This window comes from Tetrao urogallus (assembly GCF_951394365.1).
Source record: "Tetrao urogallus genome assembly, chromosome: 11".
NCBI lineage: Eukaryota > Metazoa > Chordata > Aves > Galliformes > Phasianidae > Tetrao > Tetrao urogallus.
The window spans coordinates 11,799,061-11,869,877 of record NC_136824.1 but is presented as its reverse complement, the minus strand read 5'-3'; the positions used below and the strand labels follow the sequence as shown (position 1 = coordinate 11,869,877).

Sequence of the window (70,817 nt, the reverse complement as noted above, 5' to 3'; positions counted from 1 at the left end):
TGATGACTCCATGTGCAACTCTTTCTGTTCAGTGCCATTTCTATTTGGTGTTTACTAATAACATGTGGTGTGTCTTACCGAGTGGCCAGGAATATATCAGAAAGGCTCTGTGTAATAACTAGGCAACAAAAACTTTTAGAACCAGGCCAGTTTTGCAATAGCTGCGGCATTTCCCTAATAAACCCCAACTCACTGCCTACTTTATTAAATGACAAGCTTCTCCTGTAAGCCACGTGTGTGGTTATGTTAAATATTGCCCTGCATTTAACAGTGTGCTACTTTCCTGTCCTACTCTCCCAAGCATAATAGGAGCTGCGGCATTCATTTAACCTGGGTGGAACTGTCGGCTGCACTTGTTGTTCCAGAAGGTAATCGCTGTGCTACGTAAAGGATTTATCCTTTTCATTTGCAATGCTCACAGTAGACTGCCTGTAATTTGAATACAGTCAGTGGGGTGGCTGTAGTAATATTCTTCATGTTGTGGCTGTGCTCACTGCTGGTGTTCTCCCAGCTGTATTTGCGTGGTGAGATGTACAACACAATGATATTTTGCAGGGTGCTGGTCCTGCTTCACCTGTGCCTGCGGAGCTTCCCCATGAGCAGCCAGCACTGGTGGGGCATGCAAAGGTGGAGGACATGAGATGGGAGCTGCACAGATGGGAGGAGGTGGCCAGAAGGTGCCAACCCTTCTGGCAGGGTGGGAAGCCGTGAGCTGGGAGCGGTGCTGCCTGCTGCTGCAAATAGGCAGGAGAACAAAAAGGGCTGAGGAGGCATCAGAGGGTGAACCCAATGAACTACCGGATGGAGTTACACCAGTGATTAATTTTGTGCAATTACTTGTGCAGAGCTGCACTGGAAATTATTGCAAGATGGATCAAAGCATTAGCAATAGAAAAACAGCATTGCAAAAGTCCAAACTGCTCCTTCCAGTGTTACTCACTTACTTTCCTCTGAAATTATATGAATAGGTGCTTGGATTCCTGCCAGCTCACTGAAGTGGGTAACCAAGGAGTAGCCTGTAGATATACGTGCTCAAAAGTAAACTGCACTGAGTGGTGTGAGATGACCCAGACTGGAAACAGTCCTTGTGCCTCTCCTTTCCGCAGAACTTCTGCTGCTGACAACATCTTGCCATTGCTCTTGGCGAGCAAATGTCTCTAGCTTCTGCTCAGGGAATGTTGGGGCTTGCTGCTGCTACACAAACTCCAGTTTTCCTATGGAAATGTATACATCTTCTGATTAATGTTTCCGTCGAGTTTAGTCCTGGATAAACATGGGGTAATGTCAGAATTCATCAGCAAACTTGCACAATCCCCTTGAAAAAATATTGAAGAAAAATTGTTCCCAGCCTAGAATGAACATTGCAGCCAAAAAAAAAGATATTCTATACAAAAAGTAATTTCTCTCTCTTTCAGAAATTAATGATCTATTCACAGACCTACAGTTTACTTTTCAGTGTCTTATGGCATGATTTGTCAAGTGCTGATTGAATGAAGCCAGCTGCTGCAGTCTTACCAACTGAAGGAATCTGCTGCATGTGAACAAGGAGTAGCAGCAAAGTGTTGAGTCCGGGAAATGATTTCTGGCAAAGAGTATAAGCTTTCTTTTTGAGAGGGGTGCAGTTATCACCCTGTTGTTCCCACAGTTCCATCCTAACTTAGCTTTGGCTGCATCTCCAGAAGGACAGTGCTGCTTGGGAAATAAAGGCATTTGAGAGCATGTGCGAGAGAAAAGTAATCAGATGCCATTTTAATAATTTCAATAAGTGCATCTAAGAGATCAGAACATGGTAATAGCTGTATGATTTTTACTTTAAAATGGCTGAACAGAAGGGAAATTAAGCAGTGGGGTTGTTGGTATGAGCCATATGAAAAGATAAGTCCCTGCAAGGTGGCAAACCCGTGTCTAACAGCAGAGTGCCTACTGATTTGCTCTTGTGTTTGTTTACTTCTCTTCATAATATTTAACGCCAGCCCAGTGATTTGCACTTCTAGGAAAGACAACAACAAAAATTCCTGTTCCTACTCTGCCATAGATCCCCATTTCCCAGACCTAGGGCAGGTTTCCTGTGGAAATAAATCCATTTACTCATCCAAAGCATTTATACCAGGGAGAGCTGATGTAACAAGCAGTGAAGCAAGCCCACTGGTCAACATTTTCAAAAAGTTCCTAAAATTAGGTACCTAATTCTATAGTTGGGAACCCAAACAGAGGTAGGCAGATTTTCAAAAATGCAATAGATGCTGCCAAAGTCAGCAGGAGCTGGAGATTATTTTTTCTTTGAAAATCAGGCATTCATTTAAATGCCAAAAAATAATTACAGGCTGATGTTGGACTTCATGGGCTGAAGGGTTTCACTCCCTATGCCTGCGTGTAACATAACGCTGTATCAGCACTGAGTGCACAGGGCTCTCATGGGGACGTACTCTGTGCCACATGGCTACAACCCATCTTGCCTGCCTTAGGTACAACAGCCTATTTGGGAATTGAAAACAAGTTTGTTTTCCTCACTAGTCTTGAGACAGGCCCCAAATGTACCCAGCAGAGGCCCAGGGGCTGCTCAGACTTATGCTCAGATGTACTGGAGGCTGAAGCCAATGGCTACAAGACAAAGGAAGGCAGACATAGGAAGGACAGCTTTCTCAAGCTATCCTTGTTATTATGGTTATAAATATCTCCAGAAAGAATTATGAGAAAGTCTGTTCTTCCATTCAGCTACACTTACTTATGTGTATACATTGAAACCAACCCCAAGCTGATTATAACCCCTAAAACAAAACATTTAGAACATAAGGCATTTTAATTATATGAGTGCATAATTCTCTCAGTAACAGTTGGCTCTTCTGTTCCTACAGATTAATAAATCCCTGTAAGCACATAACTCATTTCTATTTTAATGCTCTCTCCAAAGCAGTTACAACCTGTGACAAATTACAGTTGATTCTTCACAGTTTGGTTGTTTGGCATTTTTTAGCACCTCTCAAGTTTATTGCACTGCAGAAATGTATCTTCAGATACTATTCAGATTTTCTAACTTCATCTTTTGGCTGCAATATTCTCCCAAGCACGGTGGTTTTTTACCACAGAGGCAACCATGTCAGAAGCAGTTGTGCTGCATCACTTAACAGGCAGTAATTACCTGCAGGAATTGCAGGAATCTCGATCTGCTGCATCAGACGTCATTTCTGTGACGATTAATGCTGAAAGGTCTCTCAGAGGTGTCACTAAAAAGACACTTTGCTCCAGGCTGCAGCGACAGCACCAAAAGCGTAAAGCGCTGAAGCTCTGAAAGAAAGTGCAGCTATACGTTTGTCTTGAAGAACCTTTTTTGGAAAACTTTCTGTAAAAAACAAGGCTTGTTCCTATTGCTATGGGAACAAGGCTTATGTGACAGCACTGTGTCACGCTGCCCCAGGTAAGGATTTTTAAAATCCTGAGCTCTTGCAAGTGTTCCTACTGAGAATGAGGCTGCGATGGAAACTTGCAGTTTTAAGCACCAGAGACTGAGTGAGAGCCTCTGTGACTGCACAGACACTGCAGCACGCACTCTCACCTGTGCAGACACCGAAGATAATCAGATGTGAGATACAACCTGATAAGAAACCAAGTTTTGCTTGTGCTTGTGCTCCCAGAGGCAAGTGTTGTTTGGGGCTTGGCAGTTAAAGATCTCTTAGTGTTTCTAAGATAATCCTACTTTTGTGTGATGTGTAACAGCCATACAGTTTTTTAGATGCTTTATGTTTGGTTTCTCAGGTCAGAAGCACATTTATGGTTCTGTCATTGTTCTCAAAGAATTTTCAAGTATGCGTAAGCAAATTCTCATGGCTGAACCCCCTAGTGCCATATTTTCTGTGTGTGTTCACATAGTGTACATCATTTGCTTGCTGACTGAGAGGAAAAGTATGAGTCCAAGCCATTTTTAGCCATGGTAGCCAAACGCAGTCCACATCTTTCTTTGAGCTGATCATCCTCATTTTGTTTTTAGTATTATTCATGAACTATTGTATAATTAGATTCTTCCTGTCGGTCTCATTTTTCTGTCTGTGGTGTTTTTGGTTGTTTGCCTGTTTGTTTTAGTTCTGTTAAATGTCTGTGTGGCCAAAGGGAAAGAGTCTTTCTGTCTTTCTTTGTCTGGACCCAAAGCATGGATCTCAAACATTTCCCTTCCTCAGTGGGTCCAAAAATTATCTGAGTCAACAGGAGAAGCTGACCCTGAAATCTCCTACACAGGCACATACATTAGGAGCATCATATCACAGCCGCCCTGCTCTCGTCATATCCCTCAGGATTATCTCCTTCTCCTTGTGATAAGAGGTTTTCAGGCTGGCACCTACATTTCCAATTGGCCTGAATGCCGAAGAAACAGGAAACTGTGCTTAATATTTGGCCCATTAATTAAGAAAACACAGTGGGAAAAGTACTTGGCGGAAGTGCTTTCCGAGAAGCGGGGCCTGTTTGTGTCCAATGATTTGTTTAAAAAAAAAAAAAAAAAAAGAGAGAGCCAAAGAGAGATTAAGACTTCAAAAATGATTAAAAATTAAAACCTATGTGACGCATAACAGTGTAAGGGCTATAGTTGTATTTAAACAGTAGGAAGATTGATTTGATTTTGATTGCAAAGCCAATATTAGAACAAGCTACAAACTACGTTGCAGTTTTTTACAGCAACAATGAGTGGCTGAAGGATGTGATCTTTCTTTCAGATGGCAATCACCAGCGGGAGGATCTGAAGGTGGCTGAATCATGCCCCGGGTAGTCATGCTAAACTTCTCACGTACGTTTGTTCACTCTACTTATTGCTCAGTCAAATTCCTCCTTTTCTAATTCTGGATTGCCACATTTGCAATTATGCTGCATCTGGGGAGAGCTCCTGGTCTGCAATAGCCAAGCAGGCCTGCAGCAAAGACACAGGGCAGCAGTGACACAGGGCAGCAGTGGCACAGGTGCCATCGCAAGTCACCCGTGGAGCTCGCGCTGCTCTGCGTCTGTCAGGCTGTGACTGGAAGGACAGGTGTTTGCAGGGCAGATTATCTGCCCCGTATAGTGATGCCCATTTGATAAATGAGAGAGGGAAACAAGCGCAGTTTACACAGACCGAATCGCGTAGAGTTGAGTCGTTCTGTGTTTTGTACTTTTAGTAATGACACTGCCCGATCATCTCTACGAGAAGGAGCGGTTATGCTGCTCCTCGGTGCCTCCGTCCGCAGAGGTCCCGGCACAGCTGGAGAACGGCCTTCAGAGCCGTCGGTGCTGGCACGGACGGGCCGCCCCAGGCCCGACAGAGGAGTGCCTGGCTCCCGGCGGCCCGAGCCGGCGCCTCGTTGCCACGGCAACCGGGCCGCTCGGCGGGCGGAAGTGGGCGCAGCCTATTGGTCAGCGCGGGGCACGTGATGCGGGCGGCGGGGCCCGACCGGGCCCGGGCGGGATGAGGGCGGTGTGGGGTGGGCCGGGGTTCGCCGCGCGGCCGCCGCGCCGCCTCTGCCCACGGCAGGGCGAGGCGATCCTCCCCGCCGTGCCGGGCGGGCTGTGATGTTTGCGCCCCGCGGGGCAGGGGGAGGGCAGCGCCCGGCGGGGCGGAGGAGGAGAAGAAGAAGAAGGAGGAGGAGGAGGAGGGCAGGCAGAGGCGGGGCGGGGGCCGCGGCCATGGGGCTCGGCCCGCGGGCGGCGGCGGCGGGGCCGGGCGTGGGGGGAGCGCGCAGCCTTCCGCCGCCGTTCGCTCGCTGACGGTCCGGGGGCGGCCGGATCCGCGAGGCGGCGGTGCCCGGCTCTGCGCCGTGACTCAGAGCGCTCGGCCGGCGGGAAGCGGCTGCGTTTGCGGGCTCCCTCCCGGCGGTTATAAATAGCTCGCCCGGCGCCGTGTCACGGGAGGACACCCGGCGGGAGGCGGGCCCGGCTCGGATCGGCACGGCGCGGCGAGCTCCGGGCCAGGCTGCCGGCGGGGCCCCACGCAGCCTCGGTGCGCCCGGACCGCCCGCCGCTTCGGCACGGAGCGGTGCTCCGCGGCTCTCTGGTCAAGGAACGTCACCGACGTGCGGGTTCGTCTCGGAGCTCCGAGGAAGCGGGGAAAATGAAGCCGGAACGAGGTAAACGATTTGTCGTGATGTAACGCTGTGTGTTTGTCTGTGGAAATAGCGGCGGCTCGCCGCTTTGTTTCGGTGTCGCCGCTCGGCGTCCTCGTCTCCCCCCCCGCCCCGCTCGGGGGACGGGAGGCAGCCCAGCCCTCCGTTCGGCTCCGCAGGGCCCGGGCTAAGGGGCTGCCTGGCCGGCCGTGCCCTGAGGAGGGGCGGCGGACGCCGTAGCGAGCCGCTGTCTGTACGGATGGTGCGGTCCGCGTGTCGAACGCAGCCGCGGCGCTGAACGGCCGCCGGGCAAGGCAAAGCGGCGGCTGGCAGCGCCCGCACGGGCACACGATGGGCGAAGGGTCCCCCCCAAAACGCCCTGAGAACGACCAGGACTCGGATCGGGGTGGTTGGGCTGGGTCTGACAACTGCCTGAGCTCCGTTTCCGAAGCAGATGCAGCATAACGAGCGCACTGAAATACTGTTTGCTCCGCGCTGACCTTGCCTCGATCGCTGACACCTGGTCGGACAGAAAAATAGCCTGCCGTCTGCCTGGGTGTTTATAGCAATTCGGCTCCTTGCGGTGCTGCAACAGCTGCTGGTGCCCCTAGAGTTGGAAATAGGGCATGGCTGCTATTTTGGACTGCGCCAGTGCTGCTATTGATTTCTGCCAGGTAAAGAGAGATGATTAAAAAACAAATATTTGTAAGTGCTCGCTGTGTAATTGTGAACGTTAATTAAAATAAAGCCTTGTGGAGATTTTTGGGTTTCTTAAAGTTTTGATGATTCTATTGCTTGCCTGGCGGATTTTGTGTTACAATTTCTTTGGTGTTCTGAGAAACAATATAGCTCAGATATCTGTCATCTAAATGCTGATGCTAACGTGACGTACCTGTGTTAATCAGGTTTGTTAATGACATGTTTGCTAATAGAGACACCGTACAAGTGACCACTGTCAGGTGGATTAGATGGATGTATAAGCTGTAATAATTACATGCTGTGACAGGAGCACGTGCGTGGTACAGAACTGATCTTCGATGTAGTGCATACATTACTGTGATTTCAATACTGAGGGTGTTGAAATAGGCTTTTGTTTCCTAATTGCTTACCTTCATGTGACCAACTGCAGCAAAGCAGGTTGTGCTCAGGATCTCGTGGGGTTTTAATATCAAACATTGAAGTTTGAAAACTGTCTTGTGCCAGAATGGGAAAAACTTCAAAATCAGATAAAATCCCAACTTGAAAACGTTCTGCACCAACAATCCAGAACCTCTGGATGACCTTTGTTCTGTTGTTTGTTTATTTATTTTTAAGGCAGAAAATGTTAAAGCAATGAAAACAATTTCAGTTGCTGCACAATGGCTTTTTTAACCCATCTGCTGTAGAGGGAAGCAAAATTATAAAGGCAGCAAGTCGCTGCAGTTTGTTTGTCCCTCCCCCTGGAAGCTTCCTGGCAAGCACTGGAGAGCACCTCGAGCCCTCGCTCACAGCAACTGCCTGCAGCCGGGCTGTGCTGCTGCCGTAGGGCCATAGCAAGCACAAAGGGCTGTGGCAGCACTGCCTCGGTGCCACACGTGGCTCATGGAGGCACAAATCATGCAAATGTTCACACGTGCTGCGCTCTGCATAGCAGCTGCACCGCAGGATACAGGCAGTCAAGTGTGCAGTCACCTGCTTCCACTCGTGGTGAATTAATAGCAGAGGGAGGCAGAGCATTGCTCCTGCGGTGCGTGCTTTCCTGCGGGCCTTGGAGGCCCTGCGAGGACTGCAGCCCCACACGCTCAGGGACGAGGAAAGAATCTGACCTGGGAAGACTTGACATCGGTTGGGATTTTTGTTTGTTTGTTTGCACTGGTAGCTGTATCAGAATTCACTTGGAGCTGAGATGCATGGTTCTTGTGATTAGAATTACGCTTAAAACTATAGTTAGTGGGATTGCAATTTCCAGACCTGTTGGGAGGAAGTGCTGTGTGGCCTTTGCTATTGTACTGCCCATAAGAGCCGCATTATCACCAATAGAGATGGATGGTACAGGGAGGAAAGGGGGAACTTAACATTGTGGCCACACTCTTAGCAGTGGGAAATGTTATAGAATATTTCCACTCCAGGAGATGGGAGGCATGAGCAGAAATGAAAGGAAAAGGGTCGTTTTTGTGAAGTAAAGGAATCTGGTCCAAAGGTAAATTTATCTGTTATAAGAAAGTGTGAAAACTACCGTGATAAACACGTGATATTTGAGAGCAGTGTGGAGGAAGGGGGTGAGGGGAGCTGTAGGGCAGCCCCAAGGAGCAGCGCTGTGCGGTGACGGCTCTGAGAGCACAAGGAGTGCAGGCTTCTTCCTCTGACCACGGAGGCACAGGGCATGGCAGGACATGCCGCACGGCCCCTCTGGCAGCTGGGGCAATGGCTGCTCTGAGCACAGTCATGGAAATACCTTCATTCCAATACTGCTGGCTGCTCAGCCTTCCCTTTTCTACACTGGCGTACAGTGGGCACGTTGCTTTAGCTGAGGCTTCACCAGTGCCAATGCAAAGAAGGATTCAACACGTTTTACTGTTTTTGGAGTGATGTTGAATTTTTTGTCTTTCTGCAGTAACAACATATCAGCTTACCGGGCTTTGATCCATGATATCATCACGGTTTGGTTTGTGCAGCACAGCTGCCGAGTCAGCTGCTTTGTGTTGCATGTTTGGATCTCTGTTTCCTTTCTCAAGTACAAAGCTGTGCTCTTACTTCTATTGAACTTCGGTCTAATGACTTCAGATCGCTTTGCCTGTTTATTGAGCTTGGAGGACAGAACTAGAATTCACAGCAGAGTGCTCGCAGACTCTTCCAGTTCAGCTTTGTTCATAAACTGTATAAACATGCTGTTTCACCATCGGAGTTAATGAAAACATTGCATAATGTCAGGGTGATAGCATACTGCCAAACTCGGATGGCTTGTTTTGTACTCTCAGAGTACACTTGGTGCACAACTGGAAAAAATCTTGTGGTTTAGATGAATCTACAGCACAGCAGTATTTGACTGTGGGAATGTCACACAACATCAACAAGTCCTTGCTATGGACTACATAGCTCTGAGTGGCTGCTCCCCCACCATCCCAGCCCTGCAGGAACAATCAGTCACAGGAAGACAGGCTTGTTTGTCTTTCAGTTCTTCATGGCTGGTTTTAATCACTTCATTCGAGTCTTTTCTTACTTATTACCTTGCTTTGTTTCTTCCTCTGCTACATTGGCTCATACTTTCTGAAGCATCACTTCCCTCCTTGAGACTATCTTGATTGAGGGAAGTGGCATTCTCCATTCAAGAAAGGAGCAGTCAGTCTGAACATTGCCTTTTCTCCTTTTTTTGCAAGTCAAACTCAGATATGTGCCTCTGGCTCTGTTTGTAGCGATCTGGGCAGACTGTCTTGGCCTTGTTGGGTGAACTGTTATGGGAGGAGCTCCCTCTGATTAAACAGCAGTTTGCTTGCTACCTCTTGTTGGAAATGTGTCTGATGGAGTTCTAGGTTTATCTGTGAGGAATGCTGGAAGAGAGCATAAACTGAGGAGTTGATTGGAATGTTCTTTCTCCTCAGACTCACAGGAGGAGGAAGGCGGGGGCACGTTGTGAGGCGTGAGGGCGGTGAGCTGAACTGTGTGTTCAGGGTGGTGGAGCTGGTGGTTAGGCCAGGAGGTCGGGTCAGGTCATCAGCTTTAATGAAGCAGACTTATTTCTAGGGCCTGCGTTAACTCTGGAGTAGTATTTTAGAGCTCTGTAGGGCGCTGTGATAGAGCCGCTTCAATTTTATAATCTCTTCTCAGGGGAATGTCACCAGGCACTTAGATTTTCTAGTGGTGAAGCCATGCAGCCAGTAAACAAAGTAATGAAGTGGAAATGAGGTACTTCCTGCTCAGAGGAGCTGTCATCCCCAAAGCGTTCCAGCCACGCTCCTGGCTCAGCTGCCGCAGGTGAGTGCAGGTGGGGTGGCACTGAGCTGTCTGACAGCTTCCTGGCCCCCGAGGAAACTGTGAGGAGCTGTGCTGTGCTCCAGCACGTCGTGAGCACCGTCAGCTGGGCAGGAGCAGAAGCAGGAAGGGCTGGGTATATGCCTGCCTTTCCGATGGAGGTTGCTTTCAAATGAAACAGCTTATTCTTGAAAAGAAACTAAAACTGTTCGGGATAAAACAAATAAACAGCAGCGCTGACAGGTGGTCAGGGCGTTACACTCGTTCTGTTTGTGAGGCACGAAGCCATCTAGCCCTAATGTTTTTGGGGAACAGATTTGTCCTGATAGCACATAATGTGTGGGCACAGTGGGGGAGGGTGAAAAACTGGGATATTGGCCTTTTTTCCTTTTTGTTTAGGGGAGAGTCTAGATTCTTTCAATACAGCTCTATCTTTGTGCCTATGATGTGGGAATATATCCTGTGCTAGTTTTAGAAGAACTCTTAGCTCTTAAGTGCTTAACTTTTTTTTTTTTTTCCTTCAAAATATTGATTTAGGGATACTCATTTGTAGAATTAGAAAACCTTACATTTTGGTGTGAAATACCTGCTTATGTTAAGGCTTACTTTCCTGTTCTGCAAGCTGTCCCTAGATGTCAATGGTGAAGCAAGTCCTTGCTGCAGAACTAGCTCATGCTTTGGAAGAGCGCTTCAATCAGTGTTCAGTATTGGTAGTTCTTCACTGTGCATCTGTTTCTCAGGGTTTTTCTGGTTGTCTGGTTTTGTCCATACTGGCCTCCTTCACAGGGGCTCCTGTTGATAAAGCTGACACTGAGTGGCACTAAAGTGGGAGGTTTGTGGCTGCACCAGCTCCATAGGCTTGGGCTGTGCACCTGACCCTTCTGGCTGTATTCTTCACTAAAGCAGAGGTTCTGGCCTTCCAGGTGAGCTGCTGGGGCTGAAGCACATCAGATGTGATTTCCATTGTTAAGGGTGGTGTTGAAACCATTATTGGACCTGAGGTCTACAAGCTTCTAAATGTTTTTAAAAGTAAGCTGATACTTACAATTTTTGTGAGAGTTGTGGGTTTGTAGCCAAGTGAAATACTGCTTAATCAAATTAGAAATCAGTGAAAATGCAACCAAAAGGAACAAGCCAGCTATATGACATTTATTAAAGTAACTTGCTGTACTTCACTGTTTACAAAAAGTTCCTTCGTTATTTTGACAAATGCCTGCCAATAGCAACTGTTAAATGGTGGTAAAATAGGCACAGCCTTGCACTCAGCAACAAGTTTCTGATACTGGTCAGTTACTAGGAACTCTTTTAGTCAATTAGGTCTTCTGGTTTATCTGCAGTTACAGCTTTAATAAATATTTTCTCAGTCCTGATATGATACTTACAAAGAATTTGCTTTAGATGTCAAGGGTGTCTCCTGTTATCTTTCAAGCTGATGGTAAATTAAGTCTTTACAGGTCATTTATATTTAATATTTAGGCAGAATATTTTATTAAGCCTAAGATGTCTTAGATATGCATGTACAACTGCATGGTTGCTTTTGAACCACTGCATGCGGAAACTTCATGTGTGAATAGGCAATAAAGCTTGTCTGTAAGCCTGGGTGCAGATGCAGTTGGACTTTGGAAGAGTTCATGCTAGTTATAAAGTCCTTTTTTTTTTTTTGCTTGTCACTTGTGGGCTGGGATGGATATAGCTACAAGTGCACAGCCAGGTTTTCTTCTGAGGTATGGTAAAAAAAACAACGTCCTTTTGGGATAAAGAGAACTTATCTGAAATAAGGCCTCTCTGCTTGCGCATGTGACACGTCATCTGTTTCATGTTCTGCACCCTGTGAAGTTGGGGATTTTTCCATTACGATTGGTGGAACCAGCAATGGGTAAGTAGGCCCATTTTAGCGTGTGAACTTCTGAAGTGAGATGTAGCTGACTGCTTATGCTGGTGTAACGCATTACATACAGGTGCTGTGCACACAGGGATTGCTTTTGCCCGCTGATAAGCCTTCAGGATTTCTAGGGCACATTTCATAGTTCCCGATGCTGCAACAAATGAAGCTGCCTTCTCAGGCTGTTGTGCGAGCGTCATCTTGTCAGTAGCTGTAGTGGGGAAGGAAGGGCAGAGAGGTGAAGGGCTGGAGATGGTATTAGCTTGTGCTCACGGTGTGTCAGTGCTGCTGTGGGAGGTGGTGGGACGGTGTGCCAGTTTGGTGACTGCTGGGGTTGGGGAAGAAGAGATGCAGGAAGAGCTGCCATGGCCAGCGTGCTCTTGTTGCTGAGCAGTGAGAGCCCTTCTTTCTCCCCAAGCAGGTATTGTGCTTCTTGGCTCCTTGCCATGGCACTGGCCCAGCAACCTCACTGAAACCCTGGTTCAAGCTCCTACTTCTAAGCAGGCTAACAAGTTTGGTGGAAAGCTTTAGCTACGGATTTGGAGGAGCACAGGTGGTTAAGGGTAACATTTAGGTAAACATTTGTGGCAAGTGGTCACTGACATAACGTCACGTTAACACGGGCACATTGGGTTGAATCTCCCCTAGGACTTGTATGAAGTCTCAGGTATCAGTGCATTTTGCCTACATGTTAGCAGTGAGCATTTATAAGACAGCTTCAGGAAGCCATCCTATTTACTTGCCCATTTTTATCACAGCTTTTAGTTAGGCTTTTAATTCTTATCAAGTAGCTTGAATTGGGGGCAAGGGGAAGAGAACAGATGGATCAGGAAGAGGACAACTTCAGTAAATATTCTGATGATATGGAGTAAAGGAAGGGGAGTTTCCTACTGGTAGAAGCTGAATAGGGACAAAAGATCAACATGAACTGAAAATGCAAAGAGATTAGCAACAGCTCTCATACTGCTCAAAAGTGAAGCTCTTTTTTCCCTTGTGTGTGTTTTTTTTTTTTTTTTTTTTTTTTTTTTTTTTTTTTTTTTTTTTTTTAAGATTCTTTAAGCAAATTTCCTATGCAGACTTTCCCACTTCAAGATGCCTTTTAATGAAGCGTGGCTTTGTTTTGCTTTATTTTGAGGGGGAAATTCAGCTTCTCCCTTTTGAATCATGTTTTATTCAAATGGATGAAGGCATTCTGCTTTCTGCGAGAGGCTGTGAGAACCAGAGAGTATCTGGAGAACTGGAATACTCACTGCCAGCTGTTAGGGCAGAAATGCCTTCAGCAGTTCAGTGAAGGAAGGTGTGGAAGGCCCTTCTTAGTAATGTGTGTGATGTCAAAAAGTGAATGAATATAACCAAGTAGCCAGTTGAGGAAGCTGAAACAGGACAAATAATGCCAGCAAAGTTTTAAACTAGAGATCAGATTTGCAAGAGTGTGGGATGTTTAAATCCATTTACACAAATAAATGGGGCTGTAAGGCCGAGGAATGTGAAGGGGAAAAGGTTGAAGGCATTCTGAGAAGAACTGCTGGAATACACACATGCCTTATATTGAGTGATGAAGTTCATTAAAATTGGCCATTTTCCTTCTACCTTTTTTCATTTCCAATGGGTAGTTTTACTGATTGTAAAGAGTTTCTGTGAGAAAAGATGGTGGATCAATTAGAAAAGGTTAAGTGGTGATGCTTGATAGGCACAGTATGCTCTTTCATCCTGTCCTCATTCAGACAATGTATTGTGGCTTTCAGGTCTGTGAATGTTGTAGGATGATTTTTATAAGCTGGCTCTGCTCATCCTCAGCTAAGCTCCTCCTATGAAATTTTGAGCAGCTTTACAATACGTGTTGATATTTTTTTCCTTCTTAAATCAGAGTAGTGAAACTGTTAGTATCTGCTATCAGCTTCTCCAGGTGGTTTATAGACTGGGTGTAGTCTTTCTTACCTGTTAAATTTAACTTTAAACATCAGAAAAAAAGATAGACCATAAATTAAGACTGGGTGGTGTGTGTTACTGAGCTCTCACCATGCGTTGCACCAAGCGTGGTCACGAGCTGACCTTTGTTCTGAGGAATGGAGTCCCTGGGGGAGAAGGAAGGGAAATGGGGCTGTCTGCATGAATGCTTAATGCCATTCCCCCAACAGCAGCAGTATGCCAGTGCATTTCACTGCATTTCTGCAGTGCATTTCTCCCTCGAGGAGAGGAGCTGTAGGCCAAATTGCTGGAGTGATGGTGGCTGGGAATTGGTGTCAGAAGGGGCAGAAGCAGGAGGAGCTCATCCAGGGGCTGCGTGTGGCTATGGAAAGGGGGCCAGCATCAGCGCTTTTGGAATTCTGTGGCTGAATGAAAACTCAGGAGGTTGAGCTCTGCAGCACAGGGCAGTGCTGTGATGCCTTGGGGCTTCTGCAGGCTGCCTCCATTTGGGCTCTGGGGTGAGAAGATTTTGACATTCTGCAGATGAATAATTTAATACAAGAGGATTGTTTTAAACAAAAGGCGCGCTGATAAGAGCGTGCTTTTGTTTTGGCTTTGTCTCTGTGACTGCCAGACCTGTGTAAACACAAAGTGCCCTGAAGTCCCTTATGCTCAGAGCCACAGGAGCCATGCATTTGTGTCCTTCTGGGTGGGATGGGGAGGGCTGGAGCCCCAGCTGAGCTCTGATCCAGCTGTTAATGGGCATCCTCTGTGGGCCAGGTGCTCTGTCATGAGGGCTAGTACAATTATATCTATGCTGAGTGCCTTGAACTGATACGTTGCAGATGTGATGCGTAGCTGAACTATGCTTGGCTGGGGTTTCCAGCTGTGTGAAATGCAGGGGCTGCCTATTCACAGAATCACAGAATTGTAGGGGTTGGAAGGGACCTCTAGAGATCGAGACCAACCCCCCTGCCAAAGCAGGTTCCCTAAACCAGGTCGCACAAGTAGGCGTCCAGGCGAGACTTGAATATCTCTAGAGAAGGAGACTCCACGTTCTTGCCGAGATCTTTTCCATCTTAGTGACCATTGCCCTGTTTGTGGCAGTGGCAGGGTTAACACACAGGCCCTTTATCTGGCTTATTGCTGGCTGTTTTGCACAGTATTAGAACGGCAAGGGTATTATTGGTGTGCTAAGCCCAGGCCCTTTCTGACAGTGTCATGTGCAGCTCAGGATGAAGTCCTGCATGTATCTCTGTTTATTGCAGCGTGTTTGCGTTTGGCCGTGCAGTCACTGTCCTGTTACCGTATGCATCTCGTGTGCCTCTCAGGCAGTGTGTGGAAAAGTGTAAGATCGAACCAGTACATGACCGGCACGCGTTTGGGGAATGGGGCTTACCATGCGACGACTTCTACACGGAGCTGGCTCTGGGCAGCGGGCCCACGTAAAGGACTGGGAGCCGGCATCGCGGCTCGCCCTGCCCCTGGTCCCGCCGCCTCGCCCTGCCCCGCGGAGCAGCCCCGGAGGCGACCTCGCAGCCGGGCGCGCTCCCGGCGCCGCGTCCGCGCTTTGTGCCTTCAGCCTCCTTTCCTCCCCCCCCCCCCCCCCGCGGCCGAGAGGCGGAGGAGCCGCCCGCTGCCAGGGGGCCGGCGCGGCCGGAGCCAATCCGCGCCCGCCGCTGTTGCTATGCGCGCCCCTACTCTGCCCGGCGGCCGCGCGCCCCGCTGCGCGCCCCCGCGGCGGCTGGCGGCCGGTATGGACAGAGCGCCGCGCGGCCCAGGTGTGTACGGAGCGCCGGGGCTCGGCAGCGGGCGGGCTGCGGGGCCGGGGCCGTGCGAGCGGGGCGGGCGGGCGCCGTGCCGGGGGTGGCTCCGCGCGCGCCCGCTCCGGCTGCGGGACCGCCCGCGAAAAGTTAACCCCGCGCGGCTTTGTGCGGGAGCCTGCCGAGGGCTTCGGTCGGAAGGGATCGCCGTCGGTGCCGCGGCAGCAGTGCTACGCCGCCCGCAGCGCGAGGGGTGCGTTTGGAGCGGTGAAGCCGGGCGGCTGGTGCCGGGCCTGCCGGCGGGTTGCCGACTGCGGCTGCCGCTTCCTTGCTGGGGGGACCGAGCCACCCCTGCCCGGAGCCCCGCGGCCCGGCTGGGTTCCTGCCCTGCTCTGCCCTGCCACGGAGGTCATGTCCTTTTTTCTTTCCTCCAGCAGGAGGAAACTTGCAGTGTTTTCTTTTCTGCTGGAAACAATGCACGGTCCTCTGCCACTGCTAGGTTGTCTGGGGGCGAACGAAGCTGATGCAGATGTGTCAGCGTTGGGGGCAACTACGAACGTATATTTTCAGTTAGCAGCAGATGTCTGCTCGAATCTGGGCTGTGGAGGAAGGTAATTAAATAGCATACTGAATCCAACACTAAATCGAGAGTGAGCCATCCCTTTTTATTTCGAATGCCTCTCGGGATGCTGGTGCTGCTGGGGCTCAGTGGGTGCCTGCGTTCCCACCCAGGAGCAAGGGCTGTCCGGCAGCCCCTGAGCTCAGGTGTTCCTCTCCTGGCATGGGACAGGGGGCTCAGGTGGAGTGTGTGGGAATGTGGTTTTGGCTCACCCAGACATCGCCCCTAAGTACTAGTGAGGAGTTTTGGAAGAGGACAAGGGGGAATTTCACTACTGTTGCATTATTTTGCATTTCAAATGCGTTGATTTAATGTGTGCTGTTTTGCACCCTTATAGAAAATGGTCATGTTTTTTGGGGAGGCATACTTACAATGTTCTGTTAGGCCTTTATGTTTTGGTGCTTTGTGGCATTTTAATTTTTTGGGTACCGGAAGACCATTGAAGCTCCATAGCATGACTTAGTTGCGTTGGTAGCTGAGCTGTGCTGTGTAACCAGTTCTAAAACCACCAAAACCTTCTCTTTTATGCACTCAGGATTCGGTTGCAGACTCTGGTGTCCATTTTAAACTGAGCAGTCTCCTGCACAGCTGTAACGTTCCTGGTTATCCCCCTAAATAAAGCTTAAAAACAATTTATGGGCTTGGCCGCTCTCCCAGACATTTTTCAAATGAGAAGTGTATATTGTCTCTTTGTAACTTTTTTACTTTTGCAGGTTACTGTTTAACCACTTAAGGGCAGGCCTTGTAGGTGAAGGTTAATAGCGTTGGAAAAGTTACCTGAAGAGCTTCGTGCTACTTCATCGTCAGTTTGGTCTCTGTCCTTTGCAAGTTCCTTGTCTTTCTGATGAAGAAGCAGTGCTTGCCTTTGGCCTGCTGGCCCTGCTTCTTTCCCTCCGTCCTGTGCTCTGAGTAACCTGGACTGCAAGTACTAAAGACACTCCTGAGGCTGAAGGCAGCCCTGCTAGCTAGGGGGAGGATTTGGGGTGGTCAGGCGTGTTCTGACAGAGCTCCCTGGGATACGTTACCCACCGCTGAGATGGCAGCGAGCAGACTGTAACATCAAAGAGATCTGTGAGACGGAGTAGAAAAGCGTAAAGAGAAGATGAATGCAGAAAGGAACGGCAGTTCTACAGGTCAGATTTTACATGTTGTGAAAATGGTTTCCTGTGGGTTTCTTGTTTTGTCTTTCTGTATTTCAGACAAAATAATTGGATTCACAATCTACATTCTTCACCTGAGCACATTTTCTAACAAGCCCTCTTTTTTTTTTTTTTTTAATTGTGTGTGGTTTTTGGTTGCTGTTTTTGTTAAGTACCCCTACAGCTAGTTCTGTTCTAGCAGGAGTGCTGCTCAAGCTTTAGGTTAGTAAGAGCAACTTCTCTCTGACTCGATGGTGCTAATAAAGTTCTGAGGGTACCAGCTCCTGCTCAACCCGCATTCTACATGCCTCATGTTTTGTGTGTTGTCCATTCAAATAAAATTCTTGAATTCTTGAATGTTTCTATCTTTTTCCTCGTAAACATTCTTTTAAAGCCTTGTTATTAGCAGTGCATTTGCACTGTTTGGTTTGTTTCTCACTTTCTTGTTTTTCAGGTATTCTGGGGAAGAAAAAAAAAAAACAGCTCAGCAGCATTAGTAAGTGCCTCACATGTAGACAGAACTGTGCCTAACAATTCTTCCTCAGTGTGCCTGTATTTATCTTGGGCTTAGATGTGCCATCCGTGTTTGGATAGCTTCCTGGACTTGAACCAAATCTGTGGAGCTGGCGGGGTTGGATAGTCAGAGAGCTGCCCTGGGTGTAATTCATGGAGCCCTCCCTTGTGAAGCTGAGTGTCTCTGATGGATACATTTCCTGAACATGGCAAAAGAAAAAACCTTTTTATGCACACTGGACTGTTTGACTGCATCTTCCTCTTTGGAACCAGAAGTAAGGAAAGGTCTGTTTTCTTGTTTTGACACAGTATCACATGAGTTTCTGAGCCTTTGCATTATACTGAATCTGTCCTACACATGTGCAGTGTTATCTGCAAAATCCCTCATCTCAGTGGAGTCAGAAAAGGCATCTTAACCATAGCTCTCTGCTGCAGTTCTTGCTATGGTGAAACTGTGCATATAGCAGGCTGGTGGTGTGTGTGTGTCATCCAAGTGAAAGACTAGACGGAAAATATTGTGTTGTTATTCAGATGTGTGATTTGGTCTTGTGATGCTCTGCAATGCTCTTTCCATATTCCCACATAAACACCTTTCTTTTTTTTTTTTCCATCCTGTAATTTTAGGGGTCTGACCTTTACTGGCTGTACCTGTAAGCAGAATGTTTCAGCGTATATATAATGCAGCACTTCCTTGTTAAGTGACAAACAAGGGCTTCTTGCCAATGGCCTGTTAGATGTTCCTAATCCTAACTGATTTTATTTTTTTCTGTTGAGTAGTTTTGGTAGCAGTAGATGAAAAACAGTCATGTTGTTCCTTTTTGGCAGTGTGTGGCTTCCCACTTGCTTGTGAGAGCAGGATGAGCAAAGAGCAGCCAGCCTGACCAGCTGTCCCAGCACTCAGTCAGTGCTTTGCTTTAGGTAATGGATTTGAATGAAGATACTGAGGTCAAGGTAAAAGATTTCAAGTACCAAATGATGAGCTTGCAAGTATGACAACCAAGTTTTTGTTTTCTTAGTATGTAGAAATAGTAGATGAATATATTTCAGATCCTCTTTGGGGATACAAGGCAATATTTCCTCGCTAGTAACACATCGTTGAGTCTACACTGTTCATATTCTGGAGGAAAGTTAAAAACCTGGTTTCTTCTGGGAAGATGAGACACTGAAGATCAGGAGATGGTGTGGAAGTCAAGAGTATAAGTGGGGTGTGCTTAAATGGGAGGGATACAGCATGTCTTGCAGTTCAGCCATGTACCATCTTCCCAAATTGAAGTTTTTTGAGAAGAAAGCTGCTACTTCCAGTGTCTGCATAAGCATATGCCTTTTCCTTAGTGAGAAAGGAGAATGTTGACCAGCAGGCTAAGTCTGGCAGTGGTGCTCGTTCTACCTGGAAGAAAACTGAGCTCTTAGTTGAATTTTCACATTCATTAGGAGTTCACAAAAAGGCTGAAGGTGGGGCGATGGGTTCTGCAAACTTAAATGGCAGGCAGCAGCGATAACAAGCAAGACTGTTGTTAAATAGTTAATAACAGATGGCTGAACTTCTGATGCAAATGATCAGGCAGAGCAAGAGAAGTTCTCTGCATCCTGACCCAGTGACTCCTTCCTGTTCCCATGGCAACTAATACATTTTTCCAGTTTCAGCAAAGTTTTTGGAACCGAAGAGGACTTGTTGATTTTACGGCTTTAAAATAAATTTAAAAGGCAGAGCGGAGCAGCTGGAGGAGAAAACATAAACTAGGAGAACGTGGATGTGAATTCCTAGAGATCTTGGTGTATTTTTGTTCCCGTAAGATCTTTTTGAAAAACATCTGAAGTACTGTGCATGTTAAGAAGCCTGTCAGTTAAAGCATACGTTTAAATGTGAAAGTTGATCATCTGAACAGATCCACCTGAATCCTTTTCATGTAGCGTAACATGAAAATTACCTGTTGCTACAGGGAGAGTGCTGAAAGGGATGAAGTGTGGAGGAAGAGGTTTTTGCTGTGGTACAGAGAAGCAAAGTAGGGCTGTAGCTCATGGGATGGATGTGGCTTTTTGTCTGTGGCCATAGAGGAGCTGGAATCTCTGCTGGCCACTGCACAAGGTAGGGCCTTCTCTGCTCCTTTTGTGGGGCAAAACTGTGGAAGGCTAGAAGAGCATTCTGGAGAAACATTGCTGCAGCTTTCCTCTGTTCATGCTCTTCTTGCAAATGTACCTGTGCCTGACTGCTGGGAGCAGCATGTTGGAAGGACCCCAAGCGTTAACTTTCCTATGTGTGATAGCAAAGCTGCTGTGCAGTTGCTGTACGTGCTGTGGTTAAATTTGAAATAGAAAGTTGATGATCTCTCATCAGGTCAGGACCCCTGAAAAGGCATTTGTGAAGGCTAAACTACATGGCACTGAGACCACTGCAGAAAAGTGCTTCTGAAGCAGGTTTTAGCCTGTTCCCCTGGGAAGGCCATGGCCAGGGTCTGGGAATACTCCTGAATGTGAGTCATTTCTCACAAAGCATAAACAATCTATTGTAAGACTGCTTTATCAGTGTTCTTGAGAACAGTTTCTTCAGCTGCTGCTGTTCCTGAGATACATTTATGACTGCAGGTCTTACTTTGTGCCAGAGGCTTCTTTAGAGAGTGAAGAAAGTCCTTTACATACAAGCATACTGAACCTGGTTGCTTACTTTGATGGATCAAATCATTCTTCAGCCACACTATTACTTCTAGAGAGAAAGGAAGCAAACTTCTGGAATTCTGATCTGGTGATTAGCACTTGCTGTCTGTGATACAAATTAAGAGTCCCATTCGGGTACCAGGGCTGTGTTTTGCTGTGCGTTGTACAAATGTGGAAAAAAAGACTGTCCTCACCTTGGACCTTACGCAAGTATCCAGCAAGGAAATCAATGCTTCCAAGAGAGGTCTGTAAGGAAACAAAGGATGATACTGATGAGGCAGATAAACTGATCTCAGCATTGTTTTGCAGTTTGTACTTCCCATCTGTGGGTAAACGTGGGAGGGAGGGAAGCACAGGTAATTGATGGACTTGAAGCTAACGTCAGGCTAATTGGCACCAAAAGTTTAGAGCTTCAGTGAGTGGGAGACAACAGGAATGTTGGCAAGTCCATGGAAAATCTTGATATTTTTTTTCTGTCTTTTAAGTGACTTGCTCATTACGTAGAAAGATGTCATCAGAAAAACACAACAAGGTGTATTGAGAATCAAAAAAGACAACAGGAAAATAGGGTTTCCTGTGAGGCACCAGCCAGGCGTACCTTCCTCTTCAGGTTGGCTGCTGGTGAGGCGTAATCTTTTCTGTCCTCTGCACACTTGTTTCCAGTGGTGGGTCCCATGGGGAGGGTGGGCCCTGCTGGTGCTGCCTGGAGCAGGAGCTGTGCTGGCACTGGGGCTGCTCCCACAGGCTATGCCCAGCCAGAGCCTGGGCTTCCAGCTTTGTCCTCTCATACTGCACAGAGCTCCTGTCTGAGGAGCTCCAGGGTTCGTGCACTGCTGTCAAATCCATGCACTGGAGATGCAGGCTGATGTGGCAAGATCCAGGGAGAGCCCTTTCTGCACATCAGGGAAAGGGTGATGGTTGGTTGTGAAATCCACCCGTGTGAAGCACTTCATTCTTTCTCTTTTTTAAAAAGCATCCTCTCCAAACAACAAAGCTGTGTGTTGTGGTTGCTTGAAAATAATGAAACATATTTTCTTTATAGATTTGTATCAGAAAATCTCCATGTGATCTCCCGGTGAAAGAAAAGTGGCTGTTGCATACTTGGGGTTGGTGTTGCTTATGGGACTTCTTTGGTCTGACGCTCAGCTGGAGCATCTGCAGGCATTTGTGTCTGATGAAGCGATGGGTGGGCAGAGCCTTCATGTTGCTTATGTGCAGTTGACAGTGACTCTCCAGCATTTCTGAACTGAAGACAACTTGGGGCAATTTCCCCTAAAAGTAAAGAAAGTAATTTTGGCATCTTCTGTTTGAAATTTAATTGAATACTTAATTCATATGTTAGTGTATTTTCTGCTGGTTTCAAACTCAACAATTTTTCCCCATTGTGTACTGTTGATTAAATATAATTTGTAAGTCATCGAGGAGAATCTAGGCTTGCTTTTATTTCTTCATCACTCTTTGCTTCTGTGAATTGTTTTGCACAAAATACAGAAGAGCTGGTGGAGGATCTTGGGCCTCAACTGGATAAAAACATTTATTCTCCATACACTGCTTGCTTTGCTATTTTTAGCACGCTGTTTTCCTTTCCTTGTGATTCATTGCTCTGTGCCTTGGCTTGCAGGTCACCTGGCTTTGGATGTGCAGAGCAGGGCCGGATCTCCGCTGGCACAACAGTGCTGCGACCCGAGGTGCTGGGTGCTGCTGTGCTGGGGCGGCTCTGGAAGGGGTGGGGAAGGCTGAGCCCTGTGCCTGAGATTCTCTGGAAAGTATGTTCTAAGAATAGGCGGTGCGGGGCGTTACAAACCCACGTGCGACGGGGAGCAGGGCTGGGCTATGGGTGATGTGAGGTCAGAGCCCACGGGGCCGGCCGGCCCCTGCCTTGCCTCTGCCCTCGTGGAGGGACGGCTGTTTTGGACGGATGTGCTATGAGTGCAGCGCTGCTATTCTTGCTCTAGCGGTGTTAATTTTAGCTTTCAGATGAGTGTCTGGGACTGTCAGAAGGCTGTTCTGCCCTGTGGGATCTGGGTGGTGCTCCTGGGAACCAGCCCTCAGGCCACAGTGTGCTGCCTGAACAGGGGGCAGAGGGTCAGCAGGCGTGCGTGTTTGTAAGGCAGACAGTTGGTGAGATAGCAGCGCTCATGTGGGTTCTCTTCCTAAAAGGATACTTTCCAAGGAATGTATGTATGGAAAGCCTGACTGTGCTGGGAGCATCTCTTGTGCTGGTGGTAACACCAGAGCTGTAGCAGCGACCTGTTTGGGTGAGGATCAGAACTCATGCCCCTGAAGAGCTGACACACTAATCATGCACATGGGAGGACTCAGCTTGTAATAGCATTTTAATAGAGCTGAATGCTTTAGCCAGAAAATTGGACCAGGTCATCAGTGTTGGTTTTTTTTTTTTGTCCCCAAAATAACTCATTTCTCTCATCCTCCCCATCCCACATCCTTTTCTGGCTCATTGGTTTGCTTTTTGATGCGTGCCTCAGTAAAGCTGAGAAGTTGCTGTATTTATTAAAAACACGTACTGATAGGTAACTTTGAGAGAAGTTCATCATGCAAGAGGTCCCTCAGTACTCTTGGGAAACTGTTCCCATATCTTTGCTTTGTGGGCCGAGTGTTGGGTGCTGGTTTCCCATCACGTGTGGCTCACTGTTCAGAGGGATTCCCCTGGCTCTTGCAGCTGTGGCATCCCTGTTGATTCCACCCAAAGTGAGTCAGCGTTGGGTGTTTGGATTTCACGTTGCATTTTCCAAATTTGCTCTGGTTTATTTTCGAGAGTCCTGGCTATGATCTGAAGCACATGTCACGTGTTGTAACGGTTCTTTTCCTTGCAGTAACCTTAGGGAACAAAAACACCAGCTTGTGTCTGTGGTGCTTTTGTCTGTGGTGCAACACCAGGTGTTTATGAAACAAAGTGGGACCTGTGCTCGCACACTGTGCAGCTGGCATTCACTGAGGACTTCTGCGTGCTCCCACTCCAGGTCTGTTCAGTTCCTTAATGACTCTTCAGAATCACTTGCTCGGTCTTTGAGAACTGAAGGCTCTTTACATTCCTCCTCAAAAAAGAAATGCTATTTTTCCGTGTTAGCAGTGAAACAAGCACAAGAACACTTGAAATTACGTTGTCAAAGTTTCTAAGTACTGTAATTATCTAAGGTGATGAGATAAAGTCTGAAATACCTCAAAGACACTAACATTTAGTGTTTGTGGGAAACCTTGACTTAAAACAAAAGAGGCTTTTTTTGGCACGTCTGTATTGCTGTGCATGCTGTTCCCAACTACACTGGCATATATTGTAAAGATGTAAAGGGACAGAACAATGAACTGCAGAGGAACTCAGGCAGCATGGGATACAAATGCGTGGTTTAAGTAGAGGGCTGCTCTGGCAGCTCTTATAAGCCCTAAAATACCTACTGTAGGGTTTTAAGCAACACTCCACAGTTGTTTTTTTTTTTAAGGCACATCTGAGACTGATTTATTATCACAAATTGTTGCTTTACATCTTCAGACCAATTCTGTATAAAATATTGCAGAAGTCTGCAAATAGTTGAATCATTGTCAAGCTCGATTGTTAAACAAATTAAAGAGGAAACTTATGTCTGCGGTGCTGAACTGTGTTGTGTTTAAGGTCTCACATAAAATTTCTGGCATCCATTTTTATTTATATATTATAAAAATTCAGTCACAGCCAGAACTTAATGCAGAGCGGCTGCCGACCTGTGTAATGGAGGGATGCGGTGGCGTCCAACTGGAGTCAGACCTCCCAGTACTGAACTGCTGCAACTGCTATATGGTGTTACGCCTGCACGAAGAGGTGAGTGCAGCCAAACACGTGTAATTTTTCATTGTGAATTGTTAGGCTTCCATTGAAAAGAAAGCAGCAGTTGTGGGGCTGCAGCAGTGTGGTATTCACAGCTAGCTGCAGGTCAAGCAAGTTGATGGAAGCCTTCAGTCTGTACGTGTGGCTGCAGCCAAGTCGGTTCTCAAATTAGCAAGTTAGAGCAGTGAAGCTCCTCTCTGCCTTCCTCATCTCTGCACAGCCCCTGCTGGGGGATGAGACTTTGTCCTTCTAAGAGGGCTCCTTCAGAATCAGTTATTGAAGGAGGCCTGAAAAGATGGTTGAATGGAGATTTAGAAGTCTCATACAGGAAAATCTGTACTCGAATATAAGGATGCTCGCTTGTTTCCTGGAATAAACCTAAAGAATAAGGAATAAGCTTTTGCATCTTCCATAAGCTTAAGGAGGCTCTGTTTTCTGTCCTGGGGTGATGTGCTGCCTCATTCCCAGCTTTGCTGGTTCCCAGCCCACCTGGGGGCTGCAGGTGCACGCTGCTGGTGGAGCTGGATGCTCACCTGGGGCTCGGCTGTGCACCCTGCTCCTGTGAACCAGCTAGGTTCACAGAACAATTTTAGCGACTTATTTTCACTATAATCAAGCAAAATTTGTTCATTCTGATACAACAATGTAGACTGGTGTGCATATTTGTTTCATTATGTTGTAAGGTTTTGTGCAGATTTTTTCGTGCGTATCACATTTAACCAAGTGGCAATCTAGGAAATCCTAATGTAAAGGAAAACACAAATTGATGTGTTTTTAATTAAGTGCATTACTCAGGCAAAAGTCCTTTTTGCTTTCAGTGCCTGCCTGGTTGTAGCGTGTTAGTACAAGCAGCATCTTTTGTAACTCCTTCTGTCGAGTGCTAGCTGTGGGATCAGCAAAAAGTGTGTGTTGCTCCAACCTGCTTACACGTGAAATGCTAAACATCTTTTCAAATGTCAGCATTGAGGCTCTTACAGCTTCACAGTAACATTCCAGCACTTGTTTACCTGGGTTAGGATACAGTGCAGCAGCTGTATTGGGAATAGACAGCTTTTCTTGCAGCTCAGTGAATGGAGGGTTGGAACTGAGTTTGAAACTCGCTGCCTGTTTTCAGGTATAGTCTTCCATTACATAAATACAGACCATGAAATCATAACGACTGCTCTGCTTCTCCATTTGTCATTTCCTTGTGGAGTGAGAAACAATTTGGCTCACATCGTTTGTTCTTAAGTGTTCCCCTTCTTTTCCCAGTTTAGTGAAAATAAAATCAGTTTCCCTGACCAAAATACTGACGTTGGATCTGGAGTTTGGTTTGGTGGAATGCCAACAAGTCAAAAGTAGCAGGCTAACCTGATGTTGCTAGGTAAAAATAGAAGGCTACAGTTGGGAAGAGCAGTGACTCAGTGAGCAGTGTGGTGATGGCAGAGTAGGATGTCAGCCAAGGCACAGGAAGCGGGATGGGAACACCCAGAGCAGTTCACAGTCTGTGTTTTGCACTCAAAGGGAGTGGTTTCTGAGACTGCTGCCGAGCGTTTCAGCTTGAAATGAATTAAACTGCTTTTGTTCTGTACTCACTGAACGGTTTGACCCTGAACAGATTTTAGCAAAAACAGTTCATGTGAACTGGACTTTTTTTGTCCAGCCTGATTCTAAGCCTGGTGTCTTTTCAGCGACTTCACGTGCTGCACAGCTGGCTCTGGGTGAGTTCCAAGGCAGAGGTGTGCCCAGCAGAGCTGCAGCAGGTGGGCAGTGCAATGATGGGGTCTGGTGGTGCTCATCCATTTGTATGGCTTTATAGTAGCTTCATTGGCTGCCATGGAGTCATGTCTCATTTTTTAAAATTACCTGTTAGAAGGTGATGTTTTGTTGTTTCTTTTTTTTTTTTTTTTTTTCTTGAGTGCAAACGGTTGTAAGATCACCAAGGCATTTGTTTTCTGTTCTTCTATACAGAGCTAAGTAGATCCAGCACTTGCATAGCTTCTAGTCTACTTCATTGAGCATCAGTCCCAATTTAGTGTTCTGTGCTGCCATTTCTTGCCTGCATCTGAGGTGTTGCAGTGAGCAGGTCATGGTTCAGCTCGATGCTCTGGGAAATGTAAAGAGGCAGTAGAAATGCCATGAGGTACTGCACTTCTATTCCAGGAGTCAGCCTACCGCAGGAGTCTGGGCTGGGGGGGAGTCTATAGAGCATTCCTCAGATAAGGTGAGTCACCAGTTCATTGCATTTTCTAGAATTTAAGTAAACTTAGCTAATGGCTTGTTTCATGAAAGGCATAGGCTGGCTTATGGTTTTGACTCTTGATAGCTTAAATTATACTTAAACCCTTAATATTGCAAGGCCTGTGAGCTCTGTGACTTCAGACGTAATTACGGGCTTGAAGCGTGTAGACACAACATCCAGAAAATGATGGATTTTGGAGGTTCAAGTGCAGCTTTCTTTGAAGTAGAGCACAACATGGGATTAGTTAACTGAAGCATCCATAGGTCTAATTCCAGAAGAGAAGCTATTAGTCAAATGTTTACATTGTGTTTCATTTCCTTTACAGTAGTCTTTTGAATCCCTGCCTTACTCTTAAAACGCAGAGCTACCTTTAACCCAATTCTTGGAGGGATGAGATATAAAACCCATTCGTTGGCTGTTAGCAGGGAGGGCCATAGAGCCCATGCTGAAATTTGAATGTGCCTTGCAGAGCCTCTGCTAGGAGGAGATGGGAACTCCTTGTTCCTACCCTTGCAGAGTGGCCACTGCTTCCTTAGTGTACCTGACATCTGTGGCCTGGAGCCTCAGACTGAGAAGTCTCCTTGCAGGCTGCCTGTAATAATAATTACAAAATAAGAAATCCACACGCTGGAGCAATATTTTTAATCTTTCCAAAAATTGACACTGGAGTGGTACCAAATGCACTGGAAAATAAATGTAATGTGGAGTGATGTCAGTGGGGGGTTGGAGAGGTGCGGGGGAAGACGTGGGGCTGAGCAAGCAGCGCGGCCAGCATCCAGCTGTGCACCTGAACTGCACCAGTGGGGCAATTCCTGCTTGGGTCTGCAGTTTCCTTGCTTCCCAGTAAGTGAACTATGAGTCTGATTATACAGGTGGCCTTCAGAATCTGTTCTGGATGCCTACAGATTTTTCAGGGATGCTCTGGGCCATCTTAGAGCATATTTAAAGCTCTTACTAGCTGTGCTTCATGGACTTCTAAGAGTAGCCTAGATGACAGTGTGGGGAGGTCCCTGCGGCTGTAGAAGGGCAGGGTTGGCAGCAGGCATGGTGGAGCGCCTGGGTGCACGATACCAGTGTCTGCTTTATGTCTCAGCTAGGAGAGAGATTAACTGCTCTTCTAATGCACATTTCACAAAAGCATTTTCTGTAATTACTGCAGAAAATACAGCAATAGGAAAGGGAAGGGAGTTGGTCTGCGTGGCTGTGACCTGACTGGGGAAGGAGTCGCTGGGCAGAGCTGGCTCAGCTGTGTTGGGAGAGTCTGTCCCAGCTCGGTGAGATTAGTGCTCGCTTGTACCGCAGGCATGAGTTCAAGAGATTGCAGTATGTGTGCCTGTCCTGGCTTTTCCTTTGTTTTTGAGTTCTTGTCCTTTGCTACAGTGCCCCTGTGACTTGTGCATGCGTGCAAAGACAGGGGAGGGCAAGGATCTGAAGACTCTTCCTGATATTTCTTGTTAAATGTGCTTTCCTGTTTGTCTGAAAGATGTATGAAAGTAGTTCTTGTTTGGTGTATGGAAGAGACAAAGGAAGACAAAACACTGCCTCCAGGTCTAAGTTCTCCAGCACTGTGTGCCTGGTTCTATGTATAGCATAATAGCTTCATTCAAAATTTATATATATGTATTTTCCCTCCTACAGCAGTCTGTTGCTGTCTCCTGTGACTAGCTGGTCAGTACGCTTCAGTTTCAATTAGCAGTGAAGGGCAGTCGTGCCTTATTACTTTAATTCCCATGTACTTGTGTCAACCAATTGAAGTTTTATCCACTTTAAGGGCAAGAAAATACATGCACTGCTGGATCACTTATATTATGCATTTGCGTGTTCTGTTGCTAGAAATGAAGCAGAATAAAATATACTATATTCATAGTGAAGTTATAGGCTGGAGGTGATTCTGTGCACAGTGTGTCGTGTCTTAAACAGGGCTGAATTATAGACAAAAGCAAACTGCTGCAGCACACATAACCAGGAATTCTTTTTCGCTAAACACTGAGTTTGCTGTTTCTATAAATGCCTTTCCACCCTTGTCCTCAATTACATCAACTTGCATCATCTGTGTCTGTTGTGTAGGAACAATTACCATGCTTCTCAGCATTCACAGGGCTTTTTTCCTCTACTGAAACTATTACAAGTTGCCAAATAATACAGAAATCACGTGGAGCTAAAAAAGTCAATATGCCACATGGCATTTGTAGGAAAGCACATTTCTCAATAACCATTGCTATTTGTGCTTCAAAAAATTAAAATTCAGGATCGGATGTCTTGTTTGTTACATTGCTGACGTTATTTTTAACTGTTGGCCCTGTCTTTATAAGCTGTTAAGAGAGCAGTAGCTTCTCCTAGCTCAGTGCTTGGTGTTGGCCATCCTTTAAGGACTGCCATTTGCAGTTTCCGAGTGTAAATTTTCAGGTATTGCATCCCACTCTGCTCATTTCTGTTCCATAAGCAGCTGGGATCTGTCTGTGTAAGCGCATCCGGATCTTGATGGAGTGCTTTCATTTCTTTTCATTAAAACCTCAGTGCTTTTACATGCTTAACTACACGGATTTCTCTGATGTTCTCTCAGGAAGCAGTGTTTCTTCCCCCCTTTTTTTACCTGCTAGGCACAAGGCCGTTCTGCTTTAGTTTGTGCTGGCTGCCACTGAGTGCTTCTGGGTGTTGGCAGTTCCTACAGCCAAGCAGGAGAGCTGCTCCCGTAGTGATCCAGCCTGCCGTGACCACTTTAACACCACTGTGACCTTTGGACATACGGAGTTGAGCACGATGCTTGTATTAGCACCAAGGCACCATTTCAGTGCTTTTCAGAGATTTTCCACGTCCCATTCCCTATTCTCTGTGACTTACCTGTTGTTTGGGCGTATGCCTGGAAAAAAAAAGTTGCGGGTGCCTCATTTTGTCAGTGAGTCACATCATTGTAAGTGACTTGTTCTCTCTGTTATTTACTGTTCCTTTAATCTTTTGTGCCCCCTTCTTTAGTAATTTTCTGCCTTCCATCAGAGGAATGGCCACTTTAACTCGTGCCAGGTGACTCGAGGCTTGGTGCACGTGGGGTCCTCTGGGAAACTCATCTCACCTCGGGCTTTTGGTGGAAGGCAGGTGGTGGCTGTGCCTGGTGCAGGCAACACCCAGCCCTGAGCTGCCACCGAGTGGGGGCTCCTGCTGCCTTCTCTCCTGTTTGCCCATAGAAGTATATCCCTTCAGAAAGAGGAAAGAAGTCTGTAAAGATGTGGACTCATAGAATCATAAAATGGCCTGGGTTGAAAAGGAGCATGATGATCATAGTTTCAATCCCCTGGCCATGGGCAGGGCTGCCAACCACCAGACCAGGCTGCCCAGAGCCACATCCAGCCTGGGACTCATCTGTACAGAGTATGGATCCCTGGCAATGGAGCCCGCTTCTCCCACATACCGCATGTAGATCCCTTCACACGGTCTGCAGGCCATGGAGCCATGGAGTACAGGCCTGGGCTCAGCAAATATATCCATGCAAAAGCTGGTGTTACACACTTTGTAGTTTCTATATGCAAGTAATCGGGCATTTCACTGGTGTTCTCACGTAATGTGTCCCTTCTGTAGATTGTTCAGGTCTGCCTTACCATGTTTGCTAAGTGCTCGGGTACTGGGGCATAAAGGCAAAAAAACAAAGCAGCAAAACCTCTTGAACAGTCTCTTTTCTACAGGAGGAAAGGCATTTGTGCATGGTGTTCAAAACCTGCGCTGAAGTTAACAGTCCCTCCTGGCAGCTCTGTTCTGGGGCACGACGCAGGATGCTCACAATAGAGCGGTGTAGCTGTCGCCTGCTTTTATCCCCCAGAAGCGTAAAACCAAGAACTGCTGCCGTGCTGCAGAACTGGGGCCTCTGCATTGCGCTCTGTGGGTGCTGCGTGTGCCAGCGTGGCTCGTGAGGAGCCGTGCAGCTGCTGCTTTGTTTAGGGAGACTTGTTGAGGTTTGGTTCTTTGCACAAGTTTGGACTGAGTGTGGTACGAAACAATGAATATTCTGTATGTTCTTCGTGAACCTTGTCTCTGTGTGAAAGCTGTTAATGGTAACTATAAATGGACCTCTCTTAAATAATCCCGGCTCTCAGCAGTAGGAACTTGCTATAAAAATCTTAAAGAACATTGTGTCCCACTTTCTCTAATATAATTAACTCTTACTATTTTTTCTCTATTAGATTTTTTAATGTATTATGTGATGCAGTGTGTCTTCTTTTTATCTGTTACGTGCTGTTAAGGATGTCAAGTCGTGCTGCCATCAGACTCCTTCCATTAGGACCCAGGAGAGAGTTTTCCTGTAGAAAGGTTGTGATTCAGCTGTGGGTCGCAACACAAACTGTTGTTCTTTGTGATGGTGCAGCCTTACACAGCCAGTTTACTCTGTGGAGCTTTCTTTAGAGTGTTTCTAATTTTGTATGCTTGCAGCGGCAAAGTTGTAGGTAGAAGAAAGATGAGTTTTGGTGTTGTGATGGCTCTCGGCACGGTGGGGAGGCAGGCAGTCTGGTACATCATTTCCCATAGCTCATGTTTAAAGCGTACCTTGGAACAGACCGCAGGACGGCTACAGTTAATGCTTGTTATGCAGCAGTTGACATTGATTTTTGTCTTTTTGAAATGGCAGATACTTTAGATGAATACTTCGAGTATGAAGCTGAGGAGTTCCTGGTCTCCTTGGCCTTGCTGATCACCGAGGGTCGGACGCCTGAACACTCGATAAAGGGCAGAACAGAGGGCTTCCATTGTCCTCCAGCACAGTCAAGTCAGCCACCAACAGCTAAGCATGAATGCAGCGACAAGCTGGCTCAGGTACGATGGTCCCATTTCATCTGAAGCGTTGCTACCATGTGAAAATCAGCTGAGAACCCCTGGTAGATCGGTAGCTAAGCACAGGTAACAATTGCTGTCTGTCAGCTCTGCATTTAAACAAGCGTGTAATTTGGTGTCATACTAATAATAGATCAGATCTGTCCTTAAAATGAGATCGTTAAGCCTTTTATCCTTGAACATGAAGTTCTGCACAGCTACCTGAATACAGTACCTATTTGAGTCTTTCTTATGCAGATTGGCAGTGCTATTCTTAGCATTCGTGGTTTTCTTTTTTTTGAGAGAGAGAAGATGTAGGCTGACTTGCAGAACTTTTTTGCTTTTTCAGGCGATATTAAAAAGTTAGTGGTTCAAAAAAAAAACAGGAGCACCATCAAATGCGCCTCATCTCTTTTGGATTGATGTTGGAGCATCTCTCAAATGAAAGATACAAAGTGCTGTGTGAGTTTGCAGTTTATTCATGCAAAAATTAGTCTGATCCAAGACACAGTATTTCCTAAGGTATTGCTGAGGATGGCCTGTGGAGAGAGTAGTAGAAGTTGCAAAGTATGCTAGTTAGGGAAATTTCTATGAGCTCTTTATTTTTGACTGAAGTTGCTGCAACTGCTGGCATCAATGATTTATTTGTCATTTGATAGCGCTGGGATCTTATCGCTGATCTGGTGCAGTGCAGTCTACAGAACTCGACCCTTACCCTTTTTGAGGTCTTTGGAATATGATTTTTAAAGCAGGTTTAAATGTGGCTGATGTTTTTATGGCTTACGTGTGTTGACATTTATTCTCTCTTAGTGTCGTCAAGCCAGGCGAACCAGATCTGAGGTTATGCTGCTGTGGAAAAACAATATTCCAATCATGGTTGAAGTGATGTTACTTCCAGACTGTTGCTATAGTGATGAAGGGCCTAACACAGAGGGGAATGATTTAAATGATCCTGCAATCAAACAAGATGCGTTGTTGTTAGAAAGGTGGATTTTGGAACCAGTTCCTCGACAGTAAGTTGGATATTGGGATCAGTTGATAGTTGCTTGACTTGTTAAATTCTGTATATGTTTACCATAGATGGGAGCCAGTCAGGCTCAGTAATCTTCAAAGTGTTGAGGAATTTTGTTGTTTTGCTTGAATCACCTGTTTTACTTTCAGAATGAAAATCTGTAAGTAGATTTCTCTTCCTGTATTTAATACAGAATATTCTAACAATGCACATGTAATATATTGTATTTATATATATACATATTATATTTTTATGGCTGTAATTTCCTACAGGACATTTGACCTTTTGCCTGAGAGATGATAACGTGTTATAGGAGAGAAGGCAAATGGGGAAAGGGAGCAACAGATCCTGTGAAACTTAGTTCTGTTAACAGCTTTCCGTGTCCTGATTCTCTTAGTTCTCCGTGTATATTCTGACCAATATCTGTGTGTTTCTTTTAATGCTTTCCAGAAGTGGAGATCGATTCATTGAAGAGAAGACACTTTTATTGGCTGTTCGCTCTTTTGTTTTCTTCTCCCAGCTGAGCGCATGGCTGAGTGTTTCACACGGTGCTGTTCCCCGTAACATTCTGTACAGGTATGTTAGAAGTGAAAAATGCTCTTGCTTTGCTGTTTGCAGGTTAAACTCATTCTTCCTACCTGTGGTCCACTTTGCTTTCAGAGGGTGCCGCATTGTTGGCCCAGTTCAGTAGTGTTTGTATCCGGTTCCTATACTTTACGAAGTGTGGCAGTTGCTGTGTGACAATGCTTCAGTGTTTTGTTTTTGAAATTTGCCTCACGAAATAGAGTATCAAAGGCTCCCTATTTAGGTATGTCTATAAATGCACTTCTGCACTGTTTCAGGGTGAGCGCTGCAGACGTGGACCTGCAGTGGACGTTCTCCCAGACACCGACAGAGCACGTCTTTCCTGTTCCTAACGTTTCTCACAATGTGGCCTTGAAAGTCAGCGTCCAGTCCCTACCCAGACAATCGAACTACCCAGTTTTGACCTGTAGTATTCACACCAACCTTAGCTATTATGAAAAGCAAATGAAAGAGCGTAAGTTACATCAGCACAGTGAATCCAGTACAGCAGAGCTGTGCAGTACCTCCAGTCCGCAGCGTGTCTGTGGGAAACAAGCATGGACAGTGATACCCGAAGGCCTGCTTAATGTAAGAAAGACACCTGAATTCACTTCATCTATCAGAAATTTAAAGCTTTATCCATCTACTGGTCTTGGATCTGATTTTGCAGCATCACAGTCTAAAGTTCAGTGCTACAATGCTGCAGCAGACAGTAAGACACAATCTCACGAAACAGCTGTTCGAACTTTTAAATCCCTTTCTTTGGTTGATTCCCGTGTTTCGAATGGTCATTGCTCTCATCAGTCCGCAGGAGAAACCAATCCTTTGATAGGTTCCTTACTTCAGGAGCGACAAGAAGTCATTGCAAGAATTGCTCAACACTTGATTCACTGTGATCCAGCTACTTCCCCAGTTGTTGCTGGACGTCCCTTCAACATACATGAAACCAGCACAGCTACACCAAAAGCTTATCGGAGTAATTACGAAGATGAGAACTTGCTGAGGAAAGGCAAGGAAACCTCATCTGTCCCTACTGTCAATTTAGATAATGCAAAACAAGATGATGGTGGCGAAGGCAAAACTAGAGCAATACCAGAAATCCCACGGCTCGATCCCCGTGCTCCAGCGAACCACTGTGGCCGTCCATCTGCAGGAGAAGGTAACCCTCTCATTGACTCTCTGCTCCAGGAGCGGCGGGAGGTTATAGCAAGGATTGCCCAGCACTTGATTCATTGTGATCCGGCTACTTCTCATGTCAATGGTCGTCCGTTCAAAGTACATGAGAATGGCCCGGTTTCGTCAAAAATTTTCCGAAGTACATACGAGGATGAAAATTTGCTGAAGAAAGTCAAGCAACCATCTTCTGTTTCTTTTGCTAAATCTAGTTTTTCTTTGCTAGAAGACAGTGGTAAATCAAAGTTGAAAACACCTGATACTCCTATCAGTCCTAGGTTTGATGGTGAGTCGAAGGCTTCTCTGAAACTTCAAGCAAGAAGAAAATTGGTGTTAGCAAAGCCTAGTGATGCTGTCCAACATGCATTTCATCAGACTTCAAATAAGACTTCTCACTCATTTACTAACATGCGCACGTCATCACTGTGTGTTAAAGAAAATAAATCCGAATTGCCGGATAAGTTGGAAATGATGCAGTCTGATTATGTGCAGAAAGACCAGATAACCAACAGAATTAAACAGTGTTCAAATTCTAGCAGCATCGATGAACAGATTTGCACAAATAAACTTAAAGAAAGAATGGTTGTTAGTGAGAGTAACAACACGGGCACTTTTAGCAGTTTGCAGATAGATAAATGCAGAATACTTGAAGGTACAAAAAAAGCAACTGTGATGCAGGCATCTGACTCTTTGCACAAGAATGAACTCAAATGTTCAGATAAAGACTCAAAAAAGCCAAGTATTTATGAGCAAAATACCCAGCTTATTAGTATTGAAAATTATTTAAATAAAGACCACGACAATTTCAAAAATAAAAACAGACAAGATAAAACGAAAGCTGCACATGATGAGAATGAAGACCCAGTAGGCCTTGATTTCCAAAGCACTTCTCAGAAGAAACCTACAGAAGATGGCTCCATTAGGTGTGAACGGCTGAAGAACCCAGAGGTGCAGGTAAGCAGAGATAAAAAGAGCGGTTTCTTCAGCTGCTGGCAGTCAGGTAACTTGTAACTGCAGCCTATATTTGCTAAGGGTGATAGGAGGAGGAATTTTGTCTGGCTATGTGAAGCAGTGTTGGACTGCTGTCTGCTTCCAGTGAAGTGCAGTTTGGTCTAGCAGTGCTTCCCTCCTCCCTTCTGAATTAAAAGTTTAACGTGAGGAAGAACACTGCCTCATCCTGCTCACTGTGACAGCATTAGAAATGACCTTTTCTGCAGTCAGGTGTCACATATACACATGCTGTTGTCCCACTGTCGTGTGTGGCCATTTACAATCAGTTGTTTGTAGTGCTTGTAGATTGAATCAAAGAGAACTTGAATCTATTTTGTAATACGTTAATATGATGCAGGTGCACCAGCTGCAGGAGTTCTTTACACTCAAGCAAACAAATGATAGCTCGATAGGCTGTTGAAATGGCCCAGTAATATCTTGAGTCAATCTGTTTTGCTGACAGAAAGCACCATCTCTAAAACACACAAATATATGGCGGAAACACAATTTTCGGTCCTTGGATGGAACTTCAACCAAGGCTTTTCATCCCCGAACTGGATTGCCTCTGCTTTCAAGTCCTGTAAGTTTATGGTGAAATTATGGCTTAATTGTGACTCAACTTTTATGTGAGAAAGGGAGTATTTTGAACATTTAGTTCCCGTGTAGTGTAGAAACTTTGACGAGATACCTAGAAGTTGTTTTTGTATTTGCTTTTGGTGTCAGAGTGAATGCCTTTACAGCAGGGATCTTCAGAGTTAACACTAAAATGAAGTTGAATAATTCTGAAAAAGAATACATTAGAGGTAGATTTTCAAGAGTAACAAAAGGTAAAATAAAAAATTTTACAGCAAGCAAAAGAAAGCATTTTGAAGTTGACATGTTTAGTCACCAAGGGGTTTTTGTGTGTTATTAATACCTGGTGGCCTATTATCCTAAAGTTTTTGTTTCTGTGAACAGTTTGTACAGCATATTCAATATGCAGAGATATAGCTGAGTAAATGATACAAGGTTGCTGTGAAAAGGCAGAAACACATATTTATATGAGGGCTGCTCTGAAAGTAATGCCTCGTGTTTTATTGTGTTGGCTAGTCTGACATGGAAATGTGTGTGAAGTGAAGGTGTGGAATTGAGTTCCTGCATGTGGAAAAAAATGGCACCCACTGACATCTATTGATGCTTGCTGAACGTTTCTGGAGACCAAACAGTGGGCATGAGAACAGGAAGGTGACTGGTTGTGCCTTTCAGTGGTGGCAACGGTAATGTGAAAGTTAAGTCACTGTCCAGGCCTGTACCAGTTTGAAGTCCATGGAGCACGTGGCTGATCTTGGCTGGACTGTTCTACCACACCCACCATATAGTCCTGATTTGGTGCCTTTTGATTTCCGTCTGTTTGGATGGTGGAAAGATGGACTGTGTGGGTGATGTTTTCCCAGCAGTGCCACTGTTATAGCAGCTGTGAGACAGTGGGTCATCTCTGCTGGTGCAGATTTTTCCAGTGTGACAGGCAGGCTCTTATTCATTGCTGGCAAAAACGCACAGCTAATGGTGGTGACTGTGCTAAAAAATAGCATTTTGCAGCTGAGAATTTCCTCTATCAAGTAGTGTTATTGTGCTCTTTGTATCTGTTGGACTTTCCATGGTCGTAAACAGGAGGCGTTACTTTAAGAGCAATCTACGTAGTTCCTGGTTGGTTGTTTGGGGCTTCTAGAGAGAAAGGCATTCCCAATTAGAACTACTGACATACCTTTATTACCTTTTATAGCATGTAGTGTGTGTTGTTCTTTGGTGCTTATGGACAATGTCATGTTTTCAGGGAGCTCAGATGGAAATCGGTACAACTTGTTTATTTCTAACACTGCGCTGTTCCAAAGCCTCCTGAGTGAGCTGCACAGTGATGCGGGGGCATATTTAGTTCCTGTTGCTTTGTTCATGTATTCTTCCGGAAGCTCCTATTTGTGTTCATCAGTTTTTCTTCAATCTTTTGAAGCAGTTCAGTCAATCAGAATCTTTAGTAATTTTAGAATAGCTTTAATAAGTTTAGAACAGCTTTCTTCTTTGTTTTCATGTTTTTGTAATGTTATGCAGATTCTTGGCAAACCTGTGCTTACTTGTCAAATTTGTGCTTACTGGAAGTACAGTTTTTAAATTAGCATTTTCTTCCCCTTTTGAGGTTCCTCAGAGGAAAACACAGTCTGGGTGCTTTGATCTGGATTCGTCACTACTGCAGCTGAAATGTTTGTCAGCAAGAAGGTACGTTTTATTTACCAGAAACTTTGAGATTTTTTCTTTAAACAGAACATATGTAACAACAAAGATCATTAACAAATGCAGATGTGTGGGTGCCTTTTCAAAGAATTCTTATTCTGAAATAATTTTTTTAAATTTCATTGCAATGGTGCAGGCAGTGGTTTGCAGCCCTTGCTGTGCTCATCAGTTGATGGCTTTTGTCTCAGGTCCCGAATCAGCCACTGCTGAGATGAGCTCTGTCCCATCGAAGACTGGGTTAGCTGTAAGATACACTTGAGTTCTCAAACAGAAAATTGATTAATCATTGATTCTTCTTTTTCCCTGAAGTTTTTTTCTCCATTATATGAAAAGCTTTTTTTTTTTTTCCTTCTTTTTTTTGAAATGTTTTGTTCTTAGAGTTGGATGGTTAAATAGTTTGCTTTTATATCTGCTCAGGGAGCTAACCTTTGAAAGGGACTAGTCATGACTTTTTACACATTAATGTGCATAACAGCATAACATGAACAGCTTTCAGTATGGTAGCGTGGTGGAAACTTCAGGATAAATGGCTACATACAGGAGAAAATTGTTACTTTATTCAGAGCCAATGAACAATGTAGATTTGTTTTGTCTCTATCTCTTGGTGGAGGCATTCTTTAGTAACCTAGAAAGTGTTCTGTAAGAGTATTAACAGGCAGTGTTCAACTGGTATTTCTTTAGCACAGTATTTTGCAATGCAGTAAGTAAATCATTCTTTTTAGACCAGGTTATACCCAGAAGAAATGTGTTCATCCTTTATATTTATTCTTTTTTATTTAATAGCCCACAACAATGTATAAACAGAGAGAGTGATCCAGAGAGCCATGGAAAACCATTTCTAAGTTCTAGTGCTCCACCAGTAACAAGTCTTAGCCTTCTGGGAAACTTTGAGGTATTGCATATTGTCTAGAAGTCTTGTGGTATTTTTATTATTCTTCTGTACTGCTTTTAGAGCACATTAGTGTGGATAATTCCAGCCTGATTACAGTGTAAAGATTCATAATTAAATTGAATGAAATTTGTTTTAATTTCCATCTAATAAAGCATGAATTTCATTCCAAAGAAGTCTTCTCTCTCAGATACAAAATCAGAAATTTGAACTTTTACTTTAAACTACGGTTAATTTAGGAGGTGTTCTGTTGGCTTAAATGAGGTTCAAACTGTTATTGTTTTTGTCATATATAAACCTAGGGAAAAAAAAATCTCATTTTTACTCTTGAAACTTACTCAATGTTTCACAAAAGCCACATGAAATCAGTGTAGTAAACAACATATTGGAAGTGTAGCCTCCAGCTCTTGGTTTCATGTAGCACATCAAATGCCAATGACTAATTGTAGCAGTTCTGGATTGCACTATAGCTTGTGAAACATGGAGTGAATATGTTGAGAAAAGCTGCAGGTTACAGTCTATTCTTTCAGACAAGTGTATACCAAGGGTAGTCGTGAATAGATCCCACTGCTCTCTGAGAGCTTTTGTGCAGGTCTGAGTCAGATTAAGACAGGGTTGCATGATGCTTTCTGTTAGACCACTACCATCTTGCTGAATGTTCCTCTGTTTGTTGTCATTTCTGCCTCGGTTGTGATTTCTGGTATGTCACCTCATGGCACACTTAGGACCCAGGTTCTTATAGAAACTTGTTTTCTTGTTTCCTCCTTTTTATTTTCTGCTGTATTTTGAGGCAGTCTCAATCTAAGCTGTATGTTTTGTTTTTCAGGAGTCCGTCTTGAACTTCCGCTTAGACCCGCTAGGCATCGTCGAGGGCTTCACAGCAGAAGTGGGAGCCAGTGGAGTCTTCTGTCCCACTCACATGACCCTGCCAGTTGAAGTGTCATTCTACAGCGTTTCAGATGATAACGCACCCTCTCCGTACATGGTGAGTGTGTGGTCCAAATTATCTCTCCTCTGTTAAAAACCAGGAAGGTGGAACGCGGTTCATAAGCTTGTAGGCAGGTGAACTTGCCTAACTCGTGCTCTAATACAGTAATCAGACATACAACCCTAATGCTTGCTGAGATGTTTTGTAATTAGCACAGAAACATATGTAAACTACCCAGAGCTATTCAGAGTTTCTCAGCTGATCAGGTACTTCTGTGGTAGTAGACACAGTATCCTCCGGGAGGATATTTTAGCCCTCATCCTTTGGCATTTCAAAGCCCTGCAGTTTCTACATAAGGACAGAGCTGGCTTCAGATGATTGGGGAATTAAATTCTCATGGGTGGAGATGGAACCCAAGAGCTAAGAGTAGAGTTCAGGCTCTGGGGCTTTGGAGGGGTCATTTCCAGCTGCTTGTGATCAAGGTCCTTTCCTCCCCTCCTTTCTCTTAACTAATGCGTTTTCTCCCATTGCTGTGTCCAACATCCAGCTGCTCTGGTCATGGAATATCACTGGAGTGGTTGATCTCCACCATCTCTTTTTATCCAACTTTCCTAAAATAGGCAGTGAGACAATAGGTGGACTAATAGGATACATTTTGTTTTCCAAAAAGCTGCTGTCCTGGGGAACTAAATGCTTTCCCAGTAAGTAGCTTGGGTGGTAGGCCAAGGTACAGTTGTGGGTGGAAAGGTTAGACTCGTTGGAGTTGCTTAGCCCTTCGTTTTTAGGCAATTGCTGTCTGAGCTAGTGTCAAGCACATCACTCTCATAAGCTGCTTAATCTGTTGGTGTTTACACCAGCACTGCAGTACTAATTCTGTTCTGCACTTCTGCAATGACAGAACAGGTTTGAATGCCTAAAAATTGCTACCTTGTAAAAAGCAAAAGTCTGATTCGACAGTTCAAAGCATCCAGCTGACAGCTGGATTCATTTTGAATGCCTGTTAAGTAACCTGGGTGTTACCTGGGAGACAGATCTCATTTTGAGAGGTTTTACTGTGTATATGTGCATTTAAAATACAGTAAATAGTTTATTTAAACATGTAAGCAGGGCTTAATATCTGATTATCTCAATGTGTAGACTTTGAATTTGTACCATATTTTGGTATTCTGCTTCTGAACTGATTCAGAAAATGAAGTTAAATGGCTTTGCAAGTTAAGTTTGCATAATACAGTTTAAGCTTGTATGTATCTTTCTTAACTACAGAAAAGTAGTATCAATTTTCTTGCTTTCATCTTTTTAGATTATTTCACCTAATTTTCCAGAAGATTAAAGGATTCTGATGTTCTTCAAATGGTTAAAGTAGCATTGCTTATTTCACTAGCAGAGTTTCATTGTTTAAGGCTTTCCCACATGTTGTAAATACGCAGTTATGGCTGGGTCTCACAGGATTAAGACAGCATTTGTATCATGCCTCCATCATCAGAAACATTGTTTCTGTTTGTTTAGCTAGTTTCTTTGCTCTGCTTTTCCTGTTGGTTTTTTTTGTTGGATGTTTTGTTTTCGATGTGTCTGTATCAGTGCAGTACACCAGTTGTGCACAGAAGCATGATGGAGTTCGTGCTGAAATGCAGAGCCTCAAGGGTGAGCTCAGTAGTGCTGGAGCAGAGTGCTTTTCCTTCATGGGTGCTGCTGGGATGCTCACGCTCTGTAGATCCCTGTTGGTACTGAAGCAGATGATATTGTTCTAGAGTTTTGCATTAGAATGGGAGATTAAGTGCATCTGCTGTCTTTGAAAAGCAAGAATTAATTCTTTGGGATGGAAGTATTATTGGTGCGATTGCAGGCCATACAGAAATGGACAGGCAGTTCTTTCATTTTTAACTGAAGGCTTTCTTTCTAGAATGTCTTTTTATTTTTCTGTAGCTCCCTGACTGCTAGTCTGAACAGGTGGAACCTTGAAAGCTGTTTCGAGAGCAGAATGTACTCCTTATTGCACAGCTTTTAATGGTCTGCCAAAGCTGTTGATTTTTAACTTCATCTTAAATATTGTGTTATATTCTTTAATTTTTTTTCTAAAAATCATCAGCAACAAAATGAGTAGAGCACTATGATTTGTATTGTAGCCTGCTAACTGTTTCTTTATTTTTTCCCCAGGGTGTAATTACTTTAGAGTCCCTTGGTAAAAGGGGTTATCGGGTACCGCCTTCAGGAACGATACAAGTGGTACGTATGCAGCATAGAATAGAATCATAGAATCATTTGAGTTGGAAGGAATCCTTAAAGGTCATCTAGTCCAACTCCCCTCCACTGAACAAAAGCACCTACAGAACCTGATGAGATGCTCAGAGCCTGGTCAGCCTGACCTTGAGTGTATCCAGGGACGAGGTACCCACCACCTCTCTGGTCAACCTGTGCCAGTGCTTCATCGCCCTTACTGTAAAAACAAAAACCAAAACCAAACCTCTTCCTTATATCCTGTATAAATCTCCCCTTCTTTAGTTTGAAACCATTTCCCCTTGTCCTATAACAGCAGACCCTGCTAAAGAGTCTATCCCCTTCTTTCTTATAGCCCCCCTTTAGATATTGAAAGGCCGCTATCAGGTCACCTCGGAGCCTACTCTTCTCCAGGCTGAACAGCCCCAGCTCCCTGAGCTTGTCCTCACAGGGGAGGTGTTCCTTCCCTTGGATCATTTTTGTGGCCCTCCTTTGGATGCGCTCTAACAGGTCCACATCTCTCCTGTACTGAGGACTCCACATCTGGACGCAGTTCTCCAGGTGAGGTCTCACCAGCGCAGAGCAGAGGGGCAGGATCACCTCCCTTGACCTGCTGGACACAATTCTTTTGACGCAGCCCAGGTTACAGTTGGATTTCTGGGCTGCGAGAGTACATTGCTGGCTCATGTCCAGCTTGCCATCTGCCACTAGCCCGAGGTCCTTTTTGACAGGGCTCCATCCTGGCAGTCCCCCAGCTTGTGTTGATAGCGGGGGTTGCCAAGACCCACATGCAAGACCTTATGCTTGGATTTTTTGATCTTTCTGAGGTTCTCCTGGGCCCTCTGCTCAAGCCTATCTAAGCCTTTTTGAATGGCATCCCATCCCTTGGGTGCACTGACTGCACCTCGCAGATTGGTGTCATCCATAAACTGGCTGAGGGCACGCTCAATGCTGGTGTCAGTGTCACTGATGAAGTTGTTAAAGAGCACTGACCCCTGAGGGACACGACTCGTCACTGATCTCCGTCTGGACATCCAGCCATTGACCACCACTCTCTGGGTACCACCTTGTAACTGGTTCCTCATCAGTCAAACAGTTGACTCATGAAATTCCTATCTTTCCAATTTGGAGAGAACGTTGTTATGGAGGAGCGTGTCAAAGGCCTTACTGAAGTCCAGATAGATGATATCAGTGGCTCTTCCCTTGTCCACTGACACTGTTACACCATGTAAAAAGCAACAAGGTTGGTCAGGCAGGACCTGCCTTCGGTGAAACAATGTGGTTGTGCCATATCACTTCCTTCTCTTCCATGCCTTAGCATAGCTTCCAGGAGGATCTGCTCCATGATCCTACCTGGTACAGAGGAGAGGCTGACAAGTTGGTAGTTCCCTGGGTCCGTCATCTTTTCTACCCTTCTTAAAAGTGGATGCAACATTGCAGATGCGAGTGTATTAAAAGCACTATATCAAGAAATTAATGCAGAGGGAATTAGGTAATTTACTGGAGAGGAGTATAAAGCTAGCAGTGGAAACGTGATTTTTCTCTAGAAACTTGTAGAATTGTCATTATTTAAAGTATAAATCTGTCTGGGACGAAGGAGACTCTGAACATTTGATCCCATCCAATGCTGTGAAAAGGCTTCAGATCAGTTACTGAAGATTCAGGATAGTTGGTAACAATTATTTCTTCAGTGAGGTAATTGACAAATGCAAATTCTGAAATCCTTTGAAAAGAGACGCCCAGTTTAAATATTCAGTCTTACCTACATTTTGCAACACTTTTAAAGTACCTACTTTCCATAGTAAAATCAGAAAGTAAATCACAGCCATTGCTTAGAGCCAACATCTGCCTCTTTCTTTTAAGAGCTCAAGCTGGGGTGACACGTTGCTAATTCTAGGTGTCAAAGTGGAGCCCGCTTCACCTGCTGGATGCACAGTCTCAAAAATAGTGGAGACAAAAATCTGCCTAGAAAAATAAAAACAGAGGAGCAGATTAGAAGAGGAATAGTAGTCTTGTGCTACAGTTTCAGATCAGAAAAATAATTATTATATTTAAAAAACGAGAATTTCTGGAAGCTAAAGTGTTGAAGTATACAGAAAAACCACACATTTTGGCATAAATATTTCTGTCTTATACGGAACAAAGTGCACAGAGGATGGTGACTATTTTCACAAGTGATTTTTTTTTTCCCCTAGTTTTTCATCTCTAAAGAGTATTGCACTGAACCATCTGTCTTTTCAGACCTTATTTAACCCTAACAAAACTGTGGTGAAGATGTTTGTGGTGATCTACGACTTAAGAGAGATGCCAGCTAATCATCAGACATTCCTACGGCAAAGAACTTTCTCTGTTCCTGTGAGACGAGAAATCAAGCGGACTGTCAGTAAGGAAAACAGCCAACAGACTGAAGAAAGGCTGCTACGCTACCTCATCCATCTGAGGTGAGCTGCTGGGAGCTCGCAAGAAAAGGTTGAAAGGAGAAATCCAAGTACCTGCCAAAGCACCTCTCACTGCCTTTGCCGGCAGCCTGTCTGCCTGCAGGCTTATTTAAAAAAAAAAGAACGCTGTTGATTTGGTATTTCAAACAGACAGTAGAGGGTGAAAAGCTAATAAACAGTTTGGCTTCTGCTTGGGAGGAACAGAGATAAAATATAAAGTTCTTTCCTGACATTTTTATAGTCTTGTCAAGCTGAGTTGTTTTCTCCCCAGAAGAGACTGAGTTCTGGCTGGATCACAGACCTGCTCTGAGGTTACAAGGAGTAGCGCACGTGCCGTAACACGGCAGGAGCCAGAGCAAGGGTCAGCGTGGAGAGCGTTGTGTGCACACAGGCCTGACAGGAACAGGTTCTGACATGAAAAGCATTTGGAATCACTACTAAATGTGTAGTGTTTAGTGGCAGAAATCTAACAACTTCGTTTATGACTGCGTGCCACTGAGACACCTTTCACTTTATGAAATATTCACCACATCTTCCTTACAGGACGTACAAAGCACTGCCTGAAACCAGGTGTGGTGTGACTGCTCTTGGGGTGTTCTGAAGGCTGCAATTGGAAACAAAGAAGTGATGGCTGTGCTTTGTCCTTCATCAGTTTGCAGACTTGTGCCTGTGTTACTGCGTTGAATGCACGTACACAAACCCAGTGCTTACATTGCAGCTCTTTAAAACCCAGTGGCTGCTGATGTTTTAAAGCTAGCAGGCTGAACAGTCAGATCTCTCAGTTTAACTTGTAGAATTACTTGGGAAATTGTCACTACTTAGTGGCATTAGCAGGCTTGAAAGCACAGTTGTATCTAACAGTGATCCCAGACCAACGTTTCCTGTTAAATGAAAGTCAACAGGCAGAAAAGATGTGTGTTGGTGTTGAACTGTGCTTTCATTCTGAATTTTAGTCTGGAGTGAAATTTGTCCTGTCAGGCCACACTAACTTACTGTACCTAACTTTTAGTTTCTGCTTTCATGTAGGTGGTAGGTTTGTTTTAGACAGACCCAAAGCAAGCCTGCTTTCTTCTTTGTAGTCTCTTACAGCCCGTACGTCTGCAGTCTTCTGCTGAGACAGACATGTAGCAATTCTGCTGCTGTTAGTTCTGAAATACCTGTATGATTTAGTCCAGCTTTCTGCATTCTGATGGAGGTTTTTAATGTATAATGTAAAACACATAATTGCAAATGTAACCATTTCTGGCTGGAAAAACAAAAGGTGTGAGTATCTTATCGTTCATATATGTTACTTTTAAATCTGTAATAGGATCAGAAAATGATTAAAAGTAGACAAGTTTCCTCAAACCCATCCTGCTGAAAACTTGTGTATAAAACTAAAAAAAGCTAAATTACAAAGATTTTCTTAATACTCCTTAGAGCAGTCTTTCAGGTTCAGTTGCAGTACTTTCTGAAAACATGCTGCTGAAGTTCATGTTGAAGTTTTGTTCAGAGAAAACCAACCCACCTAGTGAAGTCCCAAATGTTAATCTGTGCTGTGGTAGGATCTGCTTGTGAGGCCTCAATTACAGCTGTCAGCACTCACATTATGAACACCTTCTTTGCAAGTGGTAATTTTACAGATCTGGAACTTTAAATGGGCGGCCAGAATCTCTGCAGCGCTCTTTAGAGCGTCAGGTACAGTGCTTATGCAACTTCTGCTCACATACAGTGCTTATGCAACTTCTACGTACACCGTTTTGTACATTTGAGATTGTTCAGCATGCCGTTAGACTGCATTGTGCAGCTGCAGTCCTGACATAATAGGCAATATGTTCAGAGAGCAAAAGATTCTTATACAGCCGTCAGGGGTTGATGCAATTTTAGAAGTCTCTTGAAGATGCTTTGGAGCATCTTAAAAACAACAGAAAAGTTGTGTTGCATGCCAAACGAAGACTTCTGTGTTGTAATCAAGTCTGTGTGAGCACAGAAGTGAGAGCCCAGCTGTGCCCTGTGCCATGATGGCGACAGTCAGCTGGTTTCTGGATCGTACTCTGACACCCCCTGGAAAAGGCAGTTGAACAGAGAACCTGCCCACAGCTCCATGCTTTTCAGGTTTCTAAGGCTTGGTCAGCTGTTGTAGCTACCGACATGCTATCTCTGAATTGGACAGAGCATAATGGCTGTTGCTCAGTGGCTGATGGGGCTCGTTTTTTTCATTGGCTGGGTGTTACTGAGTGACTGAGGTGGGGGTACTCTTCAAACCAGTGCTTCAACACAGCAGTTCCACAGGGTGCTGAGAAATTTCTTTTTTTAATGTTTTCCTGATGTGGCCAAAGATGTTGCTGATGGAAACTGAAGGTATCCGCTGCTCCTGACTTAATGGTTTCTTTTTGATCTTTCTGATCTCTGAGCATTTTTCCTGATCAGGAAGTGTGTTATTTTCCATTCTTTATTCACAGCTTTATTTAAAGATTTTATAGATTGTGCTGTATTGTCTTTTCCTCCTGCAAAAAGAAAAGATCTTCCAACGTCCATTTTTAGGGCTGTTCTGTTGCATCCTGTTCCTGTGGCTGACTCTGTTCTTTGTGAATTCTGATGGCCTGTTGATACCCTGAGGTTTTTGAGCTCATTTGTCATTTCTCCAGTCATGTTCATCACTTAGCTTCTTTTCCTCTGCCAGTCTTCCTAGCTCATCTGTTATTTGTGTTTTTAAGCCTTCCTATATTTGTACATTGGTGCTGTTCCTAGGACACCATCTGTCAGAAATGTCTGCTGTGTTTTTCTTGATTCCCTTACACGAAACCACTGGAACTGCCACAGCTCCAGGGCCAGTCCTGTGCTGGTCACTGCGCTGCCACCCGCAGGGGTGTGTGTGATTGTCTGCTGTGAATTCCCACGCACTTGCACATGTGAAAACCCGAGGCCACACATCCCAGAGACTGTGAAAGGTACTTCTCAAAAAATAGAGGCAATGGAAGCATAAATCAGAAGAATCTCCCAAACTTAATTACCATCTCCCACTCATCCTCCTCCGATCTTCGTGAAATGTCACGCTCAGAAAAGCCCAGTTGCAGGGGAGCCATATTTACTGAGCAAAGGGAATCTGACAGGATTCGTACTACTTGAAAATAACAAGCTTGAGATGATTAAAAAACAGACCTTGATAATCTCCTGATGGATCCATGTGTAAAATGAGAATAATTCAGGCATAGTTTACAATAATGCTCTGATAACTAGATCTATCTATTCCATATGAGCTAATGTAGTCCATTGTACTTGTGCTTCGGAAGATCTTTCAGTAATGTTTTTAATTTAAAAATGCATTATGTGCTACATGCTGACTTTTTGCAGTGTTCAGTTGGCTCCTCATCTCTTTTACTCTCTTCCTTTGTTTGCTGTCCTTCAGAATTTCCTCTTAGGATAGAAACTTCTCTTCTTTGCCTGCCAGGTGAAGGGCTTTCGTACTGACAACACGAAGCAACTAAATGATGGATGGGAGCACTTTGGGGCCAGTAGGAGCATTCTGCTAGACATCACTACTTTTAATGCCCTTGGCAGCGTATCTGGAAGAGCAGAAGTTTTTTCTGTCTGGCTGTATGGATGGTTATGGGCTGTTCTGCCTCTCTGCTGAGTGAAACTGTGGCAAAGAGTGCAGTGATTCTGCAGCTCCTCTGGGTCTGCTGTTGTCTTTCTCACTCCTCTCAGAATTTGAATCTGATTGTCTGCATCTATGATAGAGATGCTGCTCTTGCTTTAGTATGGTCTGTGAGTAAATGCTTATTAAAAATTGTGCAAATTCTATTCAAATTGATATGTGATAGTGCAGAGTGTTGTTTTATGTGAGCATTTCTCTGTGTTCTTTCTTTTCTCTTCCTAATTCCTACCACAATAGCTGTTCTCTGTGACTGTGGCATACTGATAGTGATGTTCAGCTGCCATAGGAAATATTCCTTGATCTTCTGTTCTTCTTGGGTGAGGAAAGGGAATTAAGGAGTTCTTAAGCCAGATGAAGACTATAGAATGCAGTTCTCTAAAATGCAAATTATGTCTTACCTATAGCTGTTAAATTTTAGGACAAATGATACTGGCACATTCCTGGCAGGTTTGGATAGAGAAAATAGATAGGAAACGTTATTCTTTCTTTCATTTTAACCTGCTGCTTACTTAAGAGCTCATTTGATGTTCACGTGGGTTTTTTGGCCTTAACTTCTTAAAGTTCCGCATATAATTCAACAGTATTTGAAGTTAATCTTTTTCAGATTGGTGTACATGCATGTTATACATAATATATCTGTCCATATCTTTCCAGGTTCCAGAGTTCTAAATCTGGAAAGATCTACCTCCACCGAGACGTTAGGCTCCTGTTCTCTCGGAAGTCCATGGAAGTTGATAGCGGCGCTGCATACGAACTCAAATCTTACACTGAATCTCCAACAAACCCTCAGTTTTCCCCACGATGTTAGCAGACAGTGGCAAACAGAAGTATTCGTTTTACTGTTGATTGCTCCGTGCAAGAGAAAATTGGTAAAGCTGTATAAAATTAAATCTGAAAAGGAATGAGGATAGCGCTGGAGAGAGAAGGTTCTTGTGTGATCCCGGACCAGCTTTGTAACAGGTTTCTGGAATGAGCTTTGTGTATTCCATGTAGACTGGAAGCGTACTTCTAATCTTTTTGTACTGTTTAAAACCACTTCATTGGATGTGTTGCAATAGCAATTTCCTAAGTTAGCTTAGTGTTTACACTTTTTATTTTATTTTTCAGTTATTTAATATTTAATGTTTCATTTAATACTCAAGTGATGTTTGTCTTTAGTGTTCTAATGTAGCATAAATCCTATGTAAAATCATACTATGTATTTTTGGCATTAATATTGAATCTGAAATATATACAGATGTCTTTAATCTGTGTGATGTTTTAAGTGATATTCATTTAAGTTATTGAAAATGGGGACAACAGCTGAATTTCCATAACATTTCATACTATGCAAGCATTCAGCTTTCTTTTTTCTCCTTAATGGTACCCTTCTTTCTTTTTCCTCTCATACAGATTTAATAACACTTGCAACCATGGTGTGGAATGTTTGTTTACTTACCCTTGCATTCACATCTTTGATTCAATTCATGTTTAGCTCCCTCCATTCCTTTCTTTCCAAAACAGCCACATTGACTTTGCTGTCTGTTGGTGTTTCATATAATTCCCACCTTCCACACTTGATTTCTCAGATTGTGCTGAAGGATGTACTGTGCAAACAAATTAGCATTTATATCTTAAATATATGCAAAAGCTATGGAACATGTACTTTGTTTTATTTTTAGATAAGGAGGATCTTCATGTAATCCTAAATATTTTTAATAGGTCAATTCCATGTAGGCCACTAGGTGGCTATATAAAGTTTTACTAGAGATGCTATGTTGGGCATATAAATGCTTTCCAATACATGTATTCCCAAAACAAATCACAATCAGATAAACAGTTTATGCTAAGTGTTAAACTGTGTAACTGAGAGAAATAAAGCTAGAAGCATTTGACTATATTTGAAGTATATATTTCATAATGAAAATGAAGCTTTATAACGCTTGCCAAAGATCTCGGAGTTTCTCTGCTGTCTTACCTTGGATAATGTTTTTCCTTACATCGCTATGCTTTTTCGTAGTGTCAGTAATGTGAAAGGTGACCTTCACATCTGGGAGTGTAACATCCTTATCTGATGAAGACTGGAGAACGAGTGAATGTGTGTGTTGTATGTTCAGTGCTGCTCTCAGATGGGCTGAGAAGTCAGAGCACCACAAAATCTCCAGGAAGTTTGCCAGGGACAGTAAGGGAGACCAGACTTTCCAGATGATACTTATCAACTTTCTTGTGTATTCAAATGACTGCGGCTATAGAAGGGCAGAACCCAAATGTTACTGAACCTGTTTCCAGCTGAAGCAGTATTTTTCCCCATTACAGTGGGTTTTCAAAGATCAGCATTTGTTTTAACGAAACTTGGGAGAAATTGTACAAGGAAATTGCTTGCAGTTTCTAGTCGTTTGGGTGTCCTGTAGGGCTGAAAAAGGTTTCTTGGTAGCAGAAGAATCAAGTACACCTGCAGTTGTACTGCATATGTAACTGGGACCTAATGTAGTTTAATGGGAGTGCATCCTAGTTTCTCTGTATGTTCAGTCACGAGCAAACAGCATGTATCCTAGAAGTACTTGTCTCTGTCATGGTGCACGTCTGCTTGTGTACCTGATGGTACAAGGGGACAGGAAAAGGACACTTCATTAAAAGTCATAATTCACCTTTAGTGGATTAACCTTGTATTTTGCACTGACGATGTGCAATGATTTTATGTCTGTATCTTTAAATGACTTGTTCAATCCATCATTTTCTCTCTTTGGAGTAATATATTTATTTGTCTTGAACAGCAGAGAAGTGTGGGTTTTGGAGATACAGTCACTACAAGTCATGTCCATGTAGTGACTTTGTATTGACTTAAAGAGTCAAACTGCACTGAGTGCCTGTACAGTGCCATTCGGAATGAAAGTGCCCTCAGGTTATCCATGTGCAACTTGAAGTAATTTTCCATTCACAGTTGAGTTGCACAACTCATTAAAGACACACATGGATAAATGTTAAACGTTTGCAAAACGTGAACTCTGCTCCATGTGACTTTCTCTGCATCAGTCAAGAAAGGACTGAGACTAGACTAATATTAAGAGGCCATTTGTTTTTTCTGTTTGCTCTTAACAGGTTCAGCCTTATGAAATTACTTTTTCACAAATGTTTCCAAGTGGCTTGAGGGCCTCTAGTGATGGAAGTCACAGACATCCTGTCTAGCTGAACTTCACTTACTGAGAGAGTTTTTTCTAATGTCCAACTTGAGCTTGCTAATGAAGTCAGGTACTACTTGTGCTTTTCACGGTAAGCAAAGAAGAGTTTACTTCCCATATGCTCTTCCTCAATTTTATTTTCTATATCTGAAACAACGGCAGACTGCTCAGCCAGCCTTGCTTTGTACATTTTCTGCCTCGTCATTCTGGCTCCTCGTTTCCTCCCTATGGGCTGAATCTTTTGAAATGCCTCAAGCTGGACAAGCAGGGCCTCTCTGTGCCCATTAGTGTAGAAGGATGGGTAGGTACGTCTCGTTATGAAACTTCTCTTCATACGTGCCGTTACAATACTTGTTTTTTCAGTATCAGAGGGTGTCAACTTGTTTTCATCTTGCCTCATTGCACAGCTTCTGTAGTGCCCGGCTCACTCTTGTTTGAACTCAGGGAAACGGGCGAGCTGTCAGTCATCTGCGATCCTACACATTCCTTATGTGCTCCTATATCATGCGAAGCGCTTGTGCTGTTCCTGAGGTTTTTAACTCACGGACATCTTTGTACTGGATGCTTTACGTTTATTCTCTTAAAGCACAATTTCAAGGAACCGCTGGGTTCTCTGCGCTGTGGTTTCCTTGAGCGCTGGGCACAGCGCGGTAACGCCACACCCACAGCCCGCGAGGACGCCTCTAAGCGCCTCGCCGCCGCCCGCGCTCCTCCCACAGAACGCCCGAACGAGCGCGGCTCCGAGGAGAACGCGGCAGCACTTCCGGTAACCCAGTACGGCCCGGAAGTCGGCGTGACGCAACGGAGGGCGGGGCCAACGCCGGAAGTTGCCCCCGAGAGACGCCAGGCGCGTGGCTGCGCGCGACGGGAGGCTGAGCGCGGAGGAAGTGTGGTCCCGCCGGCGCGCCGTCCTGCGAGCCGCCGCCATCTTGTGCGGAGGCGGAGGAGCGCTGTGCTGCGCTGCGCGGAGGAGCGGCGCCCCGCCCGCCGTGCTGCTACCGCGGCGCCATGTCTGCTGAGAGCCCCGAGCCCGCCTCGGCCGAGGAGCAGAAGGTGGGTGGCGGCGGCACTCTGGAGCGGAATGGGCCCACGCGGGGCGCTTCCCTGCCTCCGTCCGCGTCTTGCGAGGTGGAGCGGAGGCGCCGGGGAGCGGCTCAGAGGGCAGCGCTGGGAGCCCGGGGGGAGGGGGCCTGAGCCTGGGAGCGGATGAGCGGTCGGTCCCCGTTGCCCTCGCTCGGCGTCCGCGACTGAGCGGCACCGCCGCTCCGGGCCCCGCGCTGCGCTCCGGGCGGCACGCGGCGCTCCCGTCCGAGCCGGAGGGCCTGGCCCGCGGGAACCCCGGCGCCGTGCCGTCCCTCCATAACCCCGCGCTCGGCCCGGCCGTGCCCCCGGCGGTAGAGCTTCACAGACAATGGCCGCCCGCGGCTCGCGCTGCCGAAGGCTTGCAGAGAACGGCGGCCGCGCTGTCGGCGCTCGCGACCATAGATGCTCTCGGCCACGCTTCGCTCTCGCGGCGGCGGCTCCCGGAGCCGTCCGTGCCATGTGGGCACCGCTGATCGCCGGCTGCCGGCCCCACAGCCGCTGCCGGCGGAGAAGTTACGAAACACGGGTGCACCGCTGTGAGGGGCTCCGAAGGGAAAAGAGCCGTCCGTCCCGGCGGTCTGAAATTTTTGTTTGATAATTCACCGTCTCGATACACGCTAGTCACGCAGGGGGGGAAGGTTTGGGAGTTGGAATGGAGCGGGGCCCGGTTCCCTCAGCGCGGTGTTCTCCGCACTGGCGGGAGAAGCTCCGAGCGACGGCCGGGCTGCGCGGCGCCGCTGGATAGCGCTGTAACCGGAGCGCTCCGACGTGCGGCGGCGTTCGTTGTGCTGCTGCCTTCTAGCGTGTTCTGGGGATGTCAGCGGGCCGGCGCTGATGCCGACGAAGTTTGGGTCTGAAGTCCTGAAATGCGGTGCTGGTGTGCTGCTCTGAAACGCTGCTGTCTGCCGGACAGATAGGATCCCGTGCTGACCTGCTCGTTTAGTTGTAGTCAGGGCAGCCGCTCAACACAATTGAAAGTCAATAAAACTTCATTTTCTCTGAGTTCCTATCCTGTGATGTCGGAGCTACACATCGGTACTGTGGCCTTGCAGTGTTTGCCTTCAGCATTTGTCTGGGTAAGCAAAATGTCGGATTGGTGCATTTAATGCTCAGCTCCACAGTACTTGTCTGACCGACCCGTTCTGCAGTACCTATTAAAGATGAATCCCCAAAAGAACCTTGGGGCAGCAGGTTGAGACTTTCCTTTTGTTCTCGCCTGCTGCAGGAGGCTCACACATATGCTCAGTGAAGGGTGATGTCGACTGGAAACTTTCCGTAAGAGCAGTGCTTCCTGTTCTCTGTGTGAAAACTTGGGATAGTGGCAGGAGGAAGTTTGGCAACAAAGAAACCTTCAGATGGTGGTGAACACGTGCTTGTTAATTGATGCTGGTTTTGCCATACAAGTCCCTGTTTTTCAGGAAGGTGTTAGCTGTGGTACCTCTTGTTTCCAGACTGGCTTTTCCCATAACTGTACAGTTCACTGCTGTAATGTTTTTCTCATTTTCTACTTTATATTCTTATCTGATGTTGTTCACTAAAGAGGGTGAGCTTTATTCATAACGCTGATTGACAAGGCTTCTTAGTAGTGCAGTTCAGCTGTCCAGCAGAGAGAAAACCTCTTGTTTTTCGTAAAGATTAAAAGCAGAAGCCATCTTTAAATGTGTTAGATAACTACTGGCTGTGCTGGTAGCTCATTTTGATGAAGTGAGCAGACCTCATTAGCTGTGCAGAAATTCCTATAGAGAACTAAAATTACAATTTGTGTGGTTGTCACTAGGAAGAAGTGCGTGGTACATGTTGATTTTTCTCCATCAGTTGTCAGTCATTTGGTTGCTGCTTCTATAATAACTCAAGGGAAAACACTGCTAATGTACCATTGATCTTGTGGGTTTGGGTTAACGCCTTTCTGTAGCAATGATGCCTCTTCAAGAGAGCTCAATGCCACATAGTGCACAGAAGATAGAAGGTCAGGACAAGCAGGCAGTGATCTTCTGCTGAAAGCTACCCCAGGTCTCCTCAGTCAATGGTATAAAGGCCTTCTGAGCTGCAGCTGAACGCATCCAGCGCCTGTCTCAATTCATCTGCGTTCTTGGTGTCCCCTGCATCCACTGGTGAGGAGTTCTGGAGCTTGACTGCTGGTGGTTTGTAGAACTGTTTTAGGTAATTTTGGACCTGTTTTCAGCTGGTTGTGTCTTTGTATTGCCCTTTGTCGTGCTGTATAGTTTTAGGGGGTCTTAGCTGTTTCGGGTCATGAAGAGAAGTTGACTGCAGTCTATTTTTAGCTGTGTTGATACACAATGCAGTATTTGGTGTTTCGGTTGCCTGCTGTGTCATGATTTGTCAACCCTGCGAGTCTGCATAAATGCCTCCTTTGATGTGTGTGAACAAATATTTGTGTGAGCTCTTTATTGTTGACCCCGTTCTTAAAAATATCTCCTTTGGTTGGTATTGGCAAAACATGCCCCTTCAAATGCCATGTGTGTTGGCTCAACAGCAAGTACCCGGTGATTCAGCATCAGATGTTGGAGTGTTTAGCTGTAAGGAGCTGAACACTCTTTGAGAAGGTCCAGAGTCAGAGGTCAGGGTTGGCATGTTAGAAAAAAAACTGCCATGAACAACAACAGTGGGTGAAGAATGTTTGTCATACACACATGAAAAGTGTGCACTTCCTTAGTGTGATATGGTGCGGTGAGAGACAGTGCGTATAGCTCTGTGTTGTGTCAGGGAAGGTGCTTATTTGTTTATCTGCATCTTGCATTGTAGTGCCTGACTGTTTTTGTCCAACTAAAAAGCATCGGTTCCAGTCCTTGTGGAAGTTTCTCTCAAGCTGCTGTAAGGATTTCTGTCCTTCCCTGGTATTACTGTTAATTCAGATTCCCGCTGTGTTGTGAGCTGCTGTCTCTGAGAGGTTCTCGGAGTAATGGAGCAACCAGATAGACGTCATATTTTAAGTCTGTTGTAAACATTGCTTGCAAGGTTTCTTACGGGGGGATGCTGACTGTTAGAGAGCTGGGAGCTGTTGTTAGTCAGGGCAAGCTCATGGGTCGGCTCCCAGCTGCTCCCCTGTCCTTGTGCAGCTGCTTGGTGATCCTGAGGGGGACATTGACCCAAATACGAACAGACTGACAAGAAGGGAAAAGAATTGGTACGTGGTTTTTTTTCCCATGACTTTGTTCCTGTAACTCACATTGAATACGTGCAGTCATGCTGGTTGGTGCAATGCAGAGCACGCAAAGTGGATGGAAGGGGGTCTGAAGGGGCTGCCTGACAGCTCAAAGTGAAGCCTTGGTCACAGATGAACGTGAGGCCCTCCTGGTTTCAGCAGCAGTTCTTTCCTGACTAAAAGTCTTCCTGTGACTTCAGATGATAATTGCTGTTCAAGAAGTACAGCAGTCAGCACTGTCAATATACATTTTTCCTGAACTTGCCATGGTTTGCATGCAAAAAAATCTAATCGTGGCTGAATACTGGAAGGCAGTGTAACCATTATTTTGAATGGAAAATATTTTTGAAATGACAGAGTACAAAGAATTGTGCTTTCACATCCAATTACTGCATGAACCAGAGCGAAGGACTGTGAAGTAGAGGTCAGTGATGAAAGGCTGATGTACCAACTACAATTTTTCCACACGATTGTATTCACATCATCTCTTTGAACATCTGTATTTTACACTGTTCTCATAAATACGCGTATTCTTTGCAGAAATGTCTTCATTTAACTCTCTCTCTAATGACAGATAGTGTTGGCCTGCCATAGAAGGCCAGTGTGGAGAAAGACAGTAATGTTTATTATTAATATGGTAGCAGAAATGTTTTTGAGCTACTTTAATGCTATTTCACAATGGATATCAATGTCTTAAAGTTGCAGCAGAGTCATAAAAACTAGATTGTTATGAGAGTAATATGTTGAACCTCATGATGAGGCAGGTAATTGAGAACTCCCATGGTTCTTACCCATCTTTCACACTTGTTCCTGATAGAACCTTTGTTTTGTTCAAAACTGATAACAGTTTGCTTTTAGTAACAGCGAATTGTCTATGAAAGGGAGATGTGTTGAAGAGATTCCAATACATGTCCAGAAATCTGTGTGTTGGTAAATTACCTGCAGATGCATTCTACATAAATAATTCATCGTAATATTTCTTTAAAAGTCTTGCTAATTTTGTTTCAGGAAATGGAGGATAAGGTGATCAGCCCAGAAAAAGCTGAAGAAGCAAAATTGAAAGCAAGATACCCTCATCTGGGCCAGAAGCCAGGAGGCTCGGACTTCTTGAGGAAGAGGCTTCAAAAAGGAGTGAGTTCTTTGTTGTCCACAGGGTACAGATGAGAAATTCCAAAGTTATGTATGTGATTCTCTGTAATGTATGTGATTCTCTGCGTGAGTAGAAGCACTGTGAATTTATCTGTGAAAGCTCGAGGGAAGGCGTTCACAGAACAAATGCTGAACTGACAGGATAGTCGCATACAACACCAATGGCTCAGCTGCCATTTTAAGAAAGACTTAGCTTAGAAGCTGGCTCACTGTGGCAGTGCTGGGCTTCCACAAAGAAAATGCAGTAAACACTGTGAGACAGAATCTCATCCTGGTTTTGTGCTGACCTCGTGTTACCATTCCCGCGTTTTCAAGATGTATGGCCACTGTTAGTGTTCATGTTTTAGCATGTGACAGCTTGGAGTTCACAGCAACCAGCTGGCATCTGTGGCTGGAGAATGGCGGTGTAATTCTGAACATACACATAGGCAAAAAGTTAGAATGAAAGAAGGGAGAGTGAATTTGGGTTTCAGTTTTGCTCCACGTTTGACCAGTGTCTCTTATGTTCTTAGTTATTCAACTGTGTTTCTTTTCTCATTCAATTATTCATGAAGTGATGATGTAATCCTTTTCAGCCATGTTAAAATTCTGTTCTTAGAATAATCCTGGTCTGTCGTTATTTCTGAAGGTGCTTTCATTGCTGTTGTGCTGTTATTTACTCTCATCTAGGCCTTTGAGTGCACGCAATGATTCCAAGTCTAAATCCTTCACAGACCAGCTGTTGGAGTTCAGTGCTGATGTAATTCTGTGCTATCTGGTAACATCTCTGGGGAGTGGTTACTGTTGGCAGGTGTCTGGGATGAGCTTTCTCTCACAAAGTAGTGCATGTGCACTGTGGGTAATGGCTGCTGGGGTGGGCAGGTGGGAGATGTGATGATGACTTCTGTGGTCAAAGACAACCCAAACGAGGCGAGTGGGTTCAGTGTCTGTGTAGACACTCCAGAGGCAAGGTAAGTGTGTGCTGTACTGATTGTTCAGGGAGACAGACCAGCATCCAATCCAGAAGGATTGGGCACGAAGGAATTATGATGACTGCTGGCACTCAGTGCAAATGTGATTTAAAAAAAAAAAAAAAAAAAAAAAAAACAACAAACCAACAAGATAATCTACACAAGATCTTAATCTTGGCGTAGCTCTGCTTCATGCAAAGCTTGTTACAGGCTATAGTTTTAAATGGGAGTATTGGGAGGCCAGTGGGCGTTTTAATGGCCTTAGCATTTGGGATTCTGCTGGTATGATGAAAGATGGCATGGAGGTGTGGGTTCTGATTTTTAATCTGCCTTCTTCAGTTCTCCATTTGGGACGTGTAGTTAATGCCTTTCTTCTATGTTTTATTTTCTGTTATTTTTGCTTAGCATGCTCTGTGTCTTAAATGAGGAAACCTTTACTTGGTGTAAGACCCCTAGATAAACACTTCTGGATCACTGAAGTTCGGAGTAGAGTGACAGTAGTGAGCATGTTGTCAGATAGCTTTTGTGTCGTGAAGACACCTGGATATAAGTAGAATCAGTTTGAAAGGGAGGCCATAATACAGGCCACCCGTGAGAAGCCAGAGCAAATCAGAGGAGAACACAGGAGTACTACAAACAGAAATGGGCTGATATTTCTGAAAGATGGAAAGGTATCTTTTCCTGCAGATATTCTTCTCAATCTATGTAGTTAACTGTAGCCCAGATTTTTCTTTAATTTGGTGAGTGGGACATGCTGCCCATTGCTGCTTGCAGTCCAGAAATGTTCTACGTTGTGTGCATGTGCCATGATTAGCACACTTTTTCCAGAATAATACTAAGAATGGATGCTCCTGTAGAGGGATTCTGTTTGGAACTGTCTGCTATACAGACAGGGTGAACAGTTAACACATCTGAAGATTGAGGAACTCTGTTATTACCTAGATCCTGTTTAAAAGGTTTTTTGTTGGTTTCTTCAGTCTTGAAGAACAAAATATGAAAGCCTGTTTCCAAATCAGGTTACATTATAACTAAATCCTAGTCTGCAGATGTACCGAGGTGCTCTAGCACAGTAAAAACAAACAACAGCAAAATTGATTATTTTGTCAAAAGGGCTGAATTGTGGGAAGACAGGCTGGTAAAATATGGGGTTCAGGTGCACTGGTTGCATGGAAAAAAGGTTCAGTGACTTTGAGGTTCTAGCAGGCTCTAAAAGGGAACATTTAAAGCCACCTTCAGGGGGCCTTGCTTTGAAAACAAACCAACCCTGCCTCCTTATCTTTGGTAGAGGCTCTTCAAGTTGGGTGTTGAAATAATTTCCGTTCAGCAGCTGCTGCTGGACGTCTTGCAGCTGATGTGTGCTAATACAAAATGAAGAGTGTAGTTGCAGTGCTGCCTGGAAGTGCAGGTCGTCATGGCTTTTGTTCAGCTGACTTTGAGGAGTGAGTCTGTGTGAAGCTACATGGGGAGTGTTCTGTCTGAGGTGATTATCCATTGTAAGCAACAGTTGCTAGAGTAAATCTCTGTCCCAAATCTGGTTTTTGGCCTCAATTGACAATCTGTGCAAATCATGGTTATAAACACGTTAATAGGAGACCTCGTAGTAAGATGTAAACAAAATACAACCATTTCCCCAAACACTGAGCAGTTAAAGACTTGATGGGGGCTTTGGATGAAATTCCATGTCTCATCTTAGTGCAACGCTGCTAACAAAGAATATTAAAGATAATGCTATTAACTATTAGCCCAAGTACTGAGACGTGCTGTTTTACAAATTCAGACACTTCTGTTCTGAAGAAACCTGGAGCCTGGGATAAGAATTTCCTTCACACAATGCTTTGTAGCAGGATTGCATGGTAGATCTGGCTTAACTAAATAATTGGTTTGGGAATTTCAGGGATTATGGTTTCACTGTTTTAATGTATGCAGAAAAAAAGGTTTTCTTGTTAGCGTGCGGTTTCATGGTGCTTTGATCTTCTGGTATGATAAAGCAGAGACTGTTCTCCAGCTCTCCTTCAGATATTGTTTGGTTATTCTGTCTAGAAGAACTTGTGCACTGCAGCGTAATTTACAAACCCCCAGGTTTCATTTGCAGTAGAGCAAATCCCTCTGAGCAATAGGATTAGAATAATGTTCACATATGTGTATGGTCAGGGCCCTGCATATGTCACTAAACTTGCACCATAACTGATGTTTAGAGTTGTGTTCTTAAGCCTTGAATTTTTTTGAATTGATGTAGAGCCCTACCTTGCTAAATGAGATCATTTTTTAACTATTAAGTTTTAACGAATCTATAGAACCACAGAATTCAGTTTATATATCTGATAACATTTCAGGCTTTTAATCACGTGTGTATTTTGTCTTCTAGCAAAAGTACTTTGATTCTGGTGATTACAACATGGCTAAAGCAAAGATGAAGAATAAGCAACTGCCTACTGCAGCTCCTGACAAGACAGAAGTCACTGGTGACCATATTCCTACTCCACAGGATCTCCCACAGCGGAAACCATCTCTTGTTGCTAGCAAGCTGGCTGGCTGACGAGAACGGCTGAACTGCATGATAATTCTCATTCCTGTTATTTCTCCTTAATAGTTATTTCTCACCCTCACATCCCCTTTTTCTTTCTTACACTAAGTCGTGAGACTGACAGCTTTGCAGGTAGCGGTAGCATGTGCTGCTATTGTAAGGGAGTACTGTTTAGAGTAAAACGTGTAGTGTTTGGACTAGTTAAGAACAATGCACTGATTTAAAAAGGAAAAAAAAAAAGGACAAGTTTGGTTAGAGCAATGTATTCTACTTGAAAATGTACATATTGCCCATTTCCTAGTGTAGGACTGGTTCCAGCAAGTGACATCGCAAGTTTTACAACTTCAATGTTTCTGCTTTTGTTATTTCACCTTAATTACAGCATATTTGTATTTAATATAACCTCCAGTTGTGTTGGGTTTTTCTTCTGTGTTTGGGTTTGTTGTCTAAAATAGAGGTTTAGACCACAAGTTGCTAGATGGTAAAGCATGTATAAAAACAAACACAGGGCTCTGATTGAATTTTGTTTCTGCTCTTGAACTTGAACGGCCTTAAACCTGTTTCAGCTTTAACAATAGAGTTTTTACTTGGGCAATATTTGCCCATTCTGGTGTAACTCTTGTGAATCTAGTGCTTATTGACAACTGCCTGTTGAAGCTGGTATTCTTTTCAGCTCCGTAGCTTAGGACACACTTTTGTTGAAGATGTGAATGAAGTGTGCATGTGCATAGACTGTTGAATTCACTCTTGTGCCATTTTTGTAAATACAATAGTTTTGCACAACCTTTTGCAAATGTCTATTAATTTTACCTTTTAAAAAGCAGATAATGTGCCAATCAAAGCACAAGTGATTCTGTATCTTTCCAAGTCTTGGCCTGAAACTAGGAGCCCAGACTGTTGCTACTGAAAGTAAAAATGACAGACCTGAAATTTGTGAAACACTTCTACTTACACTTGACTCAGCCTTATGCTTTTGCAATTGTACACTTTGTTTGGCAACAATGTCCAGCATTCAAATAGAAATCTGAAAATTGTACTTAAAGGCAGGTGCCCTTTCTGTTCAGCAGCTCTTTAAGCTTTTAAAGGTGAAATGCTCAGTAGGGTGACATGGAAGGTAGTTAGAGATTTTCCCTTGTGGCAAATTCCAGATCTGGTCTTGCTGAGATTTGATACGCAATCGTCTCTGGGCTATTTTAGACGTCTGGAAGTGAAAGGCTATAACTCTGTTTGTTTGTTTGTTTTCTTGAACTCCTGAAGTAGTAGTGGTAGTAAACTAACTCTTTTCTTTCTGTAATGCAGCAGCCCCTCATTGGCTTTGGGAAATGAAAAGAACTGGAACGTATTTAAATAGTGACCTATTGAGAAATTATCAATTTTTCATTTTTAGAAGATAGAAACAAACATGGTTTTTTGTATGATACAGATGGTGAGTACTAGATTGCCAGAGTAGGCAGTTGATGTTAGATAGCCTGATGCAGAGTATGATTTGTTCAGTGAAATTGGGTATATGAAAGCGTAGTGATCTGTAATGTAATTGGTTCTAATAAAGGCAATCATGGCCAGGTGCTGTTTGGGAGTGTAAGAAACCCTTTAAAAATATTGGTGTACCGAATCCTATTTTCTTAAAAGAAACAGTTCTGTTAAACAATCCAATAAAAACAAAGTACCTGTGCAGGTGTTGTAAGGGAAACCACTCTTGAAGATGCATGTTTTCAGAAGGATGCACTTTGTGTTGATATATTCAGAAAGGTCTCGCAGGATAAACGACTGCTAGTCAAAAAGAGGACTCCCTGTTTTCTGCAATGCTTTCTAATGGTAAATATAAGAGAATGATCAAGATGAGATGAATAATCTTAACTTGGTCCTGCTTTGATTAGAATATGAGTAAAGTATAGCAGTATCTATATAATGTACACTCTTCAGTTTTGAGGAGTCATTCCAGAGGATTTTTGAAATTTCTAACTTGATTCTTATCAAGTCTTTGTGGCCCTTTGCTTGTGATTAGAGAAAGCCCTTTTATTCCTTATCTTCTACTAGCATTGTAAAGAACTTGTGATTTTTCACAGAACAGGTTGAAGAAATGGGCTGACTGGGTTTAAGGAAGAAGTTAGGCTGGAAGAATAACAAGCAAACTGGATATATTGAAACAGAGTGCTTTCTGTAGATGTTTGTCCTAATGTGAAAATCCTTTATTGTTTTATGTACAAATGAAAATCGAAACTGAACGATAGGACTGGGCCTGAAGCACTCTTGAACAACTGAAGGTGACTTGCTTTGTATCGTCTGGTTCCATTACTCTGTAGTGGATGCTTTCTTGATGCTTGGGAAGGTTTAAAAAAACAGCCATTTAAATTCAAACATTCCTCTCACTTAGCTACAGATCAGCTTGTCCTGCTGGTTGGATAACACAAGCTCTTTCGCTGCTCACTCAGTGACTTGCAGTTCTCAAGGTTACTACAAATTCAACTAGAAATAGGTTATTTGAAGTACTGTAATACTAACAAGTTTGACAACTGGTTAATGAGCCTTTCCATCTGACTGACCTCAAGCAGCAGGCACAGCTGTTTTGGTTCTAAACACCATTTGAAACTTAGGAAGTCCAATAATCATGTAACAGTAAAGCAAATGTGACTGCAGATTGATGCTTACATTCAGCTTGCTCCAGCAAGATAACTCAGCTATCCAAATGTATGTACATAATGTATTATATGAGTTTTACCATTTGATAATGACCTTTTTCGAAGAAAACCTGCCCACACTGTAGACTGGCAGTCCCTTTCATATTTTGCCTTTAAACATAGTGTTTCGTTATTAGACTAGTACTCATCTAGGCTTATCATAGCAGATAGCACCAACATCTTATTTGAGATAGTTAAAAGTGAGTTAATTCCAACCTCACGGATACACCCCCAAATTTGTAGCACCAAAGGCTTCCCTCTCATTGTACTTTACGTAGTAGGACAGTGTTTGTATAAAAGGAGTACATTTTGTTGGACATAACTACACCCAGTCAAAATGTTAAGGTGATAAAAATGTCAACTGTTCTTTACAAACTTACACATTGTATAGTATACAGAATAAATTGATCTACTTAGTTTTTATTGCAATGTGGAGAGTTGTCTCGTCTTTACTGTGGTTTCCTAAATGATCCTGCATACTTCCCTGTTCTCTATGGAAAGTTTCTAAACCCTAAATCTTGCTACTCTGTACCGTGGAAAATATGACTGGGTTTTGGTTTCCTAGTATGTTAGACTACAGAATTACTTTAATGTAATCACATTTATATATATTTCAGTGCTTATTTTTCTAATAAGGCAATTAAAGCTTATTGTTTGAAAACTCCGTAACAGGTGATTGTTTTGGTCCCTTATACTGATTGAAGGGGATTTCTGGGAGCTAAGCTGGCATTTGGAGGTTTGCATCACTGTAGGCTGCATTAACCTGAACCCAGCAGTTTCCAAGAAATCAAGATACTGGGCAAAATCCAACTACTTTTAAAGTCACATACAGTGACTGAGGTACTGGTCCCTGTGCAGTTTCAAGATCCACGTGGTATAAGTATGCAATTAGATGGCAACCATGTCATATTAACACCCTCTGTACCCTGCATCTCTAACAACCAGAGGTGTCCAATGTGAGTAGCAACATCCAGATGCTGCACCAAGGCAGAGCAATACAGGCATTAGTATCCTAATTCTAGTGGGGAGGGGCATCAGTTGTCAGGCAAAGAGAAACCAGGCAAATACAGCTTTATGCCCAAATCTAATTAAATCAGTTGCACAAAACAGCCCTCAGGAGCTTGGTGTGCAGTCACTGTGCTGGACATCCACCAGGCGGAAGGTGAAATTGCAGTAACGTGTTGTTTGATGGCTGGGGGCATTCTGTGGGCTGGAAAGAACAGACTGGGGATGGTGTAGAGCATGTGAGCAGGATGAATACGTTTTCACTGAAAGTGGAGTTAGACTGACTGTGTTGTCTGATCATTCCTCCTCTAGTAGCAGTGATACACCCCTTACAGATTCAAGTCTAGATATGTCTGAACATAGCAGGCACTGAAGCCTATTTTTCACACTGACTGGTGGGAAAAAAATAATGACAAAGCTTCTACCCACTTCAGACATAGGTGCTTTAAAACTGGGACTAGTACTTTTTGTTCTGATTTTGTCTGAAAAACAGATTTCAGTTGGCCTTAGTTTATTTTATTGGAGAATAACGTTGCTTTCAATAAAAGAAGTATGTTTGGGTAATGTATCAGCATCCCTAGGCAATAGTACAGAATAGCTGTTGACATTCCTGGTACAACAAGATCTGTAGAGTTGTTTCCTCAATAGAGTTGAAGAAGAAACATCAGTGCGAGTCTTCTTTGAGAGCATTTTTAAATGTGCAGTGCTTTCTTGGAATTGAACTCTGAGGCTGAAATTAGAGCCAAGTGAGAGCTGTGGGTCCTTCTGAACATCAGTTCTCAGGTGATGGTTTTAAGCCTCTGAAAGAATTTATGTAAGCTGTTGAAGACATCTATGTGATGTTCCAGAGCAATCTGCCTAGTAGAATTAGCAAGTTAACTGGGGCAAGATATCTGCATGGGAATTTCAAAAAGTCATATAATCATAGAATGGCCAATGGAGAATCTGCTCCTTATGCAAGGCATGATGTGACAACAGCCATGTAGGAAGGCTAACAGGTATGAGATGGGAACATCATTAAAATCTTACCATTAGATGCATGATGCAGGAGGTGCTTCTTGAAGTAACAAAGAAGCTATCAATCTATCTACATTACAATCAGGTTGTTTCTTGTCAACTCTCAGTGCTCCCTATTCCTGTCCTTAATGACAGGTGTGAAATCCAGCTTTATGCAAATTGTGTCAAATCATAGCGGATTTTGTATTCACACCTATTTTCTGCTGGTGCTTATAATTATGTTTTGCTCCTGAGCTCCAGCTGAGATGCAGTAATCACAGGCCAGGCAAACTCCTGAAATGAGTGTCTCTCATAGAATAGATGCTGTCCTGAAAAAGGGCATTGAGTATCAGATGTGGAGCAGCATACATAGGTGTGCTGTAGGATAGTCTTAGTTGCTCTGGAGCCTAAGTGATGTGTTCTTTTGTTATGTCTGGAAGCAGACTGATAGGTTTTAGTGTAGATCTCTCTTTCGCCACAGATGCACATGAAGAGCAGCTGTGCAAACTTCTTGGCCAAAAAGCTCATCCCTCACCTGCATGTCCATTCACAGGAACCAGTTATTGGTTTAACTGTGAAGATTGTACAGCTGCATCTAATACAAAGAACACAGGTAGGGCTCCATGTTTTCATCTTACTTGTCCTTATTTTTCCTTTGTCTCTCTCCCCGTGTCCTCTCTTTCAAGTAACAGTGAAGTACAGCCAGACCGCAGCAGTTGTTGGGAGTGCCTGCTGAGAGTCACGACTTTGTCTTCATTCCTGCAGTCACTTCTTGAGGCGTGATTTGGAGGACCCCATCTACCCCGCAGCCAGTTGTCTCTGTCTGCGTAGCAGGTCTGTCTGTCCCCTGTGACAGTCTGGGCAGGTTGCTGGGGAGTCCAGATCCCGGCGGAACGCAGAGCTGCTGCTGACGCGGCCGGGCTCTGCAGGGCTGTGGCGGTCACAGGTCAAAGCACTTCTGTGCCTGTGCGCGTTCCCAAAGGCGAAGGGCGCACATCAGAGCGCTGCAGTTCTGCCATCCCAAGGACCCGAGCTGCAACGCGGGCTGAGGGAAACCCATTAAGGGCTGATTAAGCGGAGGTGCTGCTCGCGTTCCCTTCCGACGAGGGAGCTGCATTTTCTGGAGACGTTTATTTCTCTCAGCCCCTCAGTTCGGAGCTGCGCGCGCCGCTCTGGGCCCAGAGCTCTTCAGCGTTCTGCCTACGAGCTGGGCGGTACTGTGCCCAGCTACGAGCAGCCGGCAGCGCCGGGCTGGGACAGGCCGCCCGGCCCCCTCGGCGCAGCCGGGTCCGGGGGCGGGCAGGGCAGGGCCGGGCCGGGCCGGGCCGGGCGCGGCTCTCCGGGCGCTCCGCACTCCGCCACCCGCCCGCCGGTGGGAGGCAGCGCCGCCCGCCCGCCGCGCTCCCACAATGCACAGAGCGGGGCCCCGCAGCCCGCCAGGTAGCAGCAACATGGCGCGCCGCGCCGCCGCCTGAGCATCCTCCCGCCACCGCCCGTCCGCCCGCCGCAGCGCGGCCGCGCCCCGCGCCATGGCCGCCTCCGAGCTGTACACCAAGGTAGGGCGGCGGCGGGCCGGGGGCGGCGGGGAGCGGCGGGGGGCCGGGCCGGGCCTCGCCTTAAGATGGACCCGGCGGCGCGGCCGAACCCGGGCTGAGCGCTGCGGGGGGTGGCGGCGTGCGCGTGCGGGGCCGAGCGCGGCGCCGTGCTGGCCGGCGTGCCGCCCGTCGGGGTGCGGCGCCGCGGGGTCGGGGCGGGGGCCGGCGGGGCTCCGGGGCGCTTTGCCGTGCGGAGCGGCGTTCGGTGCAGCCTCGCCCGCGGGATGACGCTGCGCCTTCGGTCGGCGTTCGGCGGCGGCTCGGCGCCCCGCGGGCTGCTCGTCCTGTGTCTGCGGCGGCCCGGCGGCCCGCGTCCCCGCGGGTCTTCGCGACGCGTCGGCACCGTGGCTCGGCCTGCGAGCGGGCAGCGGCTGGGCTCGTGTCCGTCCGGGGCTTTGTTTCCATCGCTCAGCCGCACCTGGTGCGGGAAGGCTGGGAAAAGCGGCCTGCGGAACAGGAGGGAGCACGGGGTCACCGGCCCCGAACGCCATGAGAATCTCCAACAGCTCTTTCGGGAAGCTGCTGAAGTCCACGTGCGGCCCTCTGAAGGCCATCGAGGTCCGTAGCCACCTGTACTGCACCACCAACCCATTCCCAGGGCGGGAGGTGCACGCCCTGCATCACGATGAGTGTCTGTGGGCATCTCCATTCCGTGTCTTGTGGACATTTATCTCTGTTAACTTTTTGCAAAAAGGGAAGAAAAATTCAGGTCAAAAGAGCAGTGGAGCTGCAGGGTTGTTCCCAAGCACTCAGTGGTGCTCAGCTTTATGAGGAGTAACTTTGGGAAGTTACTCTTGATTTCCCTCTCTGTGGAGGTTCTTACCATGACAGTTAAGATCTCTCATGAGGAGTTAATCAGAAGTATTTGTCTTTAATGTCAAACACTGACCTTGGATTCACTGCCCTGGACAGCTGAATGGCTCTGGGGCCACACTGTGCAGGGCAGGGCACAGGCTGCAGAAGCACGTCCCCCTGTTCTGCCTTCCCCAGACAGGGCCATGGTGCTGCTCTGTCAGGTTTGGTTCCTCCATAAGCAGTGGCAACAGAGCTCATTCTGGGTTGAGTGACACAGATGGTGGATGTAAGGTCATAGTGTGCAGAGGTAAGAAGAGCAAAAAAGTAAAATGCGTTCATCTTCTGAAAGCGGTGGTGCTGGATGACCGAGGACAGCAGAATTGCTCCTGTGCTTCCCTGTCGCACGAGGCTGTGCCTGTCCTCTTTAGAGCCATATGCAGGCACAGAAAGAGTGACTTTCACATCTTTTCTATGCTGGCAGGCGCAGCCGGGATTGTCATTCAGGACAGCTCCTTAAAGTACCAGAGCTTCCAATACAGCACCACACCCAGCACGTGGCGTTGGTGGCAAGTGTGCCTTGGTGGGTGCAGGAGGAAATGCATTTGCAGCACATCACTGCTGCCTGTGTGCTGAGTATGTGTCTTGGAGCAGCGTGCCGCCACCACCTGATCTTGCCCACTATCCACCATCCAGTGTGTGTGTGCCAGGTGTCACTGGTAGTGGCTGGGAAAATACATTAGTAGTGGGGATTGCTGTGCAAAGGGCTTGTTGGCATCTCTTGAAGTGTTGTCTCGGGGTGTCTGTCTGGACTCGGACCATGTAGCCAGCCTCGCTACTCTGCGTTGCTGGTAGTTAATCTGGACGTGTGAATTCAAGTTGGATGGAGAGCTGGCAAAGCTAATTGTGAGTAATGGCCTGAGCTGTGCTGTGCTGTGCATTGCCGCTCCCAGCAATGCTATGAATACAGGTTCTGCTGGGAGGTGTTACCATCAGTGTCTGTGCTCCATGGGCTGTGTCCCTGGCATTCTTAGTGTGTGTAGTGCCCCTGGGCTGTGTTGTCCTCCCACCGGAATGCTTTCAATGGCAGATCAGTAGTCCTTCAAAAGTAGTTTTCAAAAGTTTTGGAACTTAGGAAATCGAGTGGAATTGTAATGTGCTTCATTCTAATTCCTTTTTTTCCCTGATTTGAGTTGTTCTTGCTTTATGCTGTTTTCCTGCAGCCCACTGCTTTGCTATCTCAAGGTATTTCTGTGTCATTTTTGTGTGGCTGGGTTCAACATATTTATTTATTTACCAACTCATTTGTTCATTCACTTTGATCCCTGCTGCAATCCTCCCTTTCCAGTATCTTTCAAGTGAGCTCACCCAGTGTTGGTGACTACAGCAATGTCACTTCTGAGCCTTCCAGCAAGCAGCACCCAGTCTCCTTGTGGACCATAGGCGTGAGTGAGCTGAGCTCAGCAGCTGACCTCCGCTTCTGGTGAAGAAGTGGTTCCGTCTGAGGGTTTGTAGCATTGGGTTGACATAAGGAAGTGTTGGAGGGAACTGCATGGAACAAAAACCCACTGGTGTGGTTCCCAGCATTGCGAGAGTGCCTTTCTTGCTTACTGTGCTGTCTGCAGGCAGCTGCTTGGCTCTGAGGCCACAGCATTCCTAAAGCTCATCTCCCTCTTCAATGAGACTCATCGTTTAATCTCTACAGAATTAAAGACAGCATTTCTGCTATTGAAGTTGCTCATTGAGCGGGTTGAATTGGTTGAAGTCATAGAATCATCCCATATCACAGGATCTAGTTTTGGTGGTCTGTTCCTAATGGGATTAAAGAGATAAAAGCAAGAAGTGTCAGTAAACCCAACCGTGGGCAGTAAAGCCGCTGAGGGCAGAGTGGCACAGGGCCAGTGGCTGCAGGGTGCAGAGAAACCAGAACCCAGTGTGTACACATGGGACTCCATGCAACTCAGATTTTGTGACTTGAGCTTATGTTCCTGGAGTCATGACACCCGTGTGTGTCTGGGAACACACAACCAGGCACTCCTCATTGGGATGTTTGATTTGTGTGCTGGACACGTGGAGGTTATCTCTGGTCCAGTTCTGTGCTCCCCGGAGCGCAGCAGTGTTTACTGCCGTGGCAGTCAGGCTTCACTCTGCTGCGTTTGTACGGTGGGACCGGGGCCAAGGAGCAGCATGAGGACAGGCTGCTGCTGGTCAGTCATGGTGGTGATGAACTCAAGCAGTGCTATCTTGTGCTCTTCTCCGCTGCAACAGGGAAGAACTTCGTATTTTCCCTGAGAAATAGGTGGTTCTTGCTGCAGAAAATACAGTCTGGGTCAGAGGCAACCCGCATTTCTTGGGAGTTTCCTTTATGTCTGCAACTTTCACTGTTTCCTCTTCTGATGGTCTCTTAAGTCATTGCCATAGACTGTAGCCTCACTCATGGTACACCACAGATGTATATTTTTATCTCGGAGGGTGATGCTCCTTAGAATTTCAGTTTAAATCAGGTTTAAATCTGTACCAAAACTTTCAAGTAAGTGGGAATGCATCCGAAGGCACCCAAGCTGTGCTGAACTCAGGGTTCTTTGTACAGAGTTTTTTCCTCCCACTGGCTTCAATCTGAGCTGCAGGATGGAGTCTGATGGGATTGCTAAGGGCTCGTTTACCAATGCTAGCAGGAAGGCTTCCAGGGACTTTATGGGCAGAGCCCAGTGCCAGGGCCAACCTTTGTGTTTGCCTTTGCTTGGGACTGCATCATTTCCTCCATGTTCTCAGAATGCTTTGGCTTTGCTTAACCCAGGCCTTGCTTAACTCTGATCCTCCACAAAGCTTTATCTTTACTGGTGTGAGTAATCCTATTGCTTAATTTTACGCTTTGAAGTCAAGCCTGTGCATCTGCAAGGCTTTGACCTTCTATTTCCTCTTATTGCCGAGAAATAATTTTGCCATCATTTGCCTGCCCAGAATAATTGGTGCAGGAAAACAAAGGGAAGCATATGATGAGGATGCTTGCCTGTCAAGTTCCTGGTGTTAAACACTGTATATGCAATGTTGCACTAAGTTGTGACCTGCCTACTTAAAGCCCAGTTTTCACATCTAATGGGAAGCACATATTTTCAGGGAGATCTTCCACATTCTAGGCTCCTCACCATCTTGGGGAGATAAGGGGGCTGCCCATCTCCTCAGCATTGCCCTCTTGCTGCAGGCAGCAACCTGACACGCAGTGCTGGGTGAGGTGGGTCATCTGAGCTCCCCAGTGCTGCACATCTATTTTCCTTACTGGCATGGATTTGATTTCTTTGTCCCATTAGTGCGGGACAGTAGCATGTGCTGTCAGAGACATTCTTTGAGTAGCGGTGGCATGAAGCTACTCCAGGCTGGGGTAAAGCTTCTTAAAGTGTTAGGTGGAAAAGGAGATAAAAAGAAGATGAGCAGATATCAGTGAGAGGTCACCGCAGCGATGGTAGGTCTGAGGGAAACAATATCAGGACTGAGCTGGAGGACAAGCAGTCAAGATCATTCAGGTATGGTTGTCCGTAAAGCTCTCAGGTTAATTCACTTCAAATAAAACCTGCCACCAGTAATTAACAGGATAATTGGCTTGCTGAGTTCACTTAGCTCAGAGGAGACAACGGAGATGGCTGAGAGCAGACTCTTCCAGGCTGCCTATGCTTTAGTGTGATGAGAGTCTTGTTTTTAAAATTAAAGATAATGGCTAAAGCAGAACTGCTTTGAAGAGCTCTCATTCTTTCTTTATAGTAAGTAGTTACACAGGAGGAACATACGACTTGACTTGCCATGTTTCATAAGACTGCTCTGTGGTTAGATGCAAACTGCGTGCTTCTAGCCTACTTCTAAATATAGAAGAAGAGATGCTTATTTGAGGCATTAGCATCCCCATATGGACTTTTGTAAATGGCTGAAAAATCATGAAGTCTCACTGCAGTTATTTGCAGTGCCTTTGAATTCTTTCATTTGATTATCACAAGCTGAGAGAATTTTCAATTGCTCACTGACTGATGGGAGGACACTTTTTGTAGAGCTGGAGAGAGAAACTAAAATATTATGGGTCAGCCTAACAATGAGGGAATTCATTGCCCCAGCATGGCGTGTCACACGTTACCCTGCAGACTGCATGGGTTATTCATACATATCCTTAAAGCAGATGACCTCAGCTGTTTTGCTCAGGGAACCAGTGAGATTCTCAAGTTGCCTTATGAGTTACTGTGCAGCAGGACAAGAGAGACTGAAATATTTTCCATGGAGGTTAAGCCTATTTTGCTTGGAAAAGAAACA

General features: G+C 45.2%; 3 protein-coding genes across 4 annotated transcripts in view; all 3 read left to right on the top strand.

The window, feature by feature from the left end:
- Positions 1-17,281: 17,281 nt before the first annotated feature.
- ATOSA (atos homolog A) lies at positions 17,282-48,239 on the top strand (the record flags this gene model as incomplete). 2 transcript variants are annotated; one of them, XM_079540645.1, is made up of 12 exons in its annotated part: positions 17,282-17,312; positions 31,140-31,324; positions 32,132-32,334; positions 32,784-32,909; positions 33,176-35,024; positions 35,524-35,640; positions 37,231-37,310; positions 38,109-38,217; positions 39,041-39,199; positions 41,297-41,365; positions 43,598-43,797; positions 48,086-48,239. In XM_079540645.1, the coding sequence occupies 12 exons, from the start codon at positions 17,282-17,284 to the stop codon at positions 48,237-48,239; spliced, it is 3,282 nt and encodes a 1,093-aa protein (XP_079396771.1). The 2 variants fall into 2 exon arrangements, with proteins under 2 accessions (XP_079396771.1, XP_079396770.1); XM_079540644.1 differs by lacking the exon at positions 17,282-17,312 and adding an exon at positions 18,019-18,116.
- A 3,358-nt stretch (positions 48,240-51,597) lies between these two features.
- Positions 51,598-59,470, top strand: ARPP19 (cAMP regulated phosphoprotein 19; the record flags this gene model as incomplete). Its single annotated transcript, XM_079540870.1, has 3 exons — positions 51,598-51,642; positions 55,844-55,966; positions 59,300-59,470. The coding sequence occupies 3 exons, from the start codon at positions 51,598-51,600 to the stop codon at positions 59,468-59,470; spliced, it is 339 nt and encodes a 112-aa protein (XP_079396996.1).
- Positions 59,471-65,666: 6,196 nt separating this feature from the next.
- Positions 65,667-70,817, top strand: part of MYO5A (myosin VA) — a gene marked incomplete at both ends in the record, with an annotated part of 91,006 nt that continues 85,855 nt past the window's right edge. Inside the window, one exon of the mRNA XM_079541190.1 lies at positions 65,667-65,693. Within this exon, the coding sequence (XP_079397316.1) occupies positions 65,667-65,693 (27 nt within the window). The remainder of the gene's footprint in view (positions 65,694-70,817) is intronic.